The following is a 72,089-nucleotide window of genomic DNA, read 5'->3' on the forward strand; positions in this document are numbered from 1 at the left end:
AAAGCATTCTAACTGGTCTTCATGTCTTCAGCCTATCTCTCCTCCACTCTATTATCTTACATATGATGAATCTGATAAGTCCTTAAGTCCAAATTTCTTAAGATTGACATACAATAGCTTTTAAGAAATGTTCCCCAAATTCCCTTTTTAGATTTCCTTGCCTCCACACTCCTCTCTCTAGGTACTTTAAACCTTCCACTTGGGAGACATGTCATCCTTATTTATATTTTTGAGCCTTGTGTAAGCTGTTTTCTATGATTAGAATGTCTCTTGCACTGACTTTTATACTTCACAGCCACTCTATATCCAATTCTAGGACTTCTATTGCATACAAGTTTATGTATCCATGTCTGTTTTCCCTGCTACATTGTAAGATCTTCAAGGTCAGGGGCTCCATCTAATTAGTTTTTTAATCTACCTCAGTTCTTAAAGTGATGATTATCTCAAGATTATGATTTAAGAAAAAGTTTGGAGAATACATAATTTCAATGGACATCCCCTTAAGGAGGTTAAATAAAGTTACACAGGAAGAGAGCCTTTTGCTTTCCATTTCTCCTTGAAACAATAAATACTGTTATGCGGACCTTTCTGATTGGGTAAGTTACCAATCATAGGGATGAGAACCAGTCTCTCAAACATGTATCTTTGACAAAGCAGAGTAGCCTGGAACACTGTCTAGCTATCGTTCTATTGCTACTTGCCATCTCCTTACATACATACAACTGTGAAAAGCACCGGTTATAACATAGGCTGATGAAGAATTGCCTGACACACTCTAGGATAGAGCAAATCTTGAACCCAAGTGACAAAATTGGTGGACCAAAACCCCAGGGCTGCGATATTATCCGTGTCAACAAACAGAAGGAACACTCCATTTTTCACATTGTTTTAGAGGAGACCTAAGAGCAACAGATTTGATATATTTATGTATATATAATAAATACATGTGTAAATACATAGTATACATAAATATATGTAAATAAATAAATACATAAAATCAGTATTGAGAATGAAGTGCCATAAGAGGGATTTCATGATTTCTAGACTATACTCACTTAGAAAAACATGCATAACTCTGTGAGATATACTTATGTAACAGTGATCCAGCAGAATACTAGTTCTTCATGATCATTAGATTAGTAGAGTAGGGTTAAATAAAAAGAGTTATACAAAAACATTTCTGACCTTTGAAACTTGTGTGTAATTGCATGGTGAAATAAGAGTTACATCTGGCATATCTCTCTATAATCTCAAAATAAGGAATTCATTCTTCATAGAATGTATTAATTCATTAATTCAATATTAAGAATTATATTAATATATTAAGTATTCTAGGTGCTGTATGAAAAAGATGAACATAACATACAGAACCCTGCATTTATAGAACTTGAATTCTGGTGGATGGAGTCGACATGTTGGTGATGAATACAGATTTCTTTATTCTATTTTTTTTTTAAATTTCAAGGTCTTCTGGAAATACTAGAGATAGTCAACATTTTGAAGAAAGGATTTTGACATTATGCAGAATGAAAGTTGGAGAACAGTAATAAATCATCTTAAGAGAACAAGAGACTAAAAACTATTTAAAGCACAACTGAATAAAATTTTAATTGTGTCATTTAACACAAGAGTTAGATTCATTCTGAAATTATGAGAGCCTGAGCTATGGTTAGCACATTGTATAGTAAACTAATTACATCTTGCACTTGCACTCTCCTTCCATACCTAAAACTACAAAAATCATCAGTTACACAGCATAGGTTGAAGAAAAACATATGCATACATATATATGACATATACATTTATACATGAGGATATACATTTATATATGGAGACTGAGACATTGACATCCTGTGAGGTGAGAAGGCAGCATCCAAGATTTCCACATGAAGCCAGGACCTTAGAAGAGGATTAAATAGATCTAAATCAGTAGCTTCCCCCAACCACACTGAGGAGGGCCATCTGCTTTACTTAGTTCATGAATTCAAATGGTAATTTCTTCAGGAAACATCCTCACAGATATACTCAGAAATAATGTTTTTACCAGTTATCTGGACATACTTTAACCTGCTAAGTTGACACATGAAATTAATCATTACAGTATGCTACACTTTCATGACAATGCCTCTAAGTATGGATTTATTTATTTATTTATGAATTATGCCTTCTCTTTTTGTGGAATTATGTCTTTCATAAAATCTGGAAGTTTCTCCAACATTATCGTTTCAAATATTGCCTGTTTTCTATGGCTTCTATTCTTGCTCTCTCTCTGTGAGATTCTTCAGATTAAGTTCTACCAAATATAAGCTCCCCATCAAAATTCCTCAAACCATAGGAAACAAAGTACAATGAGTAAACATGAGCAAAAACAATGCATAAAAGATGATCAACCATTGAAAACTTCTGTATTAGAATTATTAGATATCAGATATAAAATAATTATTCTTAATATGTTTAAGTAATAGAAGTGGAGTAAAAAAGGAGTAAAGAATAAGGGACCATCCCAAAATCCAGGTACACTTAAAGAACTAAATATAATGCATAGAAATGAAAATTATAATTAAAAACACAAATTTGAATGGGAAGAACAATCAATTAGACACAGCTAAAAATACGAGTGAACACAAATATAGATCCGTGCCACTTACTCAGAATGGAGCTCAGAGAAACAAGGAGCTAGAAAATACAAAAGGGAAGTTAAGAGACTTGGAGGATAGAATAGAAAGTCTAAGTTGTATCCGATCAGAATCTCACAGAGATAGAGAAAACAGAGGTCATAGAAAACAGGCAATATCCAAAGAGAGAATGTTGGAGAAACTTCCAGATTTGATGAAAGACATGAATCCACAAAAAGAGATGACGTAATCCATAAATAAATAAATAAATAAATAAATCCATACTTAGAGACATTGTCATGAAGGTGTAGCATATTGTGATGATTAATTTTATGTGTCAACTTAACAGGCTAAAGTATGTCCAGATAACTGGTAAAAACATTATTTCTGAGTATATCTATGAGATGTTTCCTGAAGAAATTACCATTTGAATTCATGAACTAAGTAAAACAGATGGCCCTCCTCAGGGTGGTTGGACAGCATCCAATCCACTGAGGACCTGAACAGATCAAAAAGGTGGAGGAAGGGCTAATCACTTTCTCTGTTTGAACTGGGATATCTATTTTCTTCTGCCTTCAGACATTTGTGCTCCTGTTTGGTAAGCCTTCAAATTTGGACCAGGACTTACACCATCACCACCCTCCACCCCCTGGTTCTCAGGCTTTGGACTCAGACTGAATTACACCACTAGATTTCCTGGTTCTCCAGCTTGCAGATGGCAGATTGTGGGACTTCTCAGCCTCCATTATCATGTGAGCCAATTCCTATTTTGTATATATATGGTTCTGCATTCTCTGGAGAACTCTGACTAACGCAAATATCAAGGAAAAATAGACAATCTTAAAAGTAACCTGAGAGAAGAGATAAATCTGATAAATCATTTAAAGAGAATGACAACTAGACAAAGCACCCTGTTTAACAGTAATAATGGTAGCCAGTGACAGTATAATTTACCTTTAAAGCAAATTGTGTACTCAACTAAATTATCTCTCAAAAAAACTCTTTCAAAAATGAAAGTAAAATAAATATATTTCCAGAAAAACAAAAACTGAGAAAGTTATCACTACAGACTTTCAGTAAAGGAAATTTTAAACTTCAAAAATCTATTTAACACTTAAATAGCACTCACTACGTGCCAGGTTCCTTGTATTTATTAGCTAATTATCCTCAAAATAATTCTATGTGGTAGGCACTATCATTATCCACATTTTACTGAGAGGTTAAGGTCCAAGGTCACACAGCTAGTAAATAGCAACTCCAGGGTTTGAACTCAGCCTAAGTAAAAGTATAAATGAACTAGCATTTCAGGACAGAAGAAAATATTACCAGAAAGGTCTGAGATTCAAGAACAAATAGTGGAAAAAGAAATCAGTAAATATATTGGTATATATAAACAAATGCTGTCGCTATAAAATGGTAATACTAATAATTATGCTAATCTGTGGAGTTAAAAACCATATAAAATGGATAAAAACTGCATATAAATTCAAAGGGAGTAGTGTTCTAAGTCTATGTTCTAAGTATAAATTGTTCTAACGTCTATGTATTTGTCAAGATGATAGTAAGAAATGAATTAACTTTAGACTTTGTTAATTTAAGAATAGATGTTAGAGTGGTGTGCGTGATTTCTGAAAAAGGCTGCTGCTTATGACTAAAGACGTAGAATGGCTGAGTGGATTTAAAAAAATAAGATCCAACTATATGCTATTTAAAAGAGACTCACTTTAGATTTAAGGACACAAATAGGCTGCAAGTGGAGAGATGGAAAAAATATTCTGTGTAAATGGTAGCCAAAAGAGAGCCACAGTGGCTATACTTATATCAGACAAAATAGACTTTAAGTCAAAAATTGTCACAAGAGATAAAGAAGGATATAATATAATGATTAAAGGGTCAATTGACCAGAAAAATATAACAATTATAATTATAATTGTACCTAGCATCAAACACCTAACATATAAAGCAAACATTGGCAGATCTGAAGGGAGAAATAGAGAGCAATATAATAATGAAGTAAGAGACTTTATTACCCCTCTTTTGATAATACAGAGAATAGCCAGACAGAAAATCAACAAATAAAAAGTGAACTTGAGCAACATTATATCCCAAATAGACCTAACAGACATAAACAGAACATTCCACCCAACAGTAGCAGAATATACATTCTACTCAGGTGCATAGGTCACAAAACAAGTGGTAACAAATTTAAGAAGACTTAAATCTTAACAAGTAACTTTTCTGACCATTATGAAACTAGAAAGCAATAGCATAAGGAACACTAGAAAGTTGAGAAATAAGTGGAAATTAAACAATATGCTTTTGAGTAGCCAAAGGATCATAGAAGAAATTGAAGGAGAAAATAGGAAATATCTTGAGACAAGTGAAAACAAAAGCATAACATTTCAAAACTTTTGGGATGTAGCATAAACAGTTGTAAAAGAAGTTTAGAGAAATAAATTCTTACATTAAAAAAAGAGGATCTCAAGTACACAACAAAACTATACACTCAATGAACTAGATAAAAAAGAACAAACTAAGCCTAAGTGAGCAGAAGGGAGGAAATAATAAAGATGAGAGCAGAAATAAATCAAATACAGAACAGATATATTTTTTAAATCAACAAAAGTAGGAGTTGGCATTTTAAAAATATAAATAAAATCGGTAAGTCTCTAACTAGACTAGAATAAAAAGGAATATTCAGATTAATAGTCAGAAATGAAAGAGGAGACATTATAACAGATGCCACAGGAAAAAAGAAAGACCATAAAAAACCACAATGAACAATTATATGGCAACTAACTGAATAACCTAGAGGAAATGGATAAATTCCTAGAAACATATGGCTTGCCAAGGCTGAATCAAGAAGAACTGGGGAGTCTAAACAGACTAATAACAAGGAGACTGAAGAAGTAATCCCAAGTCTCTCAACAAAGACAAGCCTCAAACTAGATGGCTTACTTTTGAATTCTGCCAAACATTTAAAAAGAATTAACACCTATCCTTTCAAACTCTTCCAAAAATTGAAGAGGAAGGAATACTCCCAAAATTACTTTATAAGGCCAGAACTACCCTGATACCAAAGCCAGATAAAAATACTACAGGAAAAGAAAACTATAGGCCAATGCTCCCGATGAATATAGATACAAAAATCCTCAACAGAATATTAGCAAACTGAATTCAACAACATAGTGAAAGGATCATAAACCATGACCAAACAGGATGTATCCCTGGAAAGCAAGCCTGGTTTATCACACAAAAAACAATTAATGTAATAAACCACATTAAGAGATGAAGGAAAAAAACCACATGATCATCTCAGAAAAAAATGTTTGATAAAATTCAACACCCTTTCATGATACAAATTTTCATATAGGAATATAGGAAAATTAGCTCTACACAACAAAGTTCATACATGAAAAGCTCACAGCTAATCTCATACTAAATGGTGAAATACTGAAAGGTTTTCTTCCAATATCAGAAACAAGGCAAGGTTTCCTACTCTCATCACTTCTATTCAACATAGTACAGGAGGTTTTACCCATGGCAATTAGGCAAGAAAAAGAAATAAAATGCATCCAAATTGGAAAGGAAGGAGTAAAATTGTCCCTGTTTGCAGATGATAGGGTTTTATATATATCTTCCCTAAAGATTACACACACATACACACACACACAAACTGTTAGAAGTAATAAACAATCTCAGTAAAATTGTAGGATTCAAAATCACACAAAAATCAGGTGCATTTCTATATAGTAACAATGAATTATCTGAAAAGGAAAATAGTGAAATAATTCAATTTATAATAGCATCAAAAAGAATAAAATAGTTAGGAATAAACTTAACTAAGGAGGTGAAAGACATATATTGAAAGCTACAAAACATGATGAAAGGAATAAAAGAAGATACAAATGGAAAGACATCTCATGTACTCTGATTGGAAGACAATATTGTTAAAATGTCCACACTACCCAAAATGATCTACAGATTCAATGTAATCCTATCAAAATTCCAATAGCATTTTTTACAGAAATAGAAAACCATTTCTCCAATTCACATGGAACCAAAGGAACCCCAAATAGCCAAAACAATTATAAGAAAAAGAAAGCTGAAGTCAACACACCCCCTGAGTACAAAGCTCCAGTAATTAAAACAGTATTTACTGGCACAGAGACAGACATAAAGACTGATGGCAACAGAATGGAGAGCCCAGAAATAAATTCACACATACACAGTCAACTAATTTCAATGAGACTGTGAAGAATACACAATGAGAAATGATAGTTTTTTCAACAAATGGTGTTGGGAACTGGATATTGACATGCAAAAGAATAAAATTGGACCCTTATTTTACACCATATACAGAAATCAATTCAAAATGGAGTATAAGCTTAAATGTAAGATCTAAAACTATAATACTCCTATAAGAAAATGCAGTGAAAAGCTTCATGACATTGATCTTGGCAATGAATTCATGGATATGGCATCAAAAACACACACAACCAAAGCTAAACAAGTCACACAGACAAGTGTGACTACATCAAATAGAAAAGCTTCTTCACAGCAAAGGAAACAACTGACAGAGTGTAAAGGCAACTTACAAAATTAAAAAAAATATATATTTGCATGCCCTATATCTAATCAAGAGCTAATTTGCAAAATAGGTAAGTAACTCCTACAATTCAACAGCAACAAAAAAATGTATTAAAAAATGAGCTGAGGGGGCACCTGAGTGGCTCAATTGTTAAGCATCTGCCTTTGGTTTAGGTCATGATCCCTGGGGCCTGGGACCAAGCCCTGTGTTGGGCTCCCTGCTGGATGGGAAGCCTGCTTCTCCCTTTCCCACTCCCCCTGCTTGTGTTCCTTCTCTCCCTGTCTCTCTCTCTGTCAATGAAACAAATAAATAAAATGTTAAAAAAAAATGAGCTAAGACATGAGAGGAGACATACAAATGGCCATCAGTTATATGCAAAGATGTTCCATGTCACTAATCATTACAAAAATGCAAAGTGAAACCACAATGAGATATCACCTCATACCTGTTGGTAACTATTACTAAAAAAAAAAAAAAAGAAAGAAAGAAAGAAAAGAAGAAGACAATAAGAGTTGGAAAGAATGTGAAAAATCAGAATCCTTATAAAAACTGGTGGTGGGAATGAAAAATGGAATAGCTACTACGGAAACCTGTAGGAGAGAGGTCCTCAAGAAATTAAAAATAGAACTATCACTTGATCCATCAATCCACTTCTGGGTATTTATCCAAAATAATTGAAATTAGGATCCCAAAGAGGTAACGGGACTCCTGTCTTCACTGTAGCATCATTGTCGCAAACTCAATGTCCAGTGATAGATGACTAGACAAAGAAAATGTCATATTATTCAGCATTTAAAAAGAAGGAAATCCTGCCATATATGACAACATGAATAAACCTGGAAGATATTATGTGAGTGAAATAAACTAGTCACAGAAGGACAAATACTGAATGATTCCATTTATATAAAGTGTCTAAAATAGTGAAACTAATAGAAGCAGAGTGGAGAAAGGTAGTTGCCAGGAGCCCAGAAAGAAGGAGAAAAAGGGAGTTGCTAACCAAGAGGTATAAAGTTTCAGTTATGTAAGATGAATAAGTACTAGAGATCTTATTATAAGTACTATAAGATCTTATCTTATCTGCTGTATAACATTGTGCCTATAGTTAGCAATAAATACTGTATTGTGTACTGAAAAAAATCTATTAGCAGGGTACATTTCATGTTACATTCTGGCTACAGTAAAACAATTTTTTTTTTAAATTTAGAGAACTTTAAGGAAATACTGATATATCTATCATCATAGTGGAAAATTCAACACATCCCTCTTGATATATTAATAAGGCAAGCTGACAAAAAATTAGTAAAGCTATGGAAAATTTGGACAACAAAATTAACAAGTGTGGTCTCTTGGACTTATACAATACAATGCACCCATCATTTTCTACATTAACTACATTTACAAATGACAAGTGTGTTCTCAGTCACAGGACAAGTTTTAGCAAGGATTTGCATCACATAATCATATTCTCTGACCACAGTGCAATTAAGTTAGACATCCATAACAAAAAGATCACTGTAAAAAGTCTTCACATAGGTATTTGGTCAGGAAACACTGTTCTAAAAGTTCATAGTACAAAAAGAGAAACAAAAATATAAATTTATTTTAAAACACACTGGAAAAAAATAAAATGAAGATGTTGAAAAAAGAAAAAGAAAAAATAAATTAAAAAACACATGAAATAATAAAAAATGAAAATTTAATACAGCAATACATATGGGATAGACTGAACATGTATTTCAAAAGACATGTACAACTTTAAAGGGCATGTATTAGAAATAAAAGACTGAAAATTAAGAAGTTAAGCATCTACTTTAAAGAAATTAGAAAACAAAGTCAAGTAGATAGGAACAGATAATACAGGTAAAAGCAGACGTTAATGAGATTATTTAAATAGACACAAAAATATAATTACAATTGCTGATCAGAAAAAATTTCTATGATATGTTATTAAGTAAAAAGCATGGTGAAGAATCACATTAATAATATGATCAAGATTACATAAAAACTAAGATGTATAATAAGTCTCTTAAGGGAAATGAAAGACAACAAATGATTGTTTCTAGAGATAGTGGGTCCAGGACAGGAGGAAGATTTTGATTTTTCATTTTATACACAAGAATATTTCTCTTTTCTATATTTCTTGCACAATTAAAAAATCCAAAAGTGATTTTATCCAGTAGCAAAGATTTCTTTTCTATCAAAAGGAGAAGAAAAAGGAAGACAAAGAAGAAAGGGGGAAAAAAAAGAGGAAGATCAAACAAAAATATAACAGGTTTTCTGTTTGTAGCACAAGCATATTGTGTAATAATAATTTGGTTGACCAGTTGAAAATTCTTGGATAAAAATAACCCCACCAAAGCAAATGTCAATGATTCGGCACATTGATGCTCTTTGTGGAATATCTAAAAATTCCTGGCCTCTGAATAGCTCTCAAATGAACCTCTTGCAGGAATGATCAAGGAAAACAGAAATTAGGCATAAATAAATAATGATAGGAAATAACAGGCAGACTTTACGCAAATCTGCTAGAAATCTAAAGGATCAAGAGCGTGTAGAAAGTTTATGCCAATATATTTGGTAATTGTTTGATATTGACAAATTCTTGCAAGAATACAACTTAACCAACCCACAGGAAGAAGAAAGAGAAATCTAGGAATGTCTGTAACCATTAAAGAAACTGAAGCAGTAGTTTAAAATCTTCCTACATGGGAAACACCAAGCCCAGACAGTTTTGCCTCAAAATGAGATACAACTTTATACCTAGTAAATGGAAAGAAAGTAGAAAGTCTGACAACATGAAATTTTGATGGTGATGTGAAGCAAGCGGAAGTATTCTTCACTGAAGACAGGAGAATAAAGTGTACAGGCATTTTTGGAAATAATGGCTTTATAAACCTGAGTCACATACGCTCATACAGTGTAACCCAGCATTTCCATTCGTAGGCATGTTTATCCATTAGCAACACATGTCTCTGATCTAGAGACAGCCAAGAGAATGTGTATAGCAACAAGCATCCTGCATATATGCACACAAAGATAGACCATTTAGAAGTGAAAATAAAAATAGCTAATAAAAAAATCAAATGAATCTTATCTACAAAAAGCTAAGTAAAATAAGCAATCTACAGTACAACATCATTTTTATAAATACTAAAAACAGTATTTTGGTGATCAATAGGTGATAAAATTTATTTGGACAAAAAAAGCAAGGCAATGTCATACAAATTTCAGGAGGTCAGTTATTCTGATGGGGAGATAGTGTATAGGACAGATGAGTATAAATAGGCATTTTTTGAAGTATTAGAAATTTACTGACTCTTAGGTTGGGCAATTATGTTCATGAGCCTTCATTTTATTCATGTTTCATAATTTACTTTTATATATTCTTTTTCTGTTGCCAGCATGCGGGGTGAGTACAGGAGGACTGATTCTGTCACAGTGGTTCAGGGGAGGGGTGCCCCGATCAGCTGTTAGGGCTTCTTCACTCCGTCAGTAGGTCCTTGTGATGGAGATGGCTTAGCTTCCTGACAGCTTCATGACAGCAGCTGGTAAGGTCATCAACCTTCCTTCTCATTCCCATGCCTACCAACTACCTTGTAGTAGTAATTTAACTTACTATGCACAGACAGATTGTGCTGATGAGAAGAATCACAAGTTCACAGCACTTACCCTTCAGCTTATGTACCTCAGTGTCTTGTGAGTTTGGTTACCATAAGACAGCATCTGTTAGAAGATCTAGATCAAAGGACGCAATGACAAGGTGATGTGTCTTATCATTACAGCCATGGGATCCAAGGTGTTGCCACCTTGAATGTCCAGTCTGCTTTCCACATCATGCTTTTTATCCTTTCTGATGGAATCCTAACCACTTCCATACAATATGAATTTGTTTAGGGCCCTCCAAAAGTTTTTTCTTATATGAAATAAAAGAAAAAACATTTCCTTATGTTTCTAAATAATACATGCAATGTCTTATATTTGGGGGTATAGATGGATACATGTATTAATCCGTTTACTTCTACTGAGCACCAGTCTAGCAAGTTCTAGTCTAGGCTTCAAGGTTACAAGATTCCTACCATCATATGAAAACTTCTATTCTAGTGGAGTATAACAAATCAAAAGGAATTTTCTCTGCAATAAAAATGTGCTATTAGAGAAATTAGTAGAAAATCATGGTTAAATAATGATTAAATGATGAATGTGAGATGGACTTGAAGCAATAATAAAAGAAAAAACTAACTGAGTAGCATTAGAATCATTGACAATTACAATTACATGAATATCCAGGATGTATTTTTAGGTGATATGTTCCCTTTAAAGTGAAATCAGATTGTATATTACCCACACTTGTAAAATACATATATATAGTTATGTAGAGAGGTAGAATAATCAGTTTGGATAAATATACACCAAATAATAATTTCTGGGTAATAAGATTTTAAATACATTTAGTTTTATTATCCATGCTTTCCAACACTCTAAATTTTTATAATAAGCATTTGCTGCCTTTTTTTAAAGTTTTATTTATTTCACAGAGAGAGAGAGATCACAAGTAGGCAGAGAGGCAGGCAGAGAGAGAGGAGGAAACAGGCTCCCCACTGAGCAGAGAGCCTGACATGGGGCTCCATCCCAGGACCCTGGGATCATGACCTGAGCCGAAGGCAGAGGCTATAACCCACTGAGCAACCCAGGCACCCCACCCTTTTTTTAAAAAAAGATTTTATTTATTCATTTGACAGACAGAGATCACAAGTAGGCAGAGAGGCAGGCAGAGAGAGAGAAGAGGAAGCAGGCTCCCTACTGAGCAGGGAGCTGGATGTGGGGCTCGATCCCAGGGCCCTGAGATCATGACCCTAGCTGAAGGCAGAGGCTTAACCCACTGAGCCACCCAGGTGTCCCACATTTTCTACTTTTATAATAAGAAGTCTATGGCAGTATTTCCAATAGAAAATAGTAATTGTAGCAACAACAATGTTCTCTGATTATATGTGAAGATCTTAACTATGGACCTACTTGCTGTAGTGGTGAGAATTGTTACCCATCATATAGCTTCTTATCCCCTAGGTGACCAGTGATGCACACTCACTAGATACTTGGCAGGCCTCAGGAAGTGAGTATCTTCACGTTTTTATTTCTCATTAGTGTGCTCCACTGTCACCTGCTTTCTTCTAGGAATAGAGAGAAGAACTTTCATCCACAAATTGCCGGTCCCTTTGGTAAACACCAGACAAAATTGCCCTGACAGAGCTGGTTCTCTAGAACAGCTATGTAAGATTGGAATAACACTCTGCCTGTAGGTTCGGGGCCTGGCGGGTGAAGAAAGTCTCCCAGAGCCTGACAAGCCCAGAGTCATCCGAGAACTGGAAGTCAGGCAAGCCAGCACGACCCATCTTAATCAGGAAGCAGGAATGTTCCCTAGAATGGTGGGTTTAAGACACAAATACCTTTTTTTTTTTTTTAAGATTTTAATTTATTTATTTGACAGACACATCACAAGTAGGCAGAGAGAGAGAGGAGGAAGCAGGCTCCCCACTGAGCAGAGAGCCCAATGTGGGGCTCGATCCCAGGACCCTGGAATCATCACCTAAACTTAAGCAAAATAAAATTTATAAATAATATAATTTACTACACACCTGCTTTTTGAAGAAAACTTAATATCACACCCTAAAAATATAAGAACCCCAAAGAAACAATTTATTAATGTACGTATATATCATTCTGTATAAGCTTAGGCATAGTTGTGGCATAGTCAGATAATACATAGAATTACCGTGAATGCACTAGTTATACAGAGAGACCGATAAAGATATGTTGATTTAGGACATAAATGCCATAGTGATGTAATTTTTCAAAATGTTTCACTCTCAGTTTACATAGTGGTTGTATTCCTGGAAAGTTTAATGTGTATTAAAAACATGACAAAGGAAAAAACATCAAAGAACTTTGGATGGACTTATGCACAAAAATGGTAGGCTCTGGGCACAGAGTAATAAAGGCTCTTCACCAACATAAATGCCCACCAAAACATCTGTAAATTGTATGAGACAAAGGACAGGTGTTTAATTGTGTGAGACTGCCCTGTAAATTGCAGCATGTCTAACATCCCAGCCTCTTAGTCCATCCTCCCAACCATGGTGACAGCAGAGTACCCCCTTCTCTAACAATTTCCACAGTTCCTGGAAGGTAGTAATGATTTACCATCTTTGAGCTCCCCCAGTGCTATCTTAGAGATAAGCTAGACTGGGTTTTTACTTCATTCCAGCCATGTGTATAAATGACTTGATCATGTCCATTTAAAGGGCTCAGTATGGGGTGCCTGGGTGGTGCAGTTGGCTGACCGTCCACCTCTTGGTTTTGGCTCAGGTTGTGATCTCAGGTTCACAATCTCAGGATCGAGAGACTATGCTCCATGTCAGGCTCCACACTCGATGTGGAGTCCGCTTGATATTCTCTCTCTCTCTACCCACTTCCCCTACCTCTCCCTCTGTCCCTCCTGCTTGTGCTTTCTCTCTCTCTCTCTAAATCTTTAAATCTTTTAAAAAATTAAATAAAATAAAGGGTTGGGTATGCAATTGGCATTTTCTGTCAGTGTTTGAAATATACAAAACTTTCACTCCAAAATCCCATTTCTGGGAATTTGCCCTTTAATTCTCTTAACCGATTATACATACAAACAATGTATAATAGGATATACATCACTCTTCATAGCAAATATCTCTTGGTAAAGAGTTGAGAGATAGGGGTAGGAGGAGGAGATTTTGACTTTTTTTATCACAAAACTTTTCACTATGATGAGCATGTTTTAGTTTCATTAAGACAGTAGCTTTTAAGTGTTATTTATACTCAAAGATAATTTAGACTGAGAATGAAATGATCAACTTGATTTTTGAACCCATGGTTTGCTTCAGTGACTCAAACAGTTGAGCATATTAGCCCCAATGTTTTATTGTGAGGTCTCTTAAAAAACGTCATCCTGACATTGTATTATCTTTGAATCATTTTTTAATCAAACAAAATAAAGTATCCATACTTTGTCTCAATGTGCTCTTTCAGGGTTATTCCTAAACCAGTCCATTTCTCTGAGGTCTTTTAGAGCAGAATGAATTACTAGGGAGTTACCCTTACAGAATATGCCAGAAATTCTCCAAGTCAGACCCTGGAGGCTCTTTATGAAAGATGAGCTTCATAGTAGGCAAAGTTTCAGACCACATATTTCATATATTGTCTCAAGCTTCTCTTTTTTAGTATTTAAGGGACACTAGGAGTTATAGGTATTCTGGAGAAATCTTTTTTATTTTCTACTTTCCTTCTGTTTCTTTTTCTTTTTCCGTATTTCCCATCCACCCACCCAATTATTATTATTATTAAAGAACCAAACATCTATTAAAAGGAAAAAGAACTGGAGAAAGGGGAAAGAAAGGCTTCCTCCAGAAGGTGATGAAGGAGAGAATATTTCAGCCAGTTGCAGTTGTGGTCTTGACGTTAGGATTCTCCTTATAATAGATCATGATAGAAAATTTCAGAACTGAAGATGTTTAAATTTTCTTAAAGATTTCATTTAATTATTTTAGAAAGAGAGAGAGAGAGAGAGAGCGTGCAGGGGAAGGGGCCGAGAAACAGGGAGAGGGAATCTCAAGAAGACTCCATGCTGAGCACAGAGCCCAATATGGGGCTCAATCTCGTGACTCTGAGATCATGACCGGAGCTGAAACCAAGAGTTGGACGTCACCCAGGCACCCTGAGGAAAATGATATTTCTAAAGGAATAATAAATAGAATATTTTCCAGATTTTTATGTATAAGGAAACTGTGTCCCCTTGAATTGAAAAAGTAACCACCAGCGGGCAACAATTTGTAGCATGTGGTAGCAAAAATCACAGGTGGGTCAACCCTTTTACCATACCAGGCTAGAGAGACATCTCATCAGGCCACAAGCTGAAATTCCTTTCAATTTCTGTAATCATCTGTTACAAATGTCCAGTGTTCTTGCTTAGGAGTCCAGTTTGGTTGTTAGCACCCTCATGTTGTTCCCTGGGCCTTGTATTCAAAGCTCTAAAATTCATTCTTTTTTTCTTTATTTCTTTCTTTCTCTTGAAATGAGCAGAATATTTAAAATATGCCACGTAATTTGATACAACTGAGAAATCAGTGGACCATTACACCAGATAAATTATTAATGGTAATAAAATCCTTCACCAAATTTTTCTTGAAGCTTTCCAATGCATTTCTACCTTTGTTACATTTTTAGAAAGGCTCAAAGACTATATATATATATAAAAAAGACAGATTAGTATTATTCCCATCTCACAGAATAGAAAAGTGAGGTCTCGAAATGATAAGTTACAGCCTGTGTCATCGGTTCCTTAGCTGGCGTTTTGCTCCCAAATCTCATGGCCTGTCTAAACTGATAATTCTTTAAACAAAAATTCAAAAGCAATGTGATACTCTCAATCCTTCCATGCTGTTGAAACAATAAAGTCTGAGCTGTAGTTGTTTCTTTAACATGTTTTGGATACAACAGATAAGACAACAAACCCACAGACTAATCACGTACCCCATTGGCTTTTGCCAATTCTCATTTTTACTGGCAGCTGCATTTCAAGGAAAAGCTGGTGAACTGCAGGGAGTAGATAATGCGGACTTCTCAAGGTATCAGTACATCCAGACCCCTGTGTAAAGCAGATAATCGACGGCATCTGTTTAGAATGGGAGCCACAGCAAAGAAGTCACAGCTGAGCCCCCAAGAAACCAGCAAAACGTGCGCACTGTGTTTACAAATCAGCCACCCCCCTCCCCTTTAAGAATGAAAGATCCTCTTGCCATACTGCCATCCTCTCCAGATATTTTCTGCAGACACAGCTATAATGTAGCAGTCGTGGCGGGAGAAAGAAAAACAACTCTCAATTACAGAGGGTGGAAGTTCCAGGCACCAGGCTGGAAGTTTTACGTTTATGATGGCTTTGAATCCTTACAACCAGAGACGGGTAGATATTTTCCTTTTTAAGCTCCCACCTGAAGTTGAGAAAACCAGGAAAGATGCCAGGAAGAGAATTCACTCAGAAGGCAGGCCAAGTGACTATTTAAGAAGTACCTGTCTTTTCGTACTATTTTTTTTTCATTATTTGCCATATTTTGACATTCTCATACTGCTGCTTGCCCGATTTTTCAAAGAAGTGAAATATTTAGACATGGAATGTTTGTAGCCTTTTTAATTATGAACTTTTGATAGTTATTTTGCAAGAGTTTAATCAGGGGAGGAACAAAAGCTTTATTAACCTGTTTCCTCACTCTCTTTATTTGTACTGTGTGTTTGTTTATTATTGGTTAGCACATACTCCTCATATGGTTTGATGTGAAAGGATGATCTGTCTCCTCATTACCGATCCTCTGCTTGGTGATGAAAACCAAAACAAAACATATGAACAAAGGGAAAATGCCTTCCTGTCATTTCTCAGCCTTCTTTGCTGCTGCTCAGCTGGGCTGTTAAAGAGTGGGGTTTAATGAAAGAAGGTGAGAAGGTGAAAAAAACCGCCCTAATGAGCATGTGTTTAGTTATATGGGGAGAAGCAGCAGTGAGTTCTTTGTGCCTGATTTAACGCCCTGTCCCCCAAGGTCGAGGAAGCCCATCCTCCTTCCTCACCTATTCATTCCTTAACCGGGCAACCCCCTTCTCCACAGACCAGATTTCATTTGCTTTCTTTCTTTTCTTTCTTTCTTTCTTTCTTTTTTTTTTTTTTTTTTGATAGTGGAGTTACGAAGAATGTCATTTTCCATCTCCTGCTTGTAGCTCTTGCGAAACACGCAAAAGTGGTGCAGGACGTTCTTTGGGTTACCTGCATCACTGGCAGAGCATGTTGCGAGCAAACATTTCCCATCTCAAGCCTGGGATGACAGAGCCCCGGCCGCGTCTGTCTGAGGCTTGCTGACACTTACCCTTTAGACTGGGAGTGAGGAAGCAAATTCCCATCCAGCACAGAAAAACAAAACGCTTTAATGCTTCAGAGGAGAGCCAATAATAGCTGTCGAAACTCTACAGCAATGCTCCGAATTAGAATGAAGTCGTGCAGTCATAATATCATTCCCCAAAATGTCTTTAATCAGCGAGCATTCCAGTCCTGCGGTGTGAGCGTCACACTGAAAATACCAAAGAGAACACGAGGGTCAAACTTGGATAGAGCTTTCAAAACTCTGAGAGGGAGTGATGTTTTTGCTCATCAGTTCCCAAACCAGGGAATCATTACGCATCAGTCCCAAAAGACGGCTCCTGTGGGGAGTGGGGGAGAGGGGCAAGGCCAACCATAGGTAAGAAAAGAAGAAACCTCGAAGCACAGCTCCCTGAGGATCCACAGCTATCTCAGGGAAGCAGGACATGCTTCTCTAATGTTCTGTGTCCAGTAAAATTATTAACATTTTGGCAGAAATAAATTGAGATCTTTCTTTGAAGTTGAAATACGCAGCCTTAACTGTGCTCTCACCCTCTACATTTCACTGAGTGAATAACCTAAATTACACAGAACGGCAGTAAATTGGCTCATCATAGCCCTGTTCTAATTTTAAAAGGATAAAGAACTAGAAAACGAGACAGCCTCCCATATAGCAGTGCAGGGACTAGCGAAGCCTGATAAAGGACTGCCATACTCGGTCCCCAGACAGTCATGGGTTCAAATTCAACCTAGGTGGAACCATCCAATGTCTTGTGTTGAATGTATGTGTGCCCTCCACATAACATTCCTAATAGGGATGCTGACAGCTTGCATTTGTCACTCTTGCGGACTTTCTCAGGACTATAGTGGCTGGCCAACCACGTAGGGAGACTGTCATTTCCACCCATCTAGAGGTGATCCTTGCACTGGGTGAACTCTGAGGCACTAAAAAGCATCTTGCTTTCACACTGTTTGCTGTCTGCTCTTCTTCCAGCTCGGAAGGAAAAGTGTATCAGCCTTTTGACTGGGGAGTGGGGTCGGTGGGGGTGGGAGGGGGGCATCTAACATCCTGATGGGTCCAGGACAGACTTTAAATTTTAAACACGTTCAAGCATGCCCACAAGAACTGCATTTTTCAAACAACAAAATAACTCTCTCAGTTTCAACAAAGCTTTCACATGTGGTGATAAAATGCCAGGTCACAAGTCAAATTTTGACTCCATTACTGAGCATTATCCTTGAGCTCTAAATGGAAAGTCAGTACAATTCACCAGCTGTCAGGCTCCAGCCTTCGCCCAGCCTGAACAACAACAGAATCACAGGCGAAATAGTTATAGCTGCTGGAGTCACTATTTGATTAGACTCTTAATGATTGACTCTGTCCACAGGTCACTTTAGCCCGTCACTCAACAAATAGACTTCAAGCTATTTGGATCCCAGGTTTCTGCTTGGAATTTTGTAGAATTCGGTGAAAAGAAATTTAAAAATCTACCATCAACCCAGAGATTCAGGATGACTCAGAGACCCTTAAGGTAATTAGATTGCTCCTCTTTGTGAAAAAGCAGAAGTTGGTGTGAATGGGTTGAGATACGGTGTTTCCATGGAGTACCTTTTGTAGGTTGCAAACGGTGTTCACCTTTAGATCTGATATTGAACACCAAGATGTAGGTTGATGAGTGGGGGAATGTCCTATCAGGGTTATCCGCGGAGTATGTCAGAATTGTGGACGCGAGGGACCCTAAACCCATGGGCCACCCCAAGAGAACAGATGACCAGCCCACGGTGAAGAATGGTTGTGCCCATGTGAAATCCTGTTGCTGGAAAGCCTTCCATGAGCTCTCCAGTTTTCCTGTCACCTGAAAGAGGTGCTCATCCCAGCAAGAAGACCTGCCTAAATCCTTTCTTTAGACGCAATCACTTGAATCTGGGCTACATGGGAAGTGGCAACACTTTGAAGTTGGTGTCAAGTCACCAACTTAGTTGGGAAATTAGAGTCTGGGGGGTCACAAGGAGGGCAAAACTGTGCCTATGTCCTCCTGCGAAGGGTGTAGGGGAAGGTAGAAATCTAGAATCCATGACCCTTAAAAGAAAACTGAAGCAACAGATGTTGAAGCCTCCCTACCAGCCTTTTACATCATTAGATGACACTGTCTCCCCCGTGGAAGTAGGCCTGAAGATGCCTTCCTCTGCTGTGGGTAGAGCGGGTACCAGGCACTGGGGTTAATGCCCAACACTCATCCCACATCTACCCATCTGTCAGTTATTCCTTCATCTATTGATGGGTCAGTCAGATCTTCGTTTATACCCTATCCCATCTACCTACCTAGTAGAAAACGATCATTTCAGTTGTGGGTTCTTAAATGGCTATTTCTCTGATGGGGTAAATGGGAAACACTTCTTTTAACCTAAAGCAATCTGGGGAGATTTTCGAAGACTGAACTAGCACTTTGCAGGAAACCTGTCTATGACTGGCCTGACGCCTGGGTTCTGGACTCGCCACCCTCCAGCTTCCTCCCCAACAGTTTCCCCTCTTCCTTCAGAGGCTGGCTTTTTCGGATTCTCTCCTGTAGGCCAAATATGGGTCCAGATGTTATAAATGCTGCTGGGCTCTGGCCTGCGGCGAGAGGAATGTGGAGGTCACTACCCGAGGGCGTCCGGAATGAGGACTGGGGCGGAATTTGCTAGATCACTGGAGACGTATCATAAAATGAACGCTGTGGCAACCACGGAGAGGAGGACTGGGAAGCGAACCAAGTGCCTTCGGCGGGGTTCTTGGGGGGCAGAATGACGTGGCTCCCTCCATCAGGTGGAAACCGTGCAGTTCTCCCTCGACCCAACTCAACGAGAGATAAAGATGTCTAATCAACCACCAGCGCCGCCGCCACAACTCTGCCTGGGCCCCGGAGGGAGGGGGAGCGCCTTTTCTGCTGAACCAGCGACTCGGGCTTGTTTGTAGGTTCGCAATTCACCATGATAAATGTAAAGACCAATTAAGGTTTGATCCGTGCACACGGGAGGCAGACGGCGGCTGATAGTGGAACCAATTAACGAGCATGTACCCTAATTCCTGTCGCGGCCACCGGGCGCACCGCGGTTCCCCAGGCGCCAGCGGCGGCTGTCCCGGAGCCCCCGTGCGCCTCCGGCCCGGCCCTGCAGGGGGGCGTCCTCCTCGTGCGGGAGGGACGGGGAGCCGGGACCCCCAGCGGCTGGGGAGGGGGCGCGCCGGACAGGGAGGCGCAGAACCAGCCGCCTACGGAGCCCAACTGTTCGTAGCCCGGGCGTGCGGGTGGGGCGCGCCCCAGTGGTCCGCGCCGGGCGGGGGCGACGGGGGCGGCGGGGGCTGGAGAATGCTCCCAGCGCGAAGCCAGCCGGTGCCCCGAGGGCGGAGGACAGGTGGTCGCGTGGCCACCGCCAGGTAGCAAACTGCTCGGGGGCTGCGCAGCGCGGTCCCAATGCTTCGCCCGCCCCCGGGCCTGGCTCACTATTGCCCACCGCGGGGGCGACTTGGGGCGAGCTGAACGGCCTGTGGCCGCACCCCTGGCCCGGGGCTCCCCGGCCTCTCGCCTCCTGCTCCCCTCGCCCTTCCGGCTGCCCCAGACGTGACCCCCGCGCAAGGTGTTGGCGCTGCGCGCAGCCGGGGCGCGCGAGATTAATGGCCCCGAGGTCGGGGGCGGTGCAGGCACGAGCCCCTTCTTGGCTCGGCCGGGGTGTGAGGGTATCCGGGAGGAGAGCCAGGTCCTGGCAGTGGGAGCCCCCGGGACCGCGGCGGCGGCGGCGCAGAAGAAGGAGGAGGAGGAGGAAGAGAAGTAGGTGACGCGGGCCGGAGAGGCTTGTCCCCTCCGGCCCCAGGGCCGGCGCCACGGCAGGTGCCCCGCGCCGGCAAAGTTTGGAGCCACGGGTGCCGCGCTGCGCGGTGCGCGGGTCCCTCCCCGCGCAGTTCCCTCGGTGGGGTCTGTGCCGCCGCCGCTGCCAGGGCAGGACAAAGGCTCATTAACACGTGATGGGACCGCGCTTCATAAATGGGACTGGAGCGAGAGGGAGCCAGAGACAGAGCGCCAGCGGAGGAAGAGGCAGGGACCGCACGAGCGTGGCGAGGCGACGGGCGTCAGTGCTGGCGGAGACCTGCGGCCCCACGCCGAGCCAGGCTGGGCGAGCGGGAGGACCCACTGAAGAGCCCCGGGAAGGGGCGAGGCTCGCGGGCGGCGGGAGAGGAGGGGTCGCCAGTCGCTGTCGCTGTCGCGGGCGGGCGGGCGCTGGAGGCAGGGGACGCCGGCGCGCGGGCAGCGTGGACCGACTGACTTACTGACCGACCGACGGAGGCACACCCCGCTCCACCCCACCCCACCCCACCCCACCCCGCCTCGCCCGCATCCCCGCGCCGGCGCCGCCTCCCTCTGGCTACTCCCTCGGCCACCCCTTCCTTCTGCACTTCTTTTCCGCCTCCGCCTCTTCTTGGCTCCGGCGGCGCCAGTGCCTTCCCCTGGCCCGGGCGGGGCGCCTCGGCTCCCGCAGAGCTCCGTAGAGTCGGGAGGAACGTTTCGTTCTAGCAGAGCAGCAGCCCCTGCGCTGGGCGAGAGGTGCCGAGGGAGCTTCTCCCCGAGGACCGGGGGATGCGAAGGGTAAGACCTGGCAGGGTTGCGTTTGGAAATACTTTTTCCGCCTCCCGCCCCCTCGGGTACTGACCAGTGTAGTCCCCAAGTGTCCTTCGTGGAGTTCTTATTCCGTGTGAGCGAATCGTGCGTCGATGTTTACTTAGCTGTACCGCCCCGGCTTGTAAACTGTGGTCTGGGCTACTTCTGGAGCTTTCTACCATTTACTACTTATTGAATGTGTGTGCACCTCTGTGTACACTGATGTGTGTTTGTAGGAAACGTTTAATTGTGCATGTTTGAAAAAATAGGCGCTTGACTTGGTGCTGAATGTCTATAAACCGTATCAGCAACTAAGTGTTTCCAAATACATCCATCTCTGCACCAAACCTAGAAACTGCCTAAAATATTAAATGTCATATAAAGAAATGTATGTCAGATAATAAACTTTTGGTGTAGAAAAATAGCTGCAGGAGCCACTCTTTTTAAGGAAAAGTAAACGTACCTTTAACATCTAAATTTAAATGTTGATGGAACCATTTAACCCCAAACAAGCCATTAGACGAAAAAAGTTGCTGTGTTTTTGAAAGACATTTCTCGGTAAGGCTCACCATCATAAATGGATCGCCTCTCCAGTGGAGATGTTGGCAGTGACAGACAGGAGAAACTGTCATTTGGTCCTTTGGAAGTTTGAAAGCAACATGCATGCTTCTAATTATAGTTTTAAATTGAACAAATGAGGAAAAAAATGGTAATCTGTTCATCATTTTGCCTCCCATCTTCATTTCCCTTCAAATTAAGTGCCATTCTTGTCTTTGTTGTTGCTTCTTGATACATTAAGCATCCTTGGGCATTTAATAAGAGATTACAACAGATTTACTGGTTTTAAAGGTGTTGAAAGATATCTCTGTGGGTCCCATAACTTCTCCTCGTTTTTTATTACCAAGTTAATATCGTTTCAACCATGGGGGAAATGCAATTTCTTAGCGTAAACTCAGTAAACATTGAGTATCAGTGGGGTGACCACTGCCATCCATCTATTTTGCAGAATATTGAGAAGCTCAGAGCAACTAACCTTTAAGGTTCCCATAGGACTTTGTCTGATTTAAAGTGTTGCTTTTCTAATCCCACCCTACTGACAGTTTGCAAGGGAAGATACACTGATTGATTTTTCTCTGTCCCTTTTCTCCCCTGGTACTCCTTCTCCCTCCCACCATCTCTAACTCAGTTAAAAGCAATTTTATCAAAATAAAAGGCCACGCATAGTTTCTTAAGTGAGATAAATAATATTCTGATTATATCCATACATGAACAGAATCCATGAGCCTCCAGATTGTTAAATGTTGCATACTGCAAGCGGTTACTTGTAGGCACGATAGCAGTTGCTGTAGTTGGGCAAGAGGCAAGAGGATGGACGTGGTTTTAAAAAACTAATCCATTTTAGGTTACCAACAGAACTTACTGTGAACAGATTCTTTTTGTTCCAAAGATGTCTCCCACTCCAGGCAAGGAGCAATCCTGGCTGAGGTACGTATCAAGTGTCTGATGGGGAAAGGTCTCATTGTGTTCCTAAGTCTCTGTGGGGGTAACGTGAGGCCCCAGGGGGGAAATGCTCAGTTCTGACCTTTCAAAAATAAAATTACTATGCTTGCACACTCATTGTTAGGAAGGCAAATTAGATATTCACGCCCCCCAGTTTCAATAGATAGCTTCGATATAGATGCCTATGAAAAGAATGTTATTCCTGGTCCCTTAAAAAAACAGATGATGTTATTTAGTGTGGCATGTAAAGTTTTACATTTTGTTGCAAATCTGATTTCACGTTGGAGTAGTGCTTGGCTTTGTTTGTTATCCACTGTTTTCTGTCTTTTTCTGTTACCCTTTTCCCAGTGGACTCTGTGCCTCCCTGTCGCCTGTGAGATCGTGCCTCTCTAATAAGCCTAGCTGCAGGATCAGTGTGTTCTTTTTGGCATTTCAAAATGTTAAAATAGTGAAATTGTTAAATGTTAACAAGATGAAACTGCTGGGAATGAAATTCTCTGGAAGAACCACTCTATCTGTGGCATATTACAGTCTATTCCAAAAGAAAACTCTTTGATTCAGTCCTACCTCTTTTCTCAAGAAGGAAGCAGCCCCATTGATTGTGGTGATAAGTATTTAGTATGCAGTCTCAGCTTATTAATTACTAAGGCAAAGCCTGAAAAACTCTTTCAAAACAATCTTATGACATTCTTCTTTGCTTTGACTCAGGATTAACATGAACTACCAGGAAATTGAGACAGGCTCCTTGGTTGTCTCGCATGTTAGTGTTTGGAAGTAGAATTGAAATACTTGGCTGTTGAAGAATAAAGTATGATGAAACAGAACTTAGAATAGCTGTTGGTAGTTCACCACGCTTACCAAATGTTTCTTCCCAGAAAACAGTTGGCCTAATAAGAAAAGTGATTATTTCCCATAATTAGCTCTCCAGGAATGCTGCAAAAGAAAAAAAAAAAGTAATAAATTGAATCTGGAGATACCTAACAACACGTGATGAGTAAAACAAGATTTAGTGATAGCGTCTTGAATTTGGTTAGTCAGATGGAGCCTGTCCTTGAGGTTGCTGACTGTTTTTCTTGGGGGTAATTATGTTAGCTCAGTTGCCTGAAGAACACAGATGAGAGCTTTCATTCCTGCAAAAAAAAAAAAATAAATAAAAGGATGCTGTGTCTTCAGTGTAATCTGTCTCTTCTGTTTTTGTATTCATCATTTTCTAATTGAACTGACAAATGAGTTAGAGGGAAACCAGCCTTTGGGTTTAAATTATTTATAATTCTGCTTTTGCCTCTGAAAAGACCTGGACCTAACATTGTTTGAAAAACTGCTGGGGCCAAGTTTACATATTGCATATCTTTATTTTGAGGGACTACAAGCTCTGCTGGTTTTTCTTTTCTTGATTGAAGATTTGGTAGAGAACCTAAGGAATAAGAGGAAATCAAAACCAATTGATACACTTTGTATTGGCAAAATTTTAACTTCATACACCCCATCTCTAGTGCCTTCTTAATTCTTTTCTGATAGCAATGTTCACTTTCTGTTATAACTGCATGAATGCCGTTTCTGAGGTTTTGGGGGATAACTACACTTTGCCACTGAATTGTTACTTAATGTTTTTGATAATTATTTAATTCACTGATCTGTATCTTCTTAGATTAGATTGGGTTTAACAATTACATATTACAGATCAACTCAGATTTCTCCCAGATATGTTTTAGACTAAAAGAAAGAATAAATGTTATCCGGAAAAATATATAACATCAAATTATATCCCGCATAATTTTAGATGATTGGGATGTATGAACACACTCATATATATATATATATATATGAACAAACTTTTTCATAGGTGTGTATCATGCCTGACATAAAAATTTAGACCCATTGTCTTTATATATCTGAATATATAATTCATATTTTAAATAAATACTACAAATTTGGGAAAATGTCCAAATTCAAGGCAGCTATACAGCTGGACATAGAAGACTCAAGGCAAAAGAAGTATCCACCTTGCATCAAAACAAGTCTGTTCTGATTCTCTAGGGTAGCAGAGATCTTTTCCCATCTCAGGTGTTCTAAGAATCTTACAAAGATGCCAGGATGGGCATAACTACCTTTGATTATACTTTTCTCATCAACACTGATTGATGTGTTTAATTCAGTTCTCACCGGTCCTACTAGTTGTTTATTATTTTTGGAAAGGAAGTTGGGAGAAAAAAAATACAAGATTATTATTCTATCATAGAATGCATATTAATACCAGTGTATTTGTAATATACAGCACATTATAGTGTCATCACAAATAAGTTAAACTACAGGAAATAGGTGAGGAGGGAGAGGAAAGTTGTTTTTAGAGGTTTTCCAGTGCCTCTCTTGGTACTACTCAAATAGTTTGATGTTAGAGAAACTCCTATCTTAAACAGGCCTCAATGGATAATAGGTATGTTTATGACCTATCAGTGATAATGGGTCAAAGCCATTACATAAAGTAATCTGTGATTACCTCTACTTCTTAACAGAAAATGTTTACTAAAAGCTTTCCTGGGTCATATTTCTTCACTGCACGGGTGCCTCATGGAAAGTAAAGTACATTTCATTATAATAGTTTTTCTAGCACAGTTGCCATTACAAATACCTTCTTGAGCCAGTTTTTGTTGATATTTTCCATATATTTGAAGTATTTTCCATATGGATTATTAACAAATAACGTCTGGATATCCTCTAATTTAAAGTTTCATTCGGACAGGTTAATTTCATAATTTAGTGAGCACGAGGTTCATTGTTTTGTTTGTATGGGTTTTCGAAGGAAGAATTGTTTACTCACCAAACCTGAGCAAATGGGCCTGGCAGAGCCAGAGCAGTTGTTCTGAAATACTATAAATTCTGGTGCAGCCCCAGCTGGAGAAATTTTCACACTTGCACCTTAGGAAAGCTTTCAAAATTTTGCTTTGTTTGTTTTGTTTTGTTTTTGAATATGTGAGTTGAGACTGGTTAGATGGGAATCAATATTTCTTAGCTAAATCTTTTTTTTTTAACTTATTGTGCTATTGCATTATATTCTGTAGTTTTGAATGAATTTCCTAAGGTAGATTATGCATTTTTTTAATCTAACAAGGGATTTAAGTTCCCTTTTCTCCTAACACAGACAGCAAATAATTTTTCCTAAGAGCACAATATTTTATTATCTAATTCTTATTTTTTCCCCTTGAGTTTGGATTCTTAATTGGGTAGAGTTTGGATTCATTGAGTAGAAATTTGATATCTTTGGCTTGATTCTTTACCATCATTATCTACTCCGAAAAGCATTTAAAATTTGTTTTTTACTTTAGAGATAAAGGGCAGTATAGTTTCCTAAATTTGACAATGTAATATCTATTTTTTTAATTCCTACTAGCAAATTCCATGCTATTGCTTTTTAAAGAAAAGCAGAGGCATTTTTCAAAGATGTGCCAGGCAATCTGTTGTGGTAGTTGAATATACTGGCAAATGCTTTCACAAACTGTGTATGTCAGTAGTATATTTAAATATAATTAAAATAAAATATAATTAGGAAATAATGTTTTTCAAAGTTTATGTTTAAATGGGAGGGTTCCCTTTTTTCCTCATTATTTCTTCATCTGTTCTTTTAGACCATCTATTTAGAGAAGAAAATTGGACTATGAGTTCTATAAATCGAATTAAGTTGCAAGGAGTTTTACATTTAAATTGGTGATAAATTCCAGCGTGCTTTTTAAAAAACAAATTTCTCCTGGATATCGTCTAGGAAATTTTATAACATTGATTTCTGTTGGCCAAGAGGCTAATATAGCAAGCGAACCAATGCCATAAGCAGTATGCTTTTGTCCATCTTGTTTGCTTTTAACTCAGCTATATTTAAAAGTAATCAACCTGATTTATTCGTTAGAAAAGAGACTTTATTTAATGCCACTATGGTCTGTGTATTTTGGTTTATTCCCGTGTGGCTTTTGAAATGGACCAGATTTCCAACTCATTTCAATGCACTGCTACCAGAATATGTAAATGTTTTCTCTAGCATTTGTACAATTGTGGTGAGCAAGCAGGATACATGTGGAGAAGAAGGAAAGCTAAACAATTTAATATATAACCAAAGTAAGCAAAAGATCGTCCAGAGAGTTTGGTGTCTTTGCCCATGTGGTAATTTGACTCTAGAAGACAACTAGTTTTGGGAGTTCCAGCAAAGTTCTTACAAACAACAACCAGAAAAGGGAAAAAACCTTTGGATGATTGTAGTCCTCAGCGGAGGAAGTGAAGTATGAGTAATCTAAGATCCATTTTTATTGATGAAATAATTAGAAAGGAAACACTCTGTCCAAAGTCAGACATTTAAGTATTTGAAGATCCATTTCCATGTATTTATAACGCTTAGATATTTTTGCAAGCTATATGCCAACTATAAGCAGTAATAGGTTGCATAATTTAATTCTGTAAGTTAATTTGCTACAGATCTGCATTTCTTGGGCCTACTGCAAAATTTCCATTTTAGTTTGTTGTTTTCTGGGTGCCTCTCCTGTGACACATTGTTTTACAGTTTGAGGAAGAGATGAACAGAAACAGAAACATATCTAGTTTAAAAAATAAGCTGAATGTTAACTACCATTCCTGGTTTCCCGTTCTTTTATTCTCATCATCATGGGTTCTTTCACAGTAGAACGGAAAGAAATGGCTAGCAGACCTAGAGAGCTTTGCATAGACCTTGTAAATAGAGTTAGGAGAAAATGGTGTGTGGAGTTCTTAATTTATGTCTGCATGCTGGGTAAGTACATACTGTATCTTGAAGCCACTTTTCTCTGTTGGTCAAAAATATAACAGTAAGTTTCCTGAAAAAGTGCAGAGAAGCCCGGAATTGTAGACCGTTGAGAGGTTCCTTGAGAGGTTCCCACTCGTTAGGTTATGTTTCTTTTCAGGCTAGACCACAGAATTCTATTTCAGTCCCATAGAAATGCCTTGGTTTTAAACATCTTCTCTGGGAAACTACTTTACCATCAGTGGGCTCCCTTAGCCATCCATTTCAACCTACACTCACAGAATATTCTTTCTTCTTATCCTCAGTTCCTAAAGGTTCATTTTTATCTGCCCCCTCAAGCATTTAGTCTTTCTCATAGGTCTCCATAAACTTCAGAGTGTGTTAGAATCTCCTGGAGGGACTTCTAACAACACACCTGTTCCCCAAACCCCACTGTTTCTGACTCCATAGGTCCAAGGTGAACCTGAGAATTTGCAGTTTTTTAAGTTCCCAGGTAATGCTGATACTACTGTTCGGGAACCACTGGCCTATAAAATCACTCTGCATGCGCTCACAGACTACTGTGGGATGTCTCAGACTGTTCTTTGAGGTGTGTGTACCCTGGATGTCCAGCCTGTTCTCACCCATCTTATTTCCTAATTCTTCATCTTCACATCACTGTTGCTGAATATTTGCAGTTCCTCAGCTCAGTTCATAAGCACGAAATTGCACCACACAAATCCTGGGGAGGGTTTGACCTTGAAAGAGTACAACAGAACCACCTCATGGTTTCAGCGACATCAAATCCTATCCTTGCATCCAATTGCACACTTCCGTCTTAATTGAAACTACATTTCCAAAGCACATGTTTCATCTCTAGTGAAACCTACTTCCTCCAGTTCTGTTTGTATATAATTATTTGCATCTTGAAAGCATATTTTTATGTTTGTATCTTGCATGTCAGTACACACTAAATTTTTTTTTTAATTTCAGCTAAAGTGGATGGCACATAAGTACCTAATTTATAAAATCATGTTTGAAGGGAATCTGGATTTAAACAATAAAAACTTTCTTAAAATTATTCCAGTGAGAAGATGATAGGAAGGAAAAGGAATTATTTAGAAAGCTACCATATCCTCGATTTGTATGAGTATCTGGACAAATATTCATTTGTGAAATATTCCATTGTAACCCCTGTAATGATAAATAATTTTCCATTCTTTTTCATCCCGGAATTATGGCCTGTGTTGGTGACTTCATATTTGAAAATCAAAAAGCCACATGTTTCATAAAATAGAAATGAGTTGGGTTTGTTATTAGAATTGATTTTGGGCTCCTGAGATATTCCCATCTCACTTTTAGCATCTCTTGGCGTAAACATACTATTTGTTTCCAGTAGAACTACTTTCCTTTACTCATCCTTAATTAGTTTCTTGAGGCAGACTTCCAAATATTCACAATTAATTTTATCAATATATTAAATTTTCTCCATGCCCCTTTGCCCCAGAAAAGCAATTAAAAATGTAGTTTTTGTAGGCAGTAATAATAACCCATTTTAACCCTCCATAACATATTTTCTTATTTATGTTTTAATTAATTTGGTTGTAAAATACATAAAATGCTGTAGCAGGAGAAGTTGCTCAACCAAAGCAAGAACTATGTCCACTGAATAGAATAACAAATTGATTCCTGAGGGCTTATAAAAGCCACTCCATCTAGTGGTTGAATTTTCACATAACTTCTCTTGACAAGTAGTTTTGAAAACACACTTGCACGTGGAGAAACCCCTTTGGGAAAGATTAATGCATAATAACGGGCATTCGAGGAAAGGAAAAACTTCATTATAATCACAACCTCATAGATCGTCTTTAAAGGTCTATCAACAGCCTGTAATCCGGATTCATTCAAGACTGTGCGTGTCACAAAAATCTCTTTGTTTACCATTGCTGTGTGCCAAAACAGTGAGGTTTATAACACACACCCAGGTTCCGCAACGATTGGAATACAAAGTATATTTCTAATCTTTGCCTCAGGCTTCCACTTGCCATCGATATAACTACTGGTTAGTGATGAGATAAAAGGTCCTGGGATGAAGAATTGTTGATGCCTTTTTATTGGGGCAGTTGTTTTTGTTTTTTTTTCTTCAGGTGGATGTTTGTATGAGACCAAAACTCCGTTTTAATTCCCTTATAACTGACGGACTTTATGCCAAGGAAAACAATCGACAGTTAGACGCCTTTCAGCTAAGATAGATCTGCCACGTCGCTGACGAACACCTACATCTGTTTAGTAACCAGATATTGAGTAACTACGCCAGACGGGACACTGTGCCTGGCAGAGGACATGCGAGGCTTATAAGACAGGTCTCTCCTCTCAAGGTGTTCACGATTTGAAGGGTTTCGACACAAGAAAGATTGACACAGGGTGACTCAGCAGTGCCCATTCTCTCTCCAGGGAGAAAAACTCAAAGCATCTGTAGGAAGGGGGTTACACAACCCAATTACTGGGCTAAGCACCCCATACCATTGGGTGAAACAATATGGTAGGCCTATGACATATTTTCATATCCAATTCTATTCTGTCATCTGTGGGAGGAGAAGGACAGATGGGTGGCCTTTATTGGACAAAGTCGGGGGAGAGGGAAAATCATTTCTCTTGCTTCCCTGTATCTCCCCTTACACAGGGGTAATACGTGGATGTGTATTTCATGTGTACAGTGCTAGGCACAGAGTATGTGCTCAATGAAAATGTGATACATGAAACCGATGAGGGCATATAACTTTGTATCCATCAGCTACATGGCTGTTAGGGACACAGCTTTGTGCTGTTTGGGGACCAGGAATCTGTCACAAGCACTCCCTTGTTGGAGCCTTACAAAGGTTTACAGAATTTCTTAGCCTTGATTCCAGCGAGCATCTTAGGAGCGGGCCTCAAAGAGTCATCTTCTGACTGGGCCCAGCAAAACCCCACACTGCTCATGGTGGGAAACTGAGTGATTTCAAGTAGAGTTTGAATTTCTCCATATGGGAATGAAAGCTTCGAGCTTTTGTTTACTAACAACCATCATGCCCTCGCCTTTCCCTGCTGGTATTGTGGAAACTGTCATTACTGTCTACAGTCCTTACAATTGACTAAATGAAGGGGGGAAATCTAATTTTAAAAAATGGTGACAAAGACGAGTTAGATTTTTTTTTTATTATTTGCCAGCAGTTGCTGAAAATAAAGTGCTAATCCAGGGTTAGGAAATATAGTTTATAGTTAATTATCATACTTTGTCCCTGAAGACCACAAGGCAAGGATGTTTTGCAAGCACTATGGGCAGTCTTTTTGCTGTCAACAGATCTTTCCTTCAGATTTTAGTCGTTTGCTATGTAAAACGATCAGCTACTGTTTATTACATCCTTTCCCCCAAATCAATTCTTCCCCCTTAGAAACCAAGAAAAGGGTCTTATGTAGTTTCTGGACCTCAAAGCTAAGAGCAGTTAACTTCGAATTACTCAGCCCTGGGTTGAGTTCTAGTTCTGCTCCTCTAGTTAGAGAGAGACCTAGAGTTATTTTACTACTCCAAGCCTCAGTTTGCTCCTATGTAGAAGGAGGATCATGATATCACCTAATGCATGTAAATATTTAAAAAATAATTTATATTCTTATCACATAAACAATCTAATGTTTCTTATTACATTATTGGGGAATTGGAATCTTCTCTATTGTGCAGTTATTTAATCACCCAAAACATTCAATCACTCTAAGATTTGAACCTAGAGAAACAAGACTTAATTTTTCACTGAGCTTAATTTGTATGTTCGTTGATTCAAAGAGAATGTACTCCCTCATTGAAAGATTAAGGAAGAAACGGAAAGGGATGCTGCACCACTGGACAACATGTAGCATACTTTAAACTGTTGCTTCCTCGGCAATGAACTGTCAGATAACCTATCTCCTGGGTTCAAGGTGTTTTTTTGGGCTGGCTTTTAATGAACAAACTTCACATACATGATAAAGACGAGCTTATGGAGTATTTTGTATATGGACTGTGGCTTCTATTGAGTTGAAAATTTTGCAGTTTTTAAGGGAAAGCTGCATCTATTATGCCTGGTTACTTTCTTTACAGATATGTAGAAAAGGTAGCCCTCTTTAAAAAAAGAGAGACAAAGGCACTTAGTAAGAGGAAGCATCAGAACAGTAGAACAAAATTAAATGGTAAATGGAGAAATGGAATTGGTTATGAAAGTCAACAAATCATTTCACTTGTATCATTGCCTTTGTGATAGACTTTTCTTACAGCATCATCACCTAATAGTGAATGTTTAATCTGATGTAGTTTTAAAACCATCATTTTTTTAAGCCCTAAAATTCTTTTAAATTTTAACAAGCTTTTAAATTTAAATAATTAGGCATACTTCAAGTTAAATTTGAACAGAAATATAGCCTTATAACTGCCTTAATGTCTATTTAGATCATATTAATTGATATATTTTCATGAAATATATTTTCTTACTAACAAAGACCAGAGAAAATGGTGCATTTAATAACTTCTATTCCACAGTGCAAAATATATGGAAAGCTAAGGCCAACCGAGCATTACCTACATAATGGAATTTTCTTTTATATATGGGAAAAGGAACTGACATTAATACAAGGAAGAAGGATTATGTATTTTTGCCTGAATTATCAGGATAATTAAGTCAATCCTTTACTTCTCTTTGCTATAGAAGATAATGCAAAAAGGCAACCAAACTACTTTAATAATTCCAAAACTCTGATGGTTATATAAGACTTAGAAAAGACTCAGTTGCTCATTCAGCCATAGCAGAAGCATCATTTATCCAGCTATGGTGTTGGCCCATGAGATCTGCCGTGTATACTGAGGACATGTCTTAGACATAATGCAATTATAAGGGTCAACTAAAATTTTCCTACTAACTTTAGAAAAATACATTATCAAGTTACTTTTTCTTGATCAAATTAGTAGAAACCAGACTCGTTCCCAGAAATGAATGGAAAATAACAAATACATCCACTGGCACCTTCATTCTCTTGAACCCTTCACAAGACTCTTTTATGAAGCTAGCTAAGCAGAACAACACAAAGCGAACAAAGAGATAAGGGAGAATAACGGCTCGTTTAAGCAGGGGCCTGGAACCCCTGCTTAAATGGGGTCTTGGACTCCTATTAACTTAGAAACCATGAGCTTGGGCATTGTGTCCTTAAAGCATTTGTACACTTAAGATATTACAGAAGGAGCCGGGGATGGGGAGCGTGCTGAGTATATCAGGAGCACTGATCCTTCTGATGCTTCTAGAGGGTTTTCGGCCCAACTAGTCTTGACATCCTTCAGGGATACCCAGAGAGGCTTGCACAGTCCAGAACTGCAAGGATTTTTACTCCAGTACAACTGTGATAAATATCTCACTTACTGAAATGTCTCTCTGAAACAAAGAATATCTTCAGTAGGGCAGTGAAAACTAAAATAACCTGCTGTTGATCCTATTGATATAGAAAAGACTTTATTTGAAGTCTTGTTTTGTCACTCTATGTTCACCCTAATCAGGACGTGGATATTTTATACCCTCAATGGTCACAGAAACAAAGCTGTCAACTCTAGGTAGACTTTAGAATGCTTCATGCTGCTGCTCATGTACCCAGAGTGTTTCTTTGATGTGTTACCATAGTTGTGACTTATATAAGTTTAGGGGTAGTAGATGGAGAGACAATTGTACACTTAGTGAGATGGACAAACAGGTAATATCATTCCAAAAATCTGAAGTTTCTTTTTTTTTAAATAATAGATTCAACACATTAAAATATTTTTATTTTTCTAAAGATATGATTTATAGCTTAAATTAATAGAATAAGTTGTTTATATTTTTAGAAACAGAATTCTGGGAAAATCCCCTTAAATGTCATTCAGTCATTGTTTTACTCTAACAGTAATAAAAACCAACTGCCTCTTTAATAGGTGCATCTACGCATCTTGCTAGAAATTTCCAATTATGATTTTCCCAGTAGCAAACAAAAACAAAATTAATGGCAGCTGCATCCCCCAAAGCCTAAACCGTATTACTAATGAACTCTCAAAGAAAACTCTCAGTGCAAAAAATAATCAGGTGAAAATTACTGTAATAATCCAAAGGTAGAAATAAAGGGAAAAATTACTGAAATGCAGAGGACCGCTTTCCTGCCATGATCCTGTTAACTGGTAAAATTGCCTACGCACCGTGGTACTTTGACATTACTAAAGTCCTTGAACTGCACAAAATCCATGTATACTTTAAAACTGTATTCCTTAATTAAAGTTGGCTGATACTGAACAGAAATTAGTCTATATTTCAAAAAAAAAAAAGAAATTAGTCTATATTTCATAACCACACCATGCTCCAGTTCAGAGTTAACAAGTGACTTTGTTTTAATGAAAGTGCTTGGTTGCATTTAAGTGGGAAATTGTGATCACATAGGTGGTAACCTTAATGTAGAATAAATCTCAGGCACACATAGGTTTGCGTTGCTGAAAAAAGATGTTATGGGTGGTCTATATAGAATTATATAACTTCAGGAGACCAGCTTCTTCACTGAAGAAGCTTTGTAGCTCTTCCAGATACTAAAATTTTAATCTTTGAGGCCATGCCAATAGGCAGATTTACCTAGATGGGCTGGGATAGGAAATAGTGATTTAGTAGGAGCGAGTCTTAATTACTATTGACAAAATGCCTTAATTTGGGTTTGTAAGAAGCTAGAAGGCTTGAATATAATACAGAACGCGAAATGGCTTTATCCTAGTTACTGTTAATTCCTAAAACCGTGCATAAAGTCAAAGAGCAAAAATTCTGGAGTCTGAGAGTCTGGAGTCTGTCAGCTACAAACTCTTCATCTTCTGGACAATTTACATTAACATCTAATGACCTCCATTTCCTTATCTGTGAAATAGGGATTAATAAATAAGCACCTAATAAAGCTGTCATGACAATTTGATGATAGAATATGTGTGAGGTCTCTGGTCTCCTGAAGTTATATAATTCTGTATAGACCACCCATAACATTTCCTCCTCCACACATGCACCCATGGGTGCATCTTCTATTTCCTTCATGCTTTAAGTGCGGAGACAAAAATAAAATTTGAAGAAGCAGCCTATGATCTAATAAGGCACTGTGCTATCTCAAAACAATATATGGCAAGGGTCATAGTACTAGGTAATGAAGAACAACTCATATTTACTGAAGACTTAAATTTTATGCCAGACACTGTTAAGTACATGATCTGCTTTTTTTCTTTTTCATTTAATTTTTAGAACAATTGTATAACTTAGGCAATATCATCCTCCTCCTCATCCCCATTTTGCAGATAAAATACTGAGGCTTATCGACATTAACTCCTTGCCCAAGTACAAGTTGCATAGTAATCTTGGTCTGCTAACTCCTAATTCGGTGTTTTCCCCATTACTAGTGTTTTGACTGGTTGGAATCAGCGGGGAAAGGAAGGGAGATAGTAGCATCCTTGGCTCAGGTTACAGGGATGATGACTCAGTAAGATTAAAAGCAGCTTTGAACCCCAGCAAGTAGCTGTTAAAAACTTCAAATGTGGCTAGTACCAGGTGTCGAAGTAATAATATTTTGTATACACTGAGTTAAATAAAATATATCATTAAAATTAATTTCACCTTTTACCTTTTCCTTTTTACCTAGGTAGCAGAAACTTTAAAATTGCATATGTGGCTTTATATTTTTATTAGACAGCACTGCTCTAGAACCAGAACATCTGGGTTTGTTCTGGCTTGGCCACCTACTAGCTGTGTGAACGGTGAATTCCTTACCCTCTCTGTGCCTTTCATCTGTGAAATGGGGATCATAGCGGCACCCACCTCATAGGGCCATTGTGAAAAATAAATAGTTCCATAGACATAAGAGGCTCAGGAGGCCGCCTGCACATAATAAGCTCTCCCTTCGTGCATAAAAAGGGAAAGTCAGCAAGACTTTGGGGTCTGCTTGATTATAGAGGCCAAGAAAGAAGAGGCGTTCAGGGCGTTCAAAGTATGAGATTGGGCAGCTAATATGATTAGTCATAATTCCATAAGAAATGTGCAAAAAGACAGGACTGAAGGTAATTTGTTGCAGCACTATTTGTAACAGCAAGAGATGATGAACAATGTAAACCTGCATCAGAAGGAGGCTGGTCACACTCATCTAAGGGATACTTAAGGCACCTGCTAAATGAGGAGAGGTTTTGTGGACCAACGGGGAACGGTCTTCATGCATACTTTTAAATGGAAAAGCAAGGTGCAGAACAGTATGTGTGGTATATTAGTATTTGTTAAAAAGAAAATAAAGAAAGAATTCATGTATTTGTTTGAGTATGCATGGAATATCTCTAGAAAGAGTAACAAGGATCTTCTTGCCACGGGAGAGGAAAACTGGATGGTTGAGACATGGGGATGGAGGAGACAGACTTTGCTGTATGTCCTTCTGTTCCTTTTGAATTTGGAATCATTTGGATGTAATATATGCATATAAATGATCAAAATTTCAAGTAAGTTCGTTTTTAATTGGGAAATGTGAAGGACAAGTTAGTTACTTGAAATAAGCTGACTTGGGAGGGAGGTCCTGGATTGGCTCCCAGGTTCGGTTTTTGGGCCAAATACCCATTGAATTAATTACATTTCTCTCCTCTGATTTTTAGAAAAGGCAAATAAGTATTATTAAATCACTGCTTTTATGCACCAGTTAATAACATTCAGCTGCACCTCTTAGGTTCATGTGAACATTTCTAAGGGAGACTAGCCCTCTCTTTCTTCTCTGCTATCATGTTATCAGGCTGGTGAAACACGGAAGAAAAAAAGATACCATTCCTGTGCTTGGAAACCACTTTTTAGTTATTGAAGTAGATATGTAAGCTCATGATTAAATGATACAGTGAGCCCTGTAATAGAGGGGAAAGCTGGGGGAATTAGTTCTGCCTCGTGGGAAGGGCTGGCCAAGGGGATATCAGAAATGGAGGTAAGTTTAGCACCAGGCCTTGAGAGATCAGTGGAGCAGAGATCTTGGAAATGCGTATTTCAGACAGGGGGAGGCTTAGAGGGAAGGAGGAAGGTGTGCAGGTGTGACTCAAAGAACAGCAGGGCCAGTGAGCTCTATGTTGGAGTATAGGTGGGTATGGGTATGGGTGGAGTATGGGTGGGTGTTGAGAGGCCAAAGTTGGATATGAGGATGTGCCAGGACCATGAACAGCTCTCTCACAAATTGTGGCTATTTTCTGTGTCCTTCAGATGGTGGATGGAAACTTTCATATGTAAACGGAGTTGTTTAGCAAATGTAAGTTTGCAGAGAGTAGAGTTGACTCAGAAGAGAGCCTGGACCCAGGGATAGTAGAATCTAGAAAGGTGGACCACATTCAGCACCTTGTCCCTATTCCAAGTTACTAAATAAAGCAGAAGGAAAAAAAAAAACCCCACATTGTGATACTTAAGGTATTCATTTAAATTTTTCACCTTTGCCTCCATGTTCTGTCTCCACTCACTAATCCTACATACTCTTGGCATAGACATCCTGTCCTTGGGGAAGCCTCCTTCTGCCCCCTGAGACTAACCGCCCCCAACAGTGTCTGGTGTATCTCCAGTCATAGTGGTCACCACATTTCATCATAATTACCGGGGTCAGCTGTCTGTCTTCTGCCACACTGTGTACTCCATGTGATAGGGACTCTTGCTTGGTACTGTACATGCCCAGCCCTTAGTGCTTACCTACCACAGAGCCTGGCACATACTGGGTCCTCCATAATTTTGTCAAATGAATGAATGAGTGACTCATGACTTCAGATAGGTAGGATTTCTGTATTTTAGCAGGAGAACTCAGAACATTTTCATTTGTTCCAAGATAATTACTATCCCACAGCACCCCCGCTATACAGTGTGCTATATTAAAAAAAAAGAAAAATATAACTAGGAAATAAAATGTTAGTTTTTATGGTTATTTTAAAATTATTATAGATACCACTTAGTAATTCTAATGTCATTATAAGCGAAAGAGCCTAATAGCTGCATTTTAAGGAGAATTTATAAATAGTAAAATCAATTCCCTGGCTGTTTATTTTGAAACAAACACCAAATTGTTTATCTTAGAATTGAAGAGCTCTTAAAATTTGGCTCCCTTTTCTCAGTTATCCTTATTTCCGGGGCCATCTACACGGAAGCCTAGATGATACAGCATTGAGGCCTGCTTCCTGTCTCCCAGCATGCTTGTGTCACCGCACCTCTCATGAGGGACACTGTCAGGAAACGCTCTCCTTCATCACTGCTTCCCAGTGTTCAGGATCTTGGTCTGCCCAGAAGCCTCAGTGCAAGTTTGCCGTTCGTGACATTTTTCTTGGTTGGTGTACACATGTTCAACGTTCACCTCAGCCATGAGTTGATCCAAATGTCTCCTCTGGGGGAGGAGACTTGCCTGACAGAGATAGGCCAGCATCTAGATCTTCGCCTATGGTCATCTGTTCCTCTGGTTCTCAGAAGTCTCTTCCTCCCCCTTCACATTCAGCATACAGCCTCATTCTTTGGTTGTGCTGTACATTCAGTCTTACCTGTGTGACAAGGTGATAAAGTCTTTAAGAGCAGTAGTTGTGTGACATGTTGCTCTACCCTGTCCCCACCAGCATTAGGATGCTGTGTGTCTGTGGTGGTAGAAGCCAGTGGTAGACATTTCCTAATGCAACTATGAGGTGTGTGCCACGCCCAAGACACACTTCCTTCTGCTTGACTGTCAGACCCTGGAGGTCTGTGCAGGATCACACAGTGACTTAAATCCAGACAGCTTCAGTAATGAAAGAAATGTGTTTCTAGTGGGCGCCTCCACATCGCCAACTCTGGGTGGCTTTTCTGTGACTGACTGACTCATTTTGTTGACTGAAGGTGACAAGGATTTTATCTAGGCTCAGAGACAGGAATAAAATACCATGATGGTACATGTTTGGGATGTTTACAGTCAGTTTTTAAAACATTATTATGATTTTCCCAAGCTTTTCACCATTGAGCTTTTTTGTTTTCCCTCCTGTTAGGACTCCCTGCTGTGGGTCTCTTTCTCAGTCCTTTTGAGTTTGGCCTGATCCAAGACGGAGGTTATGAAGTCTATCCTAGATGGCCTTGCTGATACCACCTTCCGTACCATCACAACAGACCTCCTCTACGTGGGCTCCAATGACATTCAGTACGAAGATATCAAAGGTGACATGGCATCCAAATTAGGGTACTTCCCACAGAAATTTCCTTTAACTTCCTTTCGGGGAAGTCCCTTCCAAGAAAAGATGACTGCCGGAGACAATGCCCAGTTGGTCCCGGCAGACCAGGTGAACATTACTGAATTTTACAACAAGTCCCTTTCATCCTACAAGGAGAATGAGGAGAATATCCAGTGTGGGGAGAACTTCATGGACATGGAGTGCTTCATGATTCTGAACCCCAGCCAGCAACTGGCCATCGCCGTCTTGTCCCTCACGCTGGGCACCTTCACGGTTCTGGAGAACCTGCTGGTGCTGTGTGTCATCCTCCATTCTCGCAGCCTCCGCTGCCGGCCCTCTTACCACTTCATCGGCAGCCTGGCTGTGGCCGACCTCCTGGGGAGCGTCATTTTCGTCTACAGCTTTGTTGACTTCCACGTGTTCCACCGCAAAGACAGCCCCAACGTGTTTCTCTTCAAACTGGGTGGGGTCACTGCCTCTTTCACGGCCTCGGTAGGCAGCCTGTTCCTCACGGCCATTGACAGGTACATATCTATTCACAGGCCCCTGGCCTATAAGAGGATCGTCACCAGGCCCAAGGCCGTGGTGGCGTTCTGCCTGATGTGGACCATCGCGATTGTGATCGCCGTGCTGCCTCTCCTGGGCTGGAACTGCAAGAAGCTGCAGTCCGTTTGCTCAGACATTTTCCCACTCATCGACGAAACCTACCTGATGTTCTGGATTGGGGTCACCAGCGTGCTGCTGCTGTTCATCGTGTATGCGTACATGTATATTCTCTGGAAGGCTCATAGCCATGCAGTCCGCATGATTCAGCGCGGGACCCAGAAGAGCATTATCATCCACACATCCGAGGATGGCAAAGTGCAGGTGACACGGCCCGACCAAGCCCGCATGGACATTCGGCTGGCCAAGACCCTGGTCCTGATCCTTGTGGTCTTGATCATCTGCTGGGGCCCTCTGCTAGCGATTATGGTGTATGACGTCTTTGGGAAGATGAACAAGCTCATTAAGACAGTATTTGCGTTCTGCAGTATGCTCTGCCTGCTGAATTCCACCGTGAACCCCATCATCTACGCTCTGAGGAGCAAGGACCTGAGACATGCTTTCCGGAGTATGTTCCCCTCGTGTGAAGGCACTGCGCAGCCTCTTGACAACAGCATGGGGGACTCAGACTGCCTGCACAAGCATGCCAACAACGCGGCCAGTGTTCACAGGGCTGCAGAGAGCTGCATCAAGAGCACGGTCAAGATTGCCAAGGTGACCATGTCTGTGTCCACAGACACGTCTGCCGAGGCTCTGTGAGCCTGACGCCTTCCTGGCAGCACAGGAAAAGAAATTCATTTTTTTTTTTTTTTAAAGCTTAAAATCTAGAAGAGTCTGTCGTCTCATCGGTTTATATTTTTTAAGTTGACCATGCTCAGTGAAAGGGGACTGTCACCAGGATCGGTTCTCAGCTCTGTAGCATTTCGACAGTGTAGGTACCGAAACTCAGTTCTTCAGGGGTTTACAGTGAAGAAAGCCAGCTGCTGATGTGACCGAAGCTTCTTCAGGGTCTCAGTGAAATGGGAGAGACACGTGCAGCTACATGGTCTGAAGTCTAAGGACCCATAGGAAAACACCATCAAATGAGTAATGCCTTTGTAACCACAACTCTCATTATAATGTGAAATGTATTTGTCCATAAGTATCAGAGATGTCCATTTTTACAAGTTATAGTACTAAAGTAGAGCTCTTTTGTAAAATGTGTCGTGTCATGTGAGATGTGGATCCGTGTTTACTGTGTGTTATTTATATTCGTCTAGTTCAGCAAAACCGGAAGGTAGATTTTCATGAGAACAATGGGACACAAGCGGCGGATATACACCAGTGAGACCACTTTTTTAAAAAAGTATTGCCCGTGACCTGAGAAACCTTAATATTTTTTCCAATCTATTTAAATTTGACACTGAGATACTCATAAAGGTTTATTTTTCTGTTAACAACAAGAAGAATCTGAAGACTATCCAGAGCATTGAGCAGAATTCACTGATACTTAAACATTTGTTAGCCCTACATTTTCATACATGGACATTTATTATCTTCTGGACTATGGCTGTTCTGTTGGGTGATGGATTACAAGCAGAATGGAAAAGAGAAGGCATATTGACTTTTCTGGCTGACATCTCTGACTTTCTTTAGTCTTTAGCTATTACTAGACCTCTTAAGACAGCATGTGTCAACCTTAATGTATATTGTTATCACTGTGCAATTGCTGTTTACTTGAAGAGTACTGCATTCTTATATTCCAGGTTTCAGTAGATTTCATGCCTGGGTGGCCAAATGAGTCTTCATTTTTTCTTAATTGAAAATAAGTATTGTCTGGATCAGTAAAATTATACCGTGCGTGAGTGTGAATATAAATGTGTGTGTGTTTCTATCCTGTAACTGTTACAGTTGTGTCCTAAAGTGAGAAAACTGTGACCAAGTGTAAATCGTACCACTTGCTGCATACTTGCACATGAATTCAGTTTCTAAAATTGAGTTCTTTATGAAAGCTGGTTGGTAAAAATACCATAAACATTCATAAAATTCCCCCCTCCCCGCCAAGGGATTGGGTCAAGTACTACTAAACTGACCTTTAGATATTTCTTAAGACTCGTGTCTACCAAGGAATGATCAATGACAAACACGCAAGTGAAGGTCTATATTTGCCATGTCAGTGTTGGGAAAATGAGTGTCTTGGTTTCTGAGCACCTAAGGTCTACCAGGTCTATAGGGAGGTAAATCATCAAAAAGGAAGTGGTTCTAAAGAAATCCATGATGACATTTGTTGTTGGAATGTGGAGCAGTGTGATCCCGTCTAAGCAACACTGGACCCCGCCTGCTGAAGGAGGAGTACCCAGTCGGGTCCTCGTGGCTAAGGAGGCTGGGCAGACAGTGGTGATACAGAAAAAGGCAGTGAGGAGCAGACACCCTTGAGACTGAGGCTTGGATGACATACAGCTCTTCTATGCTTTACCCAGATGCCCGTGGTGACAGCCCAGAACCTGGCTTTGACTAGATAGGTTTGGGCTAAGAAGTAGGCCTCTCCTCTTTTCCTGGTAAGCAGGGTCTGCTAAAATATAAGCTGAGCATGGCTTTCTTTCTTCTTGTGCCCTAGCCTGATACTCCTTAATGGTGCCATGGATGCTCAGAATAAGGCCCTTTTCCCAGTGAGCATTAATATTGCTTCAGAAGTCACTTGACCCTGACCAATTTTACTTACAAATAGTCTTCTTATACAGATAAAGCATGGCTCCTACAGGACCCAGAGACCTGCCTAGCATGAATTAAAGTGGAGAGCTAGCATTTATCTGGTGATTTCTAGCTCTCTAGATAGATGAGCAGTCTACTGGGGCATTGTCCTTTTGTGGCAGTATATGGTCTGCAGCTGAATGTGGCCTGTGGGCCAACCTGGGATGGATTTAGCTGTCTGTACGTACAGCTCAAATCTGCCTGCTGGTTGCCTCACTTTATCTCTCTGGGATATGCAGGGGAGGGCTCAGCATGCTGGAGGATGAATAAGCTCTCTTTAGGAGAAAGAAAAAAGATCGTTTCCAAAAACTCACCAAGGTCTGGTTCCACTGAAGAACTGCCATTTTTTTGTCCTGCATTATCCCGAATTTTAATCCACACATCTCAGAGCTCACCAGGCAGCACCAACTCTCTGCTCGCAGCTATGAAGACCTGGTGAAGACGAAATTCTCATTATTTGTAGAAAAATTCCAGGATTCATTTTTGAAACTGTATCTGTGTGTATGCAATGTAGATTTTATAGTGTGTTGTGCTTTCAAAGATCTGAATCATATATAACAAATTAAGGGACAATGGGGCTGATGGCACTAAACTTGGTGCTTATTGATATTCCAAGAAATATCTATGAAATACCATCACATTTGTGTTACACTACCTTCATTTTAAAACTCTTCAATTAGTTTGATTCACTTTGATGCTTTTAATATCATTTCCCAACCCAAGAGACTCAAATGTTCTCCCTAATGAGTATACTTATTAGAATTACCATTCATCAGTATCATTCATTACCGAGTCCCTTAATTAGGCCCATTAACTTAAATATAATTTAAATTTCAAATAAGTCTTGTAAGGTCTGACTTCAGACTTACCTATGTTCCTCTGAGGGTAACATATTTGTCCTGACCATGCATTTCACTATCACATACGTCTTCAGAAAGGGCCAAATTCCTAACCTATTCAACTTCCTCAGAGTAATGATGAATCTTTCAGTCCTACACCAATAGTTTCATTTAGACAAAGAGGGCTGTTTATAAGAAACTCTGATTTTCCATTATGTAGGAGATTTATGGAAAAGAAACATGGATCTGGGAGAAGCTGCAGACATATGCCTACACTTGAGATGATACCCAAGCCTCCCCACCACACCGAGTCAAGTCTTATCTGGCATTAAGTGTCAAGGGATTTTGGCTGCCTAAACCCACGTTGCAGGAACCAGGCCCAACCACCAGATGAGAATTAGGCCCTGGATGAGTAGAACTCTAGTTACTGTCCTGTTGATTCATTTCTGCCATCCCACATATGTAAAAGAGGCCACCGATACCATGCGCAAAATTAGATTTCTCACAATCTAACTGTATATTTGTATGATATTTTAAAATCTCCTAAATGCTGGGCAATGGCTATTAAGAATTGTCTTGCATTGGCCTTCTGATGAAATGTTAACAATGCCTATTGTAATATAGACAAAACATTTTATCTACTGATTGGGGCTGAATGTATGTAAATAGGTTTAAAAAAAAAGTCAGACATTTAAGAAGTGGCCTACAAATCAGTACTTTTCAGATAGAAGGGTTTCTTTACATTGCTGTGGCATCCTACAACCTATCTTCACGTAAACTTAGTGTACTAGGCTTGCTGGGGATCCGAGTCCCCAAGAGAGGAAATCTTTTCTTGTGACAATATGAATCAAGATGCCAGATTATCTGGATTCTTATTTCCGATGTTTCAACTGGGAAACAGAACTCTTTACTGTCTGTAAATCTAACATTATTCCTTTTCCTCTTAGAAGAATATGGTATCGTTAGATGTCCATTGAGCTGGTAACATCCTTGCAACCGCCGTAATATCTTCGTTAGTAATATGTATAATACTTTGTACACAGGTACTAGTAAGATTGTTATTCAATGTAGCTTCAGTCATTAAATTACTAGAGCAAAGTAGTACTTTCGTAATATTTACAATGTATTAAGCCCACACTATATTTTATTTCGATGATATAATTAAATTGTTACTTATTCCAAGAGAAAACATCCCATCATGTCTATTGTCCAAAGTTACCTGGAATCCAATAAAAATTCTAGATTCTCATGAAGAACATAAAATGCCTTTGAATTCTGCCTTATTTCACAGTCTAACATTAAGACACTCAGGATTTAAGTTCTGAAAGATTGTTGAACCACTGATTTGTTCCCAAAAAGCACTTAGGACTTTGATAAATGAGGACAGGTTGGGTTAATGTTATTTTTAACATAGGAAAAACATGCATAAAGTAATCATTTATATAATAAAGAACAAAAGCCTGCCATGCTTTTTTAAAAACATTATTTCATTAAGGGGTTTAGTGATTTTGCAGTAAATTAAAACAAATGTGCTGTTCACAATGTGAAATGAAATCACAACTTAGCAGATTTAGCAAAACATATAAATCTGAGAAATTTGTAAACATATTCTGATCTATGTGAGAGAGATAATTACTTTTCAATATAACTTAAAAAAACAATTTTTACTTGAACAAGAAGAAAAAGTAGTTTGGAAATTTTATGATGAAGTAAAAAAAAATATTATAATGAAGTTTACACATTATTATTCTGAAAGTACATTTGCAGTTAATTTTGAATGAACATTTTAAATTTTTCAAATGATAAATTGACAACTATTTGAAAATAGATTATCTTTATTATCTTAATGACAAAATAAAAATGTATCATTCTGTCTGTTTTAGTAAACACTGTGGTTAACTGCATAAGCTGAATGCTTCTACCAAAAAAAGCAAATGCTGTGTGTTCTTAAGTTTTACATTGGGACTTGATGGGCATAAGGTACTTATTTCAGTATCTTCATGTAGCAAAACTCAAAACTGATCCCCCATCAATAATATGTGTTGCCATCGATAGTGAAATATTCATTTAGAATGATACAGGAACAAAAAAGTAAGCGAGGTATGCAAGAGGCTCCACAGTGCCCCCTTGGATGGTTCCAGCTGGAAAAATTCCAGCCTTACATCTAGAATGTTCTGTAAGAGTTTCTCCTGGATCGAAGGTGATGCATGGGAAGTTTTTGGCCCCATACTGGAACATAGAAAGTGGACAATACATATTATCATTGTTCTTCAATTCCCTGTCCCTGAATGCTAGTGAGGGAAATTTGGAGTGTACATATCTGATTAGTTTAGGAGGTGATGAAATGTGTAGAAGGATAAGTCTCTGAACATCTAGAAGTACAGGTCATTGAGCTACTGTTTTTCAGAAGTTTCTGATAATATTAAGGAATGTATATATAGGATTATAGGAGACATGGTTCCCTGTGACATATTCAAAATAAAAGAGAATGACAGAAAGGAATGAAATGGGGTGAGGAATTAATTAAAATAATACAGCTGTAGACTTGGATTAACAGAAAAAATGAGATTCTGAGACTCCCCAGTGTTGACCGCAGCAGCTTATTCATTGCCTTGAACATGGGTGTTCCAATATTTGTAGAGCAAATAAATAACTTTTACTGCTAAGAAACAGATGACTTATGTAGCACTTCATTGTTTAAGAATAATAATATTAGTGTGGTGTCTGGGTGGCAGACACCACTCTTGGTTTCTGCTCAGGTCATGATCTCAGGGTTGTGGAATGAAGGCCCATGATGGGCTCTGCACTGGGCATAGAGTCTGCTTGGGGTTCTCTCTCTCTCTCTCTCTCTCCCCCACTGCCCCTCTCCCCCTCTCTGTGTCTCTCTCAAAAACAAACAAACAAAAAACCCCACTCCATAATAACAATATTAGAATTCTTAACATCCTTAAGTAAACCTGATCCATTTGGATATGTTCAAATATTCCTTATCTGGTATGCAACATTTTGACTGATATGAGAATCTGGCAAATCTTAAAGATACCTGGTTTTGACCGACAAGGCAGCTCTTATGCTACAAAGAACACTGGGGAAGAAATTATGAGACCCAGCATGTACTTCTGGATCAGTCACTATCTAGTTGTTTAGCCTTGGACAAGCTACCATTTCTGATCTGCTTTTCTCAGCAGTAAAAGTGCAGCTCTGAAAATATCAGTAGCATCCGATGATATCAGATGTCTTGAAGAGCTTTGAAAACTGTGAAGGGCTATACATGTATATATATAGTATATAGTATAACGTAAAGTATTAGCAATAGTCCATGTTCAGAGCATTCATTTTATCTTAATGACTCAGTTAATGTCTACACTAGTCCTTGAGCTAAAAATCAGGAATAAAAGAGCTCCATTGTGTTAGCACTTTACATTGGCACTACATATATGTGTGCACATATATAACACATACACATATATTATTTATATATATACATATATTATATATACAATATACATATTATTTAATCCTCAAGAAACTTTATGATGTATATATTATTAGCCTTATAATATAGGCGAGATAAAAACTGAGTGAGGGAAATACCACATTGCCAAGGTTAGAACTCAGGTGTTCTTGATTCCAAAGCCCATAGTGTCTTTATCAAACTCCAGTGACTCCAGTCATTCATTTATTATTCATTTAAAGCCATACAGTCCACAAGTATTTATTGCAGACTTCCCATGTTCTAGAAAATGCAGAGTTGAGGAGAATCACCATTACTTACCAGAATGCTTAGTAAAAATAATACCCAAAGTTCTATCGTTTTGCAGGGCATTTTCACACACATAGGACCCAGAAGTCAAGAATCTTGCTCAAACTCACATCAGTAGTTAGTAGTATGTTGACTCTCTGGAGCTCCAACCCAGGTCCTTTGGTTCTAAATTCTGGATCTTTCCATCTCACCACATTGCAAAGGAGCATGGGATAAAATGAAGTGTGTGGCTCTTGCCTTGTCCTTCTTTCATTCTCCAGATGGCAGCAATTCGAGAACTTTTTCAATTAGCAATAATCACGCCTCGGATAAACCTCATTGGCTACGATACTGCCACTGCGCAAGCTCGAGAATTTTTTCAAATTGGGATGGCAAAATACATTAAATTTGTGTTTCTTTATTACTTGCCTAGTAAGATTCATCACTCACTTTGGGAACCTGAAACAGTGGCTAAGGAGAAGTTTGATTTACTTTATCCCCAGATCTGAATGCTATGAATATATTCCTTATCCCACTGACAATAGTGATTTTCCCAGCTCTTTGGTCACTTCCTTGAGCAAAGTTTTCATTTTAATTCTTTCAATTAAAAAAAAAACACCCTTGTTTTATTTTTAACTTGTATATAGAACAAGGAATCTAGGAAATAATGCTCTATCAGTCAATGAAATGTGACTTGTTAAAATTGTAAAATATAAGTTAGCAAGTGTTTACTGAGAATCTACCTTGTACCTGGCACAGATAATAACAGGTAGCATGTACCCCACTTATTATGAGGTGCATCATCTCATTTAAACCTCTTAACCAGACTGTGAAGTATTATGATTCCCATTTGACAGACAGCAATCTGCACAAGGTCATCCAACTATTGAGTGGTAGAGTTCGGATTTGCTTAGTTACTACATTACTGAATTGATAGCTCCAGGGCAATTTTCATCTAGCAAACTGTACTGTAAATGTATTCTGTTCACTTCAAGCAACAATGCTATGGTTAAAATGCTATGCCTTCATGATAAGTCATCAAATTACTTAACATCTAATGAAAGAAGGTGAACACTTAAAACGGGTAATCTCAATGCAATGCAGTCAGTGCTAAAATAGAGGAGGTTATGGGAAACCAGAAAGGGCACAAGTAACTGACTTAGGAATACTGAATACTGAAGCCGAATATTGAAGACCATGTGGGAGCTATCCAGGGATAGAGGAAAGGCAAGATAAAGAATGTTATAGAGAAGATGGAGATAAGGAATATTATATGGAGAGAAATAGTGGTGGGGTGGGGGGAGGCAGGTGAGAGATTTCAGAGAGCATGATATGTCCAGAGAATGACACGCACTCTCATGTGGTCAGTTCATTACACCCATAGGAGAATAATAAGAATGAGGGCCAGGGGCCAGATCACCAAGGGCCATAAATATTTAAGAGATTTATTTCTCTTGATGCACTTCACTGTGACTTTCAGGGGCCTGAACAGATTTATAATATTAGGCAAAAAAGGTCAATGTTTAGGAAACCTCCTCCCTAATTCTGCATATTCAAAGAGATTTTTACAAAGCACTGTATATGTATGTAGGAGTATCACTTCATGCTTGGCCCAGTAGAGCACCCAGTGGTGGGGGTGGTGGGGGTCAATATCCTGTTTCCCCATTAGCTGGCTGCATATTTTCCTTCCTGATGGCATTACTGTCACTGCTCAAAAGAGCATTATTCACTAGGAACTGAGGGACATCAATTAGCTGGTGAAACAGAGCAGTCATCAGTCACAAAGTGTTGCTGGTCATTATTCACCTGGGCTGGGGCAAACCCTCTGATCTCAGGATGACAGAGATAGTATTGAACACTAGCCCTTGAGGCCTCCAATCTTCTGCCCTTCTGCCCCCTTTGTAAATAAGATTATTGCTGCTGCTTCTGCCTGGTTTGCCCAAAGAGATACAGAAATCCTTCAGGGAACAAATAGATAAGAACTAAGACGGAGAATCTTTTCAACCATTCAAAGCAACCCAACCCTACATCTGACCCAAGTGTAATTATCTCATTCATACTGAATAACACTGATGGCTTTTCAATTAAGAATTTGAGTTTATAAAGGGAAGGAAAAGAACTAAAAACAGTTTTTGAATTATGCTGCGGGGAGGGGATAAAGCTAAAATATTCTGGCATTAACCCTTTCCCAAATTAATTGCTTATTTCATAGTTTTAATAAAGATTTTACCATACATATATTCACAAAATCCATACAAAGATATTTTGTGTCTTTTAAAGGGGCACGTGGCTTGCCATACCTTTTTCTTTTCTTTCTTTCTTTTTTTTTTTTTACAATAATTTTTCTGTTTGTGCCTCATTCAAATCTCTGATTATTCTAGAAAGGAATGGAGACCCTTTAGCCATCCAATTCAGCCTCTGATTGCTTGTCTTATTAAATTCCAATCTTTCTAACCTGGGTGGCTATAAGCAATTTGTCTTACTTGATCATCTGATGCAAATATTTTCAAGTATTAATCTCTTCCTACTGATTGAGGAATCAGAGAAAAACCTTACAGAATGTCCTTTGTTTCCTAACAGAAGGAAAACCCTGATGAATTTTAGCACTCTTCACTGAAATTAGATAAATACAAATATTTCTTTGAATGACCCAGAATATGTCACACCTACTGCATAAGGCCACCATCTCCCAAAGAATGTCTCCAGGCAGAGATGAGAAAGATGGGACATGTGCCTGTTACAGAAGATATGGAGCAACATAAATCCTGGTACAAGTTGCCCCTTCTAGTGGCCCCTCAAGAACATGTATGGTTTCCAAGAGCCCCAATTCCAAGACTGCTTGGCTGAGGTCCCTAGCCCTCACAGCCATTGTGATGCCCACGTGGAAAGGTGAATAGCAGAATTCACATGTGGGAGGAGGACTGCTGGACAGTGTTTTCTTTAGCAACAATTCTGCTAAGTCCTAAAGCATGAGAGCTCTTTGTTCTAATCACATTATGTCCAAGCAAAGGGAAATAGGAAAAGAAATATTGATTCTGGGAAACTGATTATGAAATTAAATTCTTTAACAAGGTGGCCTCAGGAGATGCTTTCAGTAGAACAGAAAATTCTTGAGGCTTGGTGAGCATGCTAACAGACTGCCCTTGGTAGTCTGAAGCTAGAAGCAGACGGTGCTGTGGTTAAAAGGCAGTGCTTACCAATGGCATCAGCTTCTACAGGTCTCCTCTTCTAAAAGGCACACAGCTAGCATTCTTAAGGGTGGAGAAGCACCAGGCCTGCTCTGGGGATTAGGCAGGTAGTCAAGATATGATTTCTCATCTTAGGTAGAGGGGTGAGAATGAATACCAAAGCCAGGGAACAGTCATGAGCCAAGAGCCTCGGCCAGGCGTGATGCCCTTCTTCTTGTTGCTATCATCTCTGACAGTAAATACTACAACCAGTCTAAAAAGGAAATCCCTGCCTTTGTGTCCAGGGCCAGAATATTCCGAGTATACCTAATGGATGTCAGACAGTGGGCCAAGAGAAACTAAAACTGTAGGCAAAATCAGCTTTATGATACTTAAACACTTGCAATTATTTTTTTGGCTTATTTTTCATGGTACTGTACGTTGGTGCTGGAAATCTGAAGTCATCTGCACAAATGATAGCAAAGACAGAGACACAGCAATCATCTGGAAAATGGGAACTAAAATCACTGCTTCTGTCTAGGGATAGAAGAGCAAAGAGGAGGTATAAACCGCAGAAAAGAGAAGGAAATTTATAAATGAGAATGAGCTTACTCCAACTTGTTGGGTCTAAATGAAAACTCGGTAGGCAACTGATTAAAGTGTTTGCAAAGATATTAGATTTAGAGACTTAAAAACAAATACAACCCAAGTATACAGAAACACAATAACCAATAGATTAAACATTACATAAAGCAGAAGCTTCTAAACCTGGCTGTACGAACAGGCCCATTTGCTTTTCTCCTATATACAGAGAATGAGTGTACAAGAAGTGTAGGAACCTAATCAGGTGTGGCCAATTAAAAACCCATGTCCAATTTACAATAAGCCCTCCTCTGCTTAAGAATGAGTCTGTTCATCTACCAGGTAGTCAATGAAAAGCGTCTTGGCAGACTGAGCTACACAGCTGTTTGAAGACAACTCTCAATATATTCAAATTCATATTCATAAAAACAATGAATGGGGAGGGAATCATTTCCTTCCAAAAATACGTTGCACCTGGGAAAGAGCCCATAACAGGGTGTACCTTGAGTTGTCAACTCCTCTGATGGGTTTAGAACATAACTTCATGTTTAGAAATGTATCTGAAAGAACTTTTCAGATAGAACTCTATTGTTCAGAGGGAGATGTTCCTACAGTTTAACACTTTTCCACCCATCCTACCTTCTAATTCTACACAAGCACTTCTTGGCTTCCTTCTGTACTTGGTCACCCGCCATTGTTTGCCACGGACAGATTGATGAGCTGAACGTGTGCAGTTCTCCAGGGCAGAAGACCCCTCCACAAATTTGAAGTTGTGTTCAGGATATAGGCAAGCCCCGGCTCTGTTTATAAAAAATTAAAAATTAAAAAAAAAAAGTGAATGGAATAAAGTGACTAATGAAATCCTTAAATAATCCCCAAATGCCCAAATCCTCGATAGCGAAATATGAAACATTCTGAAAAGATGTTTTCACTGATGCTAACAAGTGGGAGAGGAGGCCTATTAAAGTCTGATGCCTTCTCTCGCTGACCTCTGTGTGCTGACAGAAATAGCAGGCAGGCAAATGGTCAGAGAGCAGGCAGAACCCGGCTTGGGAGCAGAGACACTGGGCAGACTGCCTAATTAGCTCCTAAATAACAAGGGAAAGACCATAAACAAGCCAAAAGCAAGCCAGAGGGGATTTTGCTTCCATTTAGCAACGAATTCGTCCATGTCCACTGGATGCCAAGAAGACTAAGCACCTCAGCCTAGGGTGTTACCCCGGACTCTCTCCCGCAGCTCTCCAGAATGGCCACAGGCATCGCGCTGCCTCCTCCCACAGAGGCCCCCTAAAGCTGCAGAGACACAAGAGGGGCTCCTTTCTGCAGTGGAAGGGATGCGAGGCTGGTTGCAAGGCCGGACGTAACAGCTGAGTTTGCCCTTGGCTGTACTTCTTCCCTGCCCCGTGTATGAGGCCATAGCAGTCCTCTCACAGCTCCTTGTAGGGCCGATGCTTTAGAATTCTGATTAAATGGCATCACCGCTGTAGCTACACCTTGAGTCTGCGACGTGGTATACTCACAGAAGGTTTTGTCTGAGGAAGGGTTTAAGAAATGAGCTAGCAGTGCAAGTAATGTCAGATGGGCCTGTGTCTTACACGAGCATCTGGTAGGGTCCAATCCCTTTATTCTGTTTCACCTTCCTTACTTTGCTCCAAGAGCGCTGACAGCCTGAAGAGGAGTGTGCTGTTTGCAGCCAACACTGAAAAGAAAAGTGGCAAACCTCTGCTACGTGGCTGCATTGCTGGGAGAATTCTTTTTAAAATATGATTCTGTCGTCTATGATCAAATTCAGTGCCACCTAGCTCTCCCCAGAGCCTCCTGGGTGACTCAGGAGCAGCTAATCTGTGCACAGAATTCATATATAAAGTCAAACTCTTTGCAATAGATATTTTTTCCCAGAGATGATATATATGCAAAAAACTGTAGGCACTGAAAATTTAAAAAAAATATAGATGATTCTCTGTAGATTTACAGGCACACTTGAAACTTCTCTATGTAACTGATACTAGTATTTATTTCGGTACCAATTTTAGATCTAATTTTGGGAATTCATTTTGGGACCATAAACTGAAAAATTTGTACATTTGACTTTCCAAAACAGGACTGTACCATGATTCCCAGCTCTCAAATATCACATTATGATGTTTTGGTATAATTGCTGATTGCTACATTGTTTTTAACTTTTTAGTTAGACTAAAGCACTATGCAAAGACCAAATTGTTTTACTCTGTTCCTTAACGATAGTTGTGAACCAACCAGAATTTGATTATTTGTTGATTTATATGTTATCCATTCAACAAACACTTGTGCAAATCTGTTGCCTATGGTGGGAAAATAACTTGAAGTCCTTAAGAGGTTATGTGCTTCTGTGATAATTGATGGTACGTAAGCAATCCCCTGCAGTCATGGATCTATGATTCCTTGATTTAGAATATCTGTTAAGTTTTTGTCAACATTCACTTCTCCCTCCAAAAATGCTATTTTTACCAAGCCCCATGAGATATGAAGTCACTTGGAAAGGTGTTACGATAGAGAGGTATAAGTGACACAAGACTTCCTGCTAAGAAACAATATTGATTCTGTGCATTTCACATTGTATGAGACTAGTTTGCAAGGCAGGGAATGGTGGAGAATGCTGACCCCATGGCTGGGGACAATGAGCTGTTGCTGGGGGAGGAGAAGCTGTGGTTTCTCAATTAGAAATGAGTTCAGATAGGGTGCCTGGGTGGCTCAGTGGGTTAAGCAACTGCCTTTGGCTCAGGTCATGATCTCAGGGTCCTAGGGTCGAGTCCCGCATTGGGCTCTCTGCTCAGCAGGGAGCCTGCTTCCTCCTCTCTCTCTGCCTGCCTCTCTGCCTACTTGTGATCTCTCTCTGTCAAATAAATAAATAAAATCTTTAAAAAAAAAAAAGAAATGAGTTAAGATTACTAAGATCCTTTATTAGATTGCAAATGTCTTCATGTTGTATTGAACTTATCAGTCATTCATACCTTAGTGTAAATGTTTTTAAATAATAGCTTCAATTGTATGTATTTTTTAAAAATAAGCATTTTTACTTCACTTACTAGGTACACGGCACTATTTCAGAAGGTTCCAAAAACAGTTTTAGATAATCTCATAATAAGAGCATCTTTCTGCAATACTCAGGACAGTTTTTCAACAACTTAAAGAAAATGTCACCTCATGCATAGAAAATATTTGTATATTAATTATGCTAGAGTTGATTGCTAAAGCAACTCATGGCTGGAAACTACTGCCCTGAGACCCTCCCTAGCCACCCTAAGGACTGAAGAAGGAAACAATCATTTAACATACTTGTAATCTATTTCTGGCACATTGGCTGGAAATGTCTGACTTCAGGAAGCTAAGATTTAACTTGGTAATTATATAGGATCGGGACTTTTGGAGCATGAAGTATTTGGAGGAAGGTGAAAAGCTTTGAACAACCAAAGGGTAGCAAGAAGTCTTCGATTCTTTTAATCTGTCTGAATATGAAATGAGAGGGCCTTTCTTTATCAATTGTTAGGATGTCACTAGTCAGATTTAAAAGCCATATGGTTCTGGTTCTTAGGGAGGAGAGCTTAAAATCTATGATACTATATAAAGCCCAAGCTTTAAATAATATATGTCTACTATGTAGATTCTGATCTATTGTCAACTTCCCCTTCAGATCAGACATCCGTTCTTCTTGTAATTCTCCTGGGAACGTCTTGATCTCATTTGTGAGAAGGCCAAGAGCTGCTTGCACCATCTCAATCTTATGCCTTTAAGGCTTCCAGAGTTCCATCAATGAAATAAATGCTTATTCTGCCCTGGGAATTTCAGTTTCTATATAAACATTGTAGTAAGTCATTGTTTCTGAATAAAAATGGTTGAAAGATGATTTTGATAGGCTACAATGTGAGAAGTTCTGTATTCTTTTAAAGTTAGTAATAAAGCTGTTGTTTATGTATATGACATTTTCTTCTACTTGGAAAGTGTTTTCCAATAATTTATTAGTTTCACTCAATTGAATGCATTTGCCCTTTGATCTCCCTGGTTCTTATTGAAGGCGTGTTCTTTTTTTCCCCAGTAATAACTGGTGTTATGGAAGAATCTTTTGCTTCTGTTTTAATTTATATAATTCTTTGACCCAAGGAGTCAGAAGTCACTTACAAACAAATTGCTTTTTAAAAACCCATCAGGCAATAGTCATTACCTATCATTCGCAGATGTAGATACTGCCATTTACAAACATAGATACTAGAATCACCTGAGAATTCTTTCATTTTAAAGACATGTACAAATACACAGTAGGTTTGGGAATTAATATTCTCTTTAAAAGATGCAGTGATGGTAAGGTAGAAAAAATAAGCAGAGAGCAGTGAGGAGAAATAGAGTCCAACGGAATTATTCCAAATTAAACCAAAGCATCAAAAATTCCCTCTAACTCACTGCAAGCATATCTGACTTTGCCAGATAACCAAGGTTAAATGCAACGTTTAGAAAACAGAGGATCTGTGAGAGGCTTGACTGCACAAAGCTGCTATGTACTCTTGTCCATCAATCCAGAGACTCAGAGACAGTTAAGTTTATGGAAGTTTAGCTGATTAAGGATGGAGATTCTGGAATCAGAATGCATGGGTTCACAACCCAGCTCTACCACTTTGTGGCCCGTTGGCCTACTCATTTAACCTCTTTCTACCTACAGTTTTCTCCATTTACCCCATTTTGAGAGCTCATAAGAAGCATACATAAAGGGCAATTAGTCAACCATTTGAAGCTTGAAAATTAATCATTCTCATCTTTCCTTATTATCTTCAACATCTGTTCCCCCAAATAACGGGTTTCCCATACTGAAAAATCTGTTGAGATAGATGCCTTCTACCTCAGTGAGTGCCACTGTGTCATGAGGTATTTCTTGGCTCTGCAGCAAACAACCCTTACCTTTGTTTCCCCCTACATGATCTAACCTTGGTCAGATACCAAGGGGGACCTTGGACCTGTGAAATCCTCCATTCCTCATGGCAAAGTGTCATCGGGAGCATTTTTATCATGGATTGGTTCTAAAACAAACTCCAGGCATGCTACTGAATTTACATTAGAATATTAGGGATCCCATATTGATTTCCAACATTCCAACTATACGTATAAAAGATTTTCCAGCTGCCAATCACTTTCTTGTCCTTCATCTAAAGAAAAGGTCAATATCTCCACTTGGGAATTTACTTTAGGACCACTTTCAAATGCTGCCAAACAAGCAGCACCCCCCACCCCTTGATTTTAAAATGACCTGGAGCTTGATCTACTCCTCCATCTCTGCTCACCCATCAAAATGCCTGCAGTTTCCAGAGTAGAACACTCAGACAGACTTCTTATGTTTGGTATCAAGCATTTTCATCCACTATAGAGAGGTAGAAGTGTAAAAAATACCACACCCTTACTGAAGGAATACATCTTCCTTTCTCCTCTACCCTTCCCCTGGTCCAATGCTAAGTAGCCAAACGCTGCTTTCAGTGACCCTATTATTAGGAAGAGAGATGTATTCTTGGCATCCAAATGCATTCTTCTTTGTCCTATACAGATAGTGATTATGTCTGTTAAAAGAAGCACTATTTTTTTTTAAAGATTATTTATTTATTTGAAAGACAGATCACAAGTAGGCAGAGAGGCAGGCAGAGAGAGAGAGAGGAGGAAGCAGGCTCCCCGTTCAGCAGAGAGCCCGACGCGGGGCTCTATCCCAGAACCTCGGGATCATGCCCTGAGCCGAAGGCAGAGGCTTTAACCCACTGAGCCACCCAGGCGCCCCAAAAGCAGCACTATTAATGCTCTTCTGCAGGCACAGCATGGTTTGATCTGGTTACCTAATGACTATAGATAACAAGGTGTTTATAGGAAAACATCCTCCAAGTGCCAAAAAAACCCCTTATGAACAAACTATAGGGATGAAGGTTACCTCTAGATTAGATTCAGCCTCAAAGATGCTGTGTTCATGGGAAACTCTTGCTTAAACTTTCAGTGAGGTCAGCAGCTTAACTTTCCTTCGAGGTGGGCAGTCCCAGAGATGGACCAAGAACACATCACCAGTCTGTCTGTCAGCAAGTTGTGACCTAGAATTGTCCATTTAATCTGGCCTGAGTTGGACTTGTGGTAGCTCTGGGCAAGTTAACCATTTGGTATCCCTTAAATTTTTTTTTAAAGATTGACTGATTGATATATTGATTTAGAGAGTGGGGGAGGGGCAGAGGGAGAGCAAGACAATCTTCAAGCAGATGCAGGGCTTGATCCCAGGACCCTGAGTTGAAACCAAGAGTCAGATGCCTAACAGACTGAGCCACCCAGTTGCCCCTTGACATTCCTTCTAATGAATCTTCATTAAATAGTTCTTCAACATATATTCGAGATAAAAGTTAACTATTATTCAGAAGGGACAGAAAAACGACTACAGGTAGTATTGTATCAATTTGTATGCCCACCTAATCACAAAATTAAAGGCTCTGCAATTAACCAAATCTACTTTCCTTAGTAGATATAGGTACTTTAAGTCCAGGTAAGTAGATGGATGGTAGGCATGATCCTCAGAATGTATTCTTGGCAGAGTCAGCCTGTGTGTACTGCTGGCGCTCACTCCGGGTCTTTGGCGCTCACTCTCTTTGCCCCTTTGGATGAACATGGAACCCCCTGCTGGAGGCAAAAGGCCCATAGTCTATCCCCCTGAGGGTAGTGAAGAGGAGAAATCAAACAGACTGTAATTAGCTATTGATTTCTTCCTTAAGATTTTACCAAGATTCAATTTAAAAAACAAGGTCTTTTAACCTAAATTAGTCAGCAGAAAAAAAACATGAAAAGCTGAAGGCACCGTAAGAGTACGTGGAGTAATGTTCAAGTATTGTTCAAGGGCTTCATTCCAGGTGGTGTTGGGGTGTTTTAAACTGCATTAAAGAACTCCCCCCCCAAAAAAACCAAAAAACTCCCTCCATTAAACTTGTAATGAAAGCCTTGTGCAATGATTCTCAAACTTTAGCTTGCATCAGAGTCAGCTGGAGTATTTGTTCAAATGCAGATTGCTGGGATTTACTCATAGAGTTTTCAATTCAGTAGGTCTGTAATAGATTCTGAAAAATGGTATTTATAACAAGTTCACAGGTGATGCCAGTTTTTTTCTGCCTCCTTTTAATATTTTAATATCTCTCTTCATCTTTATAATATTTGTACTCCCATCTAGAATGTAATTATCTTGAGGGAAGGAGCAGTTTGTCTTGTTCATTACAGTAATTCTAGTTTCTTCCACAGTCTCAAATATTTGTAGACTGAATAAATGACATGATATTTATTACTTTATTTTTTGCTGCCATCTATCTTTCAAAACCCTATCTTAATAAGAATGGAAGTTATAATAACTAAGACTAAAGTCCATTAAAACAGCCTACAAACTGTGCCAGGTATTGACATACATAATCTCATTTAATTATGACAATGATTATTTAAAGATTTTACATTATTTTCCCTATTTTACAATTGAAGAAACTGAAATATAGAGATAGTAAGTAATTTGAGACAGGTTACATTACGAGTAAATTCTATGCCCAAGATTTAAATCAGGAAGTCTGACTCCAGGTTCCTAACTACTTAGTATTGTGCTGTCCCCATAACTTTCTGTAAAAATCACCATATGCTATTAATGCTCTTCCCGGGCTTACCTGTCTACCCTTTCCTTTATCTTTACACCCAATAACCAGACATGCCACGTTGTTTTAGCATGCACCATTTACTTTTAGTGGTTTTCCCTCTTTATGGGTCTGGGAAACATCCACCTGTCTTTTGCTACTCAACTCAGGTATCTCCAATGCTACAAAACTTTCCTGACTGCCCAAACCTAACAGGTAGACTTGAGCACTGCCTCCTTTATACCCTCTTTGTAACTTATTCATCTCTAACATTTTATTGCTTTTTCTGCCCTGCTGTGGTCTTCCCTAGAATAGGACCTCTGCAAGGTCAAAGACTGAATCTTAACTGTTTTTGGTATCTTCAGAACTTAATATAGGTCTTCATAGTGGGTATTAATAAACATTACATAAAGTTCCCTTATTCTCATAATATTTATCATTACAGTATAAAATAAAAACATCTATTTTTGATATCTAACCTCTCATCATATTAGTACTTATTCTTTTTTAGCATTAAAAATTTTTAATTCCCATTGAGGATGATATTTGCTGTGGGTTTTTCATAGATAGATTTTATGAAGTTCAGGAATGTTCCCTCTATCCCTATACTTTGAAGCATTTTAATCAGGAACGGATGCTGGACTTTGTCAAATGCTTTTTCTGCATCAATTGAGAGGACCATGTGATTCTTCTCTCTTCTCTTATTGATTTGTTCTATCACATTGATTGATATGAGAATGTTGAACCATCTTTGTAATCCAGGGATGAATCCCACCTGGTCATGGTGGATAATCTTTTTAATGTGCTGTTGGATCCTGTTTGCTAGGATCTTGTTGAGAATCTTAGCATCCATATTCATTAGTGATATTGGTCTGAAATTCTCCTTTTTGGTGGGGTCTTTGCCTGGTTTGGGGATCAGGGTAATGCTTGCTTCATAAAAAGAGTCTGGAAGTTTTCCTTCTGCTTCAATTTTTTGAAACAGCTTCAGGAGAATAGGTGTTATTTCTTCTTTGAAAGTTTGGTAGAATTCCCCAGGGAATCTGTTCGGTCCTGGGCTCTTGTTTTTTGGGAGGTTTTTGATCACTGCTTCAATCTCGTTACTAGATATCGGTCTATTCAGGTTGTCAATTTCTTCCTGGTTCAATTTTGGGAGTTAATAGTTTCCCAGGAATGCATCCATTTCATTTAGGTTGCTTAGCTTATTGGCATATAATGGTTGATAATAACTTCTGATGGTTGTTTCTATTTCCTTGGTGTTAGTTGTGATCTCTCCCTTTTCATTTATAATTTTATTAATTTGAGCTTTCTCTCTTTTCTTTCGGATTAGTGTGGCCAATGGTTTATTGATCTTATTGAGTCTTTCAAAAAACCAGCTTCTAGTTTCATTTATACGTTCTACTGTATCTCTAGTTTCTATCTCATTGATCTCTGCTCTAATCTTGATTATTTCCCTTCTTGTGTGTGGAGTTGGCTTAATTTGTTGTTGATTCTCCAGTTCTTTAAGGTGTAGAGACAGCTGGTATATTCTGGATTTTTCAATTTTTTTGAGGTAGGTTTGGATGGCTATGTATTTACCCCTTAGGACCACCTTTGCAGTATCCCATAGGTTTTGGACCAAAGTGTCTTCATTCTCATTGGTTTCCATGAATTGTTTAAGTTCTTTTTTGATCTCCTGCTTGATCCAAACATTCTTAAGCAAGGTGGTCTTTAGCTTCCAGGTGTTTGAGTTCCTTCTGAACTTTTCCTTGTGATTGAGCTCCAGTTTCAAAGCATTGTGATCAGAGAATATGCAGGGAATAATCTCTGAATTATTTGAGCCCTGATTTGTGACCCAGTATGTGGTCTATTCTGGAGAAAGTTCCATGTGCACTTGAGAAGAATGAGTATTCTGTTGTTTTAGGGTGTAAAGTTTTGTATATATCTATGAGGTCCATCTGGTCCAATGTGTCATTCAATGCTCTTGTTTCTTTATTGATTTTCTGCTTTGATGACCTATTACTGAGAGAGGCATATTAAGATCTCCTACTATTAATGTATTCATATCAATATGACTCTTTATCTTGATTAATAGTTTTCTTATGTAATTGGCTGCTCCCACATTGGGGGCATAAATATTTACAATTGTAAGGTCTTCTTGGTGTATAGTCCCTTTAAGAACTATGTAGTGTCCTTCTGTATCTCTGACTGTATACAGTCTTTAGTTTAAAATCTAATTTATCTGATATGAGAATCGCTACCCTGGCCTTCTTTTGAGGCCCATTGATATAAAGATGCTTCTCCATCCCTTCACTTTCAGTATGGGTGTATCCTTAGGTTCAGAATGGGTCTCTTGTAGACAATATATGGATGGGTCCTATAGTTTTATCCAATCTGCAACCCTGTGTCATTTTATGGGCACATTTAAGCCATTCACATTAAGAGTGATTATTGATAGATATGTTTTTATTGACATTGTGTTACCTTTGAAGTCTTTCTTTCTGTAGATTGTCTCCATATATTTCTGTTCAATGATATTCTTGGGATTTTTCCTCTTTTATATAACCCCGCTTAATGTTTCCTGCAGTGTCGGCTTGGTGGTCGCATACTCTTTTAAGCCTTGCCAGTCTTGGAAACATCTCCACCTCCATCTCTCCATCCATTTTAAATGTCAGTCTTGCTGGATAAAGTATTCTTGCCTGCATGTTCTTCTCATTTAGTGCACTGAATACATCTTGCCAGCCACTTCTGGCTTGCCAGGTTTCTGTGGACAAGTCTGATATTATTCTGATGGGTTTTCCTCTGTATGTAAGGAGCTCCTTTGTCCTAGCTGCTTTCAAGAGATCCTATCTATAATTATGATTCCTCATTCTTACTATCAGTTGTCTTGAGGTCTTTCTAGATTCTGTAATCTTGGGGGGAGACCCTTCTGCCTCTAGTACATGAACACTGGTTCCATTGGCGAGATTGGGAAAATTTTCATGGAGAATTTGTTTCACTATATCTTCTAGTCTTCTTTTTTTCTCCTCCCACTCAGGGATTCCAATAATTCTGACGTTGGAACATTTCATGGCGTCATTTATTTCCCTAATTCTGTTTTCGTGGCTTCTAAGCTGTTTGTTCCAGGGTTCCTCCTGATTTTTTCTCTCTATCTGTTTGTCCTCCAGATCACTAATTCTATCTTCTGTCTCAGCTCACAGCTTTCCTGTTGAGATCAGGAACATGACAAGGATACCCACTCTCACCACTCTTGTTCAACATAGTATTAGAAGTCCTAGCAACATCAATCAGACAACAAAGAGAAATAAAAGGTATCCAAATGGACAATGAAGAAGTCAAACTCTCTCTCTTCTCAGATAACATGATACTTTATATGGAAAACCCAAAAGACTCCACCCCCAAACTACTAGAACTCATACAGCAATTCAGTAATGTGGCAGGATAAAAAATCAATGTACAGAAATCAGTTTCTTTCTTATACATTAACAGTGAAAATACAGAAAGGGAAATTAGAGAATCAATCCCATTTACTATAGTACCAAGAACCATAAGATACCTGGGAATAAACCTAGCCAAAGAGGTAAAGGATTTGTACTCGAGGAAGTACAGAACACTCATGAAAGAAATTGAAGAAGACACAAAAAGATGGAAGACCATTCCATGCTCTTGGATCAGAAGAATAAACATTGTTAAAATGTCTATACTGCCTAGAGCAATCTATACTTTTAATATCATTCCGATCAAAATTCCACCGGTATTTTTCAAAGAGCTGGAGCAAATAACCCTGAAATTTGTATGGAATCAGAAGAGACCCTGAATTGCTAAGGAAATGTTGAAAAAGAAAAACAAAACAGGGGGCATCACGCTACCTGATTTCAAGCTTTACTACAAAGCTGTGATTGCCAAGACAGCATGGTACTGGCATAAAAACAGACACATAGACCAGTGGAACAGAGTAGAGAGCCAAGATATGGACCCTCAACTCTATGGTCAAATAATATTCAACAAAGCAGGAAAAAATATACAGTGGAAAAAAGACAGTCTCTTCAATAAATGGTGCTGGGAAAATTGGACAGCTATATGTAGAAGAATGAAACTCGACCATTCTCTTATACCATACACAAAGATAAACTCGAAATGGATAAAAGACCTCAATGTGAGACAGGAATCCATCAGAATCCTAGAGGAGAACATGGGCATTAATCTCTTCAATATCAGCCACAGCAACTTCTTTCAAGATATGTCTCCAAAGGCAAAGGAAACAAAAGCAAAAATAAATTTTTGGGACTTCATCAAGATCAAAAGCTTCTGCACAGTGAAAAAAACAGTAAACAAAACAAAGAGGCAACCCACAGAATGGGGGAAGATACCTGCAAATGACAGTACAGACAAAAGGCTGATATCCATGATCTATAAAAAACTTCTCAAACTCAACACACACAAAACAGATAATCATGTAAAAAAATGGGCAGAAGACATGAACAGACACTTCTCCAATGAAGACATACAAATGGCTAACAGACACATGAAAAAATGTTCATCACTAGCCATCAGGGAAATTCAAATTAAAATCACATTGAGATACCACCTTACACCAGTTAGAATGGCCAAAATTAGCAAGACAGGAAACACCATGTGTTGGAGAGGATGTGGAGAAAGGGGAACCCTCTTACACTGTTGGTGGGAATGCAAGTTGGTGCAGGCACTTTGGAGAACAGTGTGGAGATTCCTTAAGAAATTAAAAATAGAGCTTCCCTATGGCCCTGCAATTGCACTCCTGGGTATTTACCCCAAAGATACAGATGTAGTGAAAAGAAGGGCCATCTGTACCCCAATGTTTATAGCAGCAATGGCCATGGTCACCAAAATGTGGAAAGAACCAAGATGCCCTTCAATGGACGAATGGATAAGGAAGATGTGGTCCATATACACTATGGAGTATTATGCCTCCATCAGAAAGGATGAATACCCAACTTTTGTAGCAACATGGACGGGACTGGAAGAGATTATGCTCAGTGAAATAAGTCAAGAAGAGAGAGTCAATTATCATATGGTTTCACTTATTTGTGGAGCATAACAAATAACATGGAGGACGTAGGGAGGTGGAGAGAAGGGAGTTGAGGGAAATTGGAGGGGGAGATGAATTGTGAGAGACTATGGACTCTGAAAAACAATCTGAGGGTTTTGAAGGGGTGGGGGATGGGAGGTTGTGGGTGCCAGGTGATGGGTATTATGGAGGGCACGCATTTCATGGAGCACTGGGTGTGGTGCGTAAACAATGAATTCTGTTACACTGAAAAGAAATTTAAAAAATTTTTTTAATCTCTACTTTCATTTCCAGAAGTTTTATTTAATTCTATCAAAATCTATGTCATCTAAAATTTATTATGTTCAAGACTTGGGTAGCTAGTTTTCATTTGTTTTTATGTCTTGATTCTCCTTCATGGTGACTCATTTCCTCATGTGGTTTGTAATTTTTTAATTTGTGAACTCATCTTCTGCAGAGCCTATTTTTCCCTGGAGATCCTGATTGCTCTGAATGTGGGAGAAAAAAATAAAACACTTTTGAGTCCTTTCAGTTGTGTTTTCACTGGGGATTTCAAGTCATTTGATAGTCCAAAATCAGTTTCTAATGCTAATTTCATGGTTTAAGTTCTCTGTACCACCCTAGTAGAATAAATTCAGACTACACCTACATTTGGCACAACCCACATGTGGCTTTAAATTTCTCATAAGCAACTCTTTCCCCTTCCCCTGAGGCCTTGGATAAATAGTAAGCTTTATTTCTGTCTTTCTGAGCTGGTAGGAAAATTTTTTCTAGATCTCTTGACAAATAGGGCTGCTTTTTAATACTTCAAGCTCTTTTCACAGAGTTGTTTTTCAGCCTCTAACCTTACACAGATACAAAGCTATGTGTCTGGGCCCCAATCTCTAGTCTCTAACTACATACCTGATTTGAAACATCCTTGGGCAAGTGACATCAGCTCCTACCTACTGCTCTGGTTTTGGTTTCTATCTTCATTTCTGCCATTTTGGATTTGCTTTTCATTCTTTGAGTATGTACTAAATAATTGGTTGAGAAATACATTTTTTTTTTTTTTTTTAGTACTTGAATTTGCATCCTTGTCTTCTCAGTCTTCCATGTGGTTAAAAGTCCCACTTCAGATTTTCAGAATGCTTTCATATCTTTTTCCATGTGATCCATCTAAAAACTCCCAGGAAAGATGAGCTAGGCTGTAGACCCTCTCACACTAGAGGACTCTGTAGATTGAGATGGTCAGGGATGCCCACTCTCACCACTATTGTTCAACATAGTACTATAAGTCCCAGCCTCAGCAATCAGACAACAAAAAGAAATAAAAGACATTCAAATGACAAAGAAGAAGTCAAACTCTCACTCTTTGTAGATGACATGATACTTTATGTGGAAACCCCAGAAAACTCCCTTCCGCCTGTCCCCCCATTGCTAGAACTCATATCAGAATTCAGCAATATGGCAGGATACAAAATAAATGCACAGAAATTGGTTGCATTTCTATACATTAACAATGTGACTGAAGAAAGAGAAATTAAGGATCTATCCCATTTATAATTTCACCAAAAACCATAAACTACCTAGGAAAAACTTAACCAAAGTGACAAAGGATCTGTATTCTAAAAACTACAGAATTCTTATGAAAGAAATTCAAGAAGGCACAAAGAGATGGAAAAACATTCCATGCTCATTGATTGGAAGAACAAATATTGTTAAAATGTCTATGCTACCTAGAGCAATCTATACATTCAATGCAATCCCTATCAAAATATCATCAACTTTTTTCACAGAAGGACAAACAATCCTAAAGTTTGTATGGAACCCAAAAAAAAAAAAAAAAAAAAAAAAAAAACCCTGAATCTCCAGGGGAATGTTGAAAAAGAAAATGAAAGCTGTGGGCATCACAATGCCTGAGTTCAAGCTCTATTACAAAGCTGTGATCATCAAGACAGCATGGTACTGGGGCAAAAACAAAAACACATAGACCCGTGGAACAGAATAGAGACCCCAGAAATGGACTCTCAACTCTATGGTCAACTAATCTTTGACAAAGCTGGAAAGAATAGCCAAGGAAAAAAGACAGTCTCTTCAATAAAGGATGCTGGGAAAACTGGAACAACCACATACAGAAGAATGAAACTAGACCATTTTCTTACACCATATACAAAAATAGGCTCAAAATAGATGAAAGACCTCAATGTGAAATAGGAATCCATCAAAACCCTAAAGAAGAAGAGAACAGAGACAGTAACCTCTTCGACCTTGGCCACAACAACTTCTTGCAAGACATGTCTCTAAAGACAAGGGAAATAAAAGCAAAAATGAGTTAAAAAGCAAAAATGAATTATTGGGACTTCGTCAAGATAAAAATCTTCTGCAGAGCAAAGGAAACAGTCAACAAAACTAAAAGGTAACCTATGAAATGGAAGATGTTTGCAAAGGAAATATCAGACAAAGGACTGGTATCCAAGATCTATAAAGAACTTCTCAAACTCAATGCAAAAAACCCTAAATAATCCAGTCAAGAAATGGACAGAAGACATGAACAGACATTTCTCCAAACAAACCATACAAAAGGCCAACAGACACATGAAAAAATGCTCCACATCACTTGTCCTCAGGGAAACTACAATAAGATATCACCTTACACCAGTTAGAATGGCAAAAATTAACAAGGCAGGAAACAACAAATGTGGGCAATGGTGTGGAGAAAGGGAAATGTTCTTACTCTGCTGGTGGGAATGCAAGCTGGTATAGCCACTCTAGAAAATAGTAGGGAGGTCCCTCAAGAAGTTAAGAAAACAGCTATCCTATAACCCAGCAATTGCACTACTGGGTATTTACTCCAAAGATGCAGATGTAGTGAAAAGAAAGGGCACATGCACCCCAGTGTTCATAGCAGTGGTGTCCACAACAGCCAAACTGTGGAAGGAGACAAGATGTTCTTCAACAAATGAATGTATAAAGAAGATCTGGTTCATATATACAAAGAATATTACTCAGCCATCAGAAAGGATGAATACCTATGATTTACATCGACATGGATGGAACTCGAGGGTATTATGCTAAATGAAATAAGTCAAGCAAAGAAAGACAATAATCATATGATTTCACTCATATGTGGAACATAAAAAATACTGCAGAAGATCATAGGGGAAGGGAGAGAAAACAAAATGGGAAGAAATCAGAGATGGAGACAAACCATGAGAGACTCTTGATTCTGGGAAACAAACTGAGAGTTGCAGAAGGGAAGGTGGGTGGGGGAATGTGGTAACTGGATGATGAGCATTAAGGAGGGCACATATAGTAATGAGTACTGGGTGTTACACGCAACTGATAAATCGTTGAACACTACACCAGCAACTAATGATGTACTATATGTTAACTAATCGAACTTAAATATTAAATAAATAAATAAATAAATAAATAAGAGGTTTGCCTAAGTGCTCATAGATAATAAGTTGTCTCACCAGTTTGAAAAACTCAGGTTTTCTAGTATTAACCTAATAATAAGATCCAAGAATTAAATCAATACCTAGCAAAGACAAAGGTAGCCTTTTAGAAGGCAGTCCTAAGAATACCACCAACTTGTTCTCCTTGTAGTCTCTAGACCTGGGTTCATTCACTTGGATCTTACCTTGCTCCACTCCTCTCCCACACCCATCATTTCTCTTGAATATTTTTATGCATATCTACCATTCTCAAATACACTAAACAATCTTTCCAACCCAGGTATCTTTTAAGCTGTCTCTCAAACCTGTAAATTTATCCAAAGCATTCTTTGTCCATAGAAATCATTCTCCCTTCCCTAATCACAGTGAAGATGTTCATCTCCACCATACATCTTTCTATTTCAACTCCGTCCTTATATGCTCACACATCATTCTTCCACCAGTGAATGGAGGAAAGTAGGAAGATAGGTCAAATTTAAACTGCAAGAGAATGATTTGAAGAACTGTGGATCTACACAAGAATGATACACCTATTATAAAAATTATGTACTTTGTCTGTCTTTGTTGACCTGTATTATTATACTGTAGGTTCTCCATGGAATGAAAACTATCTCCAAATGCAGTGTGTTCTGAGATGTTTGGGTCCCATGTTAAAATAACAAAACCTGCACATGGAAGACAATCATGGTCACTTGGAATTGGCCTCTTCCAACACACCCAGCCCAGGAGCCATATGTACCCCCAAAAAGCAAGAATAATGATCAGAATCCTAAATAAGAGAAATCACTTGGGTCACCAACCATATTCACTTCTTTTATGTCACTGAATCTTCTTGGTTCCTGAAATGTTTGGCTTTGCAGCTTAGCTTTTTTGTTTGTTTGTTTTGTTTAGACTTGTTTGCATTAAGTGAGTTGCCTCTGACTGTTTATGTTTGTCCTGTTGACAATCCCTTTGGAAGCATGTTCTGGAAATTTTTTGTCTCAGATCTCAAGTGACAATAAGAAATACTCTATTAGCTGGATTTCAAAGGGCCCCAGTCCCATCTTCCATACAGGAAGAGAGATCAAATTCCTTTAGTCTTTGAACACCAATGAAATACTGATAGAATAGATAGTGCAAATATATACATAAGTCCTACACCAAACCTTTTATTTCACTTTCTGAATAAATTAAGAACAAATGTCAGATCCTCATACTAGATTGAGGGAAATTCTGTTCCCCTCCATTCCCCCCAAAAACCTACTAAAGCTAATCAAAAGTCTCACTAGCTCCAAATTTCATTACAAGCAAAAATAAAATATTTACAAATGGAAATCAGAAGGGTAGGCACTCTTGAGCATTAGCTTCAAAACATCTCATTAATTAGTCAGCCTTTGTCGTTTCCTTACCCTAGGTCAGTGTATGCAATGGAAATTTGTGTAGAAGCACTTGTTTTTCTGGGATTACTTATTGCTAGTAAAAGATGTTTGTGCCAAAATGGAATGTTTAAGGTTATCTTCTTGTTGAAGATGACACTTGTCACAGTGTGATTGCCAGCAACAAGGGAGAGTTAATGCAAATAGCTTAATATTACCATGTCTGAGATGTATTCCATTAGTGTCACAGCACGTTGAATTAAAGACATTCTTCTAACATGTTATATCGCTATTGTCCTTTCATGCTTATGGGCTGCTGCACCAAAGAGAATGAAAGGGTCACCCAGCTGTGATCTGAAGACATGTTAGGATAGGAAGCTATTCTTTTAACCCATTATCATTATTATTATTTTTACCAGTGAAAAGCACTCAAAAAGCTTAGATTAAGCAATTGGCAATTCAACCGTAGACAATGCACTATGTTCAGGGAACAAAGGTGACTTAAATGATTCTATCTTGCCATCATAATCTCCTCAATGTTGTCACATAGATCCTTGTCTCAGGATGGACAACATCTTCACATGGAAGATGTTAAAGAAACCAGCTTGGTACATAAAGGCTGTTTTTCTATTCATTTGGCTCCTGTACAGAGAGCTATTGCCTTCTGATAATTTGACTTATTTGTGGCGTCTCTGTCTCTGGTCAGTAGATACAGTCTGAGAACTTGGTACTTGTGTAGACAGAAGTAGAAGGTTGCAGAACTTGACAATCTTGTCCACCAGGAGTTCACTTATGTGCATCTACTGGGGGCAGTGAAGGATGTTGTTGATGAATGTTAGCACGGCTGCTCCAGAAATCAAATGCTTTCTCTGGGATATAATGTACCTTTATTCAGGGGCTCTGCAGGGTTTCTGTGGCATTGGGCTTTGTTTGAAAATTCAAAGAATTCTCCAATGGCAAGCTTGGCTGTTCTAAAAAATAATCAATTAAAAACCCAAGTGCTTCAGACACTATGAAAGCAAGTCACAAATGCCCCTCGTTAGCATCTGGAAAAAAGAAAAAATAAGAAGAAAGATTGAATGTTTTTTTTTTTTTTTAGTATCAAGGACAGCTGTTACCTAATGGGGTGAATTCTTTCCACAAAGAAACTATAAGCAATGGAAATGCCAAGGTCTATCATTGTGTTTGCAGGTTGAACTAAATAATATGTTCTAAATATTTTATTGCATAATTGTTTTGATGTTATTGCTTTGTAGGGGCTGTAAAGATGTGGAGAGAAAGGTGACTGCCTTTCTTCAGGTGCTATAGTCCTATCCATTATGTTAGTATTTCTACTACTTGGTCCCACTGGTTTCCCTGAGAGGTTTTCCCCAAGTGTAATACGTTTTGTTCTTACTTATGCATTCGATATATTATCCTCATCTAGCCGTCTCATTCACCATTGCATGAGCTTTATCAGTATCTAGTAAGAACATTATCCATATAGCACAACTATATTTCTGTGGCCTGCTCTAGATGTGTGATCTAAACATTCTTTCTGGCAAATTTCTTCAGGAAATAAACATGGGATATATCAACTTTGCCTGGAAGGTGAAAGAGAAGGAAGAAGACCCTGAGCTGTACATTCAGATCAAGCCTTGTTTCTTCCATGAGAGATGGCAATGCTGTGGAACCCTGGAAGGATTCTAGGCCTTGGCTGGGGCATGGAATGTGGCTCCAGAGCTCCAGAGAGTGGAGCTCACTAAAGACTTTGCACAGTCCAGCTCTGCTTTCTCACAAGGCAGAGAGGAAAGTCAACCACAATAGTAATAGCTGACATTTACTGAGTACTTAGTATGAGGCATGCTAAGAGCTTTACATATATTAACTCATCTAATCTTCTCAAAAACCCATCTACACATAAAGCAAATGAAGCACAGAGAAGTTTATCTCTATGTCCAAGGCTACAGAGCTGGCAACAGTTAGACGGGAATTTGAATCCAAGCAGTGTGTTCTACGCTTGTTACTCTTCAAATCTTATTGAATCTACATTGAATGTCATTGTCAATTCACAATGTACTGAAAAGGAGGGCCATAAATGAGCTAGAATTTTGAAAATACCCACCAAATACTAGATACTCACAAATGGCAATGCCTAAGCAAAAGCAAAAAAGATAAAGCCCCTGATCTTTAAGAGCAGCTGCCTAAAGGAACAAGTCAGGTAAAATAGCATAATACTGTCATGATTGCCATTGTCGTGGTGGAGGTGTGTGTGTCTAAAAGAGAAAGACATGTTCTAGTTCTTGTCAGATTTGTTTTCCAGCAGAGTCTCAGCTTTTCCTTCACAATAGGCCCTTATGTACAGATGACAGTTGACATTTCAATCAGTTTTATACTCACGGGGAGACCTTCCCTGTCCCCTTTCACTTCGTTTTGCATCTTGTTTGCATATATCTTCATAAGTGATGAACCTGTGCCTCTTTCTTAGACCAGTTTTTTTTCTTTTTTTAATTCCTATTGATCCTTTTATGGTCCACCCATCCCTTTCTTTCTAAGTGCTCATTTCTCTCTTTTCCGTTCAGCTCACCTCTTGTACGTTGTTGCTTCCAGATAGCGTTTTACTCACTATCAGGAAAGCCTTTTTTCAGGCTGGGCTGAATATCTGAGCTCAGACTTCAGGTCCAGAGGATCTTAAATACCAGATTCAGTGTCTCTGCCATTGAATGATGGAGTTGGGTCACCCCCCCCCAGTCACCTGATTAGGACGAATCACTTCATGATGAAGGTTCAAGAGGATGAGAAAAAGTTCAGACAAGGGATCCTAGGAGGAGAAAAACTGAGTTCTAAAACAGGGGAGAAGAATGCATTGTGGTAAAAGTCACCACATGACCTAGGAGACTCAGAGGAGATTCTCTCAGTGGAGATAAACGTGAGGGGGAAATGTCCTGCTCATGAGAGAAGCTTGTTGTGACCTCTTCCTTGATGCTAACAAACACCAAAGGGCCAGCCCAACCCCACTGGCTTTACATGGGGTTCCAGGATCTATAAATTGAAGGAAGAAACAAATACTGTAGAAATAGGACTGACTATGATGCCTGGCACAAAATGAAAACGCATGTCCCCTTACTAAAATGTTATTAAGAACTGGTGTAACAAAGCATTAAATCAGGCACAGGACCCTTCTAAGCATGAGACCCTGTACAACTCCACAGGTCACACACCCATAATGATAACACTGCTGGGAAGCTCCTGTAAAAAAAGAGACGGTCTCTCTCTCTGCTGGAGAGCTACTTATTTTATAATTAATAATTGGGTTTTGCCTGTGGGCCCAATAAAGGAGAAGACACAGGACAATGATAGGCATGCTGTTTGAGAATTTGGGGAAAAATAGAAATTTTATAAGCAACTGTCAGACACAAAAAAATCCTGTGATAAAGTTGTAGGAGCAGCTAATAATCTCCCCAGCAGCAGAAAGCTATCATCTCTGTCTGTGTGGGTATTTGGAAATAACTCCAAATTGAAAGATATAGCCCTCGAGGCCACAGAGTTAGATTCAAAGGTAGTAAAAAAAAAAAGGGGGGGGAAAGGGGAAAAGAAGAAGAAAGGCATAGCTTGGAGAGATTGGGTGGTAAAGAAGAGGGAGTTGCTAGAGAAATGAGAAAAGGTGTGTACGTGTTTGTGTCGTGTGCTTGTGGGTTGTGAGGGGGAGAAAGACACCTGTGAGAAATGCTGATGGATAAAATAGGAAATTGCATGGGTTAAGGGCTCACAACAAATACTGAGATACAAATACAAATGAGATTCTTAGGAAGAAAAATGGTTGATCAG

General features: G+C 39.0%; 1 protein-coding gene and 1 pseudogene across 2 annotated transcripts; one reads left to right on the forward strand and one right to left on the reverse strand.

Moving 5' to 3' along the window:
* Positions 1-20,808: 20,808 nt before the first annotated feature.
* CNR1 (cannabinoid receptor 1) lies at positions 20,809-44,590 on the forward strand. 2 transcript variants are annotated; one of them, XM_004766924.2, is made up of 3 exons: positions 20,809-21,747; positions 23,162-23,244; positions 39,036-44,590. In XM_004766924.2, the coding sequence occupies exon 3, from the start codon at positions 39,099-39,101 to the stop codon at positions 40,515-40,517; it is 1,419 nt and encodes a 472-aa protein (XP_004766981.1). In that variant the 5' UTR covers positions 20,809-21,747; positions 23,162-23,244; positions 39,036-39,098; the 3' UTR covers positions 40,518-44,590. The 2 variants fall into 2 exon arrangements, with proteins under 2 accessions (XP_004766981.1, XP_004766980.1); XM_004766923.2 differs by lacking the exon at positions 23,162-23,244.
* A 2,673-nt stretch (positions 44,591-47,263) lies between these two features.
* LOC123390948 lies at positions 47,264-47,438 on the reverse strand (annotated as a pseudogene).
* Positions 47,439-72,089: the final 24,651 nt, after the last annotated feature.

Source organism: Mustela putorius, unplaced genomic scaffold, assembly GCF_011764305.1.
Source record: "Mustela putorius furo isolate JIRA1106 unplaced genomic scaffold, ASM1176430v1.1 tig00000166_pilon_pilon_pilon, whole genome shotgun sequence".
Lineage (NCBI taxonomy): Eukaryota > Metazoa > Chordata > Mammalia > Carnivora > Mustelidae > Mustela > Mustela putorius.

Bases quoted from the DNA above. Each gene is read 5' to 3' on its own strand.
- CNR1 (XM_004766924.2), top strand. From the start codon at position 39,099: ATGAAGTCTATCCTAGATGGCCTTGCTGATACCACCTTCCGTACCATC.